This window comes from Camelus ferus, chromosome 3 (genome assembly GCF_009834535.1).
Source record: "Camelus ferus isolate YT-003-E chromosome 3, BCGSAC_Cfer_1.0, whole genome shotgun sequence".
Taxonomy (NCBI): Eukaryota; Metazoa; Chordata; class Mammalia; order Artiodactyla; family Camelidae; genus Camelus; species Camelus ferus.
In genome coordinates, this window is record NC_045698.1 from 115,199,252 (window position 1) to 115,255,888 (window position 56,637).

Below are 56,637 nucleotides of genomic sequence, written 5' to 3' on the forward strand. Positions count from 1 at the left end.
ACCCTCTTCTTTCTCACCTCTAGTTCCTTAACTCAGGTGTTCAGGAGTTTGGACTCAAGAGTCCGACTGCCTGTATCACTTCCTACAAGGCTAGGGGCAGACTGCACACTCCTACATGCCTGTATTTTCAACTGTGAAAAAGCAACTGCGCATTACCCCGCAATGCTGTGGGCACTAAATGGGTCGATGCATTTGCCTGGCACATGAGACACACGGTGAGTGCAACCCACTGCCGTCACGTTAGGGCTGGGGGTAGGCATATTCACCACGGCAGCTTTCCTCCACATGAAGGAAGTGCCGTCAGCCCTAACCCTCCCGTTCTCTCTGCACTGTTGCCTTACCTGGTAGGTGACTTTTGCAAGAAAATGGGTGAGCACAACCAGCCCTTCTTTTCTGGGGCTCCTTTGCACCAGGAGCTTTACGGGCGGGAAGTATGACCCCAGGGAGTCGTCTCAGAAAGCCCACTTTCCAAGGGCAAAGGCCATGCACTACCTGCAGCTTTTCCAGTGAAAAGGGAAGTATTTGGCACCCATCACCTTACCACACTTCACTTCTTTCTCAATTAAGGTAAGAACTCAGGTCAGGACAGGCAGTCTCACACCTGGACAGCCTAGTTAAAGGGTGCACAGTGGCTCATAATGGCCTATCTACCATCTGAGCTCACCAGGGTGTCCCCTCTGTCCTCCTGTCCCTCCAGCTTCTGGCTTCCTACTCTTAGGGGTCCTCAGGACGCCCACTTCTCACCGGGTTCTATCAGCAGGTCTCCCCGTTCCTCACTGGCAGCGCCTTCTCCACCCCTTGGCTGACTCCACCCTCACCTGGTTGTACATGCAGGTACAGCCTGGTGGCGCTCAGTCCGAAGCCTTCACTCTGCCACCTCCACCGCTCCTGAAGTCCTCAGCTCTTCCCCTACCTGATCCACCAGACATTTCACAGCCTGTGGGTCCAAAGGTACTCAAAACCCTCCTGACCCACAACGGGTCAAGTCCTGACATGGGAGTCACCTATGACCTATGTTGAATTTTAACTTCAGATAGACAACAAATAACTTGGTGTAAGTATGTCCTAAACATTCCCGGGGGTGGGGGTGGGGGTGCAAAAACACTATCTGAAATCTAAGTTTACCTGAGCATCCTGCGTGTTTATTCGCTAAATCCCACAACCCTATGTACGTCCCTCCCCTTTCCTCATACTCACATCCAGGATTGGCACCCCGATGCCTTCTGCACCACCAGTGGCTGACATCCTCTCCACCCTGCAGAGCCTTCCTGGCTAGCAGGCCGGTGGGGAGGGGATCTGCAGGGCACCGGTGACCTGGTGTGTGCTCACCCCAGCATCATGGCCATAAGCCTTCCCTCCCTGGGTCTGGTCCATCTCATCCTTCACCTCCCTGACTTCCCCCATCAGAAGAGCACATTTCACCCTGCTCCTCCCTGCTCTCCATCCTCGCCGTTCTCCCTCTCCCTCCCAACAGGGGCAATGAACATTACTGTTACATAAACTATTTTATTTAAATAAAATCGGGGCAGACCTTTTCCCCCATACACACAGGCACATGCATGCACGCACGCACGCCCACATCCTCCCACTCTTCCCTCCACCCATGGCCACCTCAAACCTGGCGGTTCTCATCATGACCATCCTACCTCAACCCTGGGACAGGGGGACACCTTCCATGCGAAGGCCCACTCCTCCCCTGGTCAGTGGCAGCAGCTCATAGGCCTAGGCACAAGGTCTCCTGCCCAGAGTCCAGCTCTCAGCCCTCCCGGGGTGGGACAGGAGGATCAGTCCTCCAAAGGCACCCAGATCCAGTGTAGCTCCCCTACCTTTCCCCATACACAGCGTGGGAGCCCCGCCAGACACCTGGAGCTGCTCCCCGCCGAGGGCGAGTCCCCTCACCCCAGGCCAGCCCCTCCCCATATCAGCAGAGGATCTACAGCCAAACCTGAGCATTCCCCCTTAAGGGATCCTGGACTAGGTATTGTTTGGTTTGGGGAAGAGCAATGGAGAGCAATTGAGCACCAAATTCCCTAACTCCAACCCTGTAGGAGGGTGCTGAGACTTGGCTCTGCATCCTCTACCCAGAAAAAGTAAATTAAACCTAACTCCGCAGCAGGACTGGCAAGGGTTTCAGCCATCGGGACTTCACTATGTCCCCACCCCGCAACACGGACCCGCTAGCACCTTGGCAATGTTAAGGGCCCAGCCTAGAAACGTGATGCACACGGGAGTCCCCTATGTTGACAATGGGGTTGGTTTCACCTTCCCTGACCCCAGTACCCCTCAAGTCCTGCTTTGAGGCACACACAGCAAAGCAGCTTAGGTCACGAGGAGGGAGCGCTGAAGGGACCAGTGGTGTCTCCCAGAGGCACAGAGTCCCACAGCACATCTTACATGTTACACACAGGCAGGCTGGGACAGAGGACCGGGACAGCGGGCTGCCAGGAGAGCTCTGCAGCATCCGTAGGGCCCACCTGGGAGATGGGGAGGTGGAAGGGGCACCTGTCCGTTCACTGAAAGCTGGGGAACCAAGATGCGGGGACTCAGGTCCAGCACCCACTTTCTCTGATGGCTTCCCTGTGCCTTCTAGATAAATTTCCCTGAGGGGGGAAAATCCAGACAGATGGAAGAAGTCAGAAGGGGACAGCAAAGGGGGTCAGACAGACGGTGAGGAGCCAGCAGGAGGGGAGAGCCAAAGACAAGCCTTCCGAGGGGGTAAGGCAAAGAGAGGGGCCACCCACGGGAAAGCCAGACACGAAGAGCAGACTCAGACACAGCCACACCGAACCCTCTGAGGAAAGCAAGGCCCCGAGGAGGGGGAGCTGAGAGCCTGAGGGCCCTCCCTGGGCCAGTGGTGGTAAGAGTCGCACCAGCCACCCTGAGCGGGGTGGGGGGCTACAGGCTGACACTGCGCTGGTGACGGCCCCCGCGGCCTGCGCCGTCACTGCCCCGGCGACCCCCACCCCGGGGACCCAGCTCCTGGCCGTCCAGACTGGTGTGGTCGGAGAGGCCCCGCAGGTGCTCCACCGAGTCGCACTTCTGCAGGTCCGAGGCCACCGTGCGCAGGCTCAGTAGGCTCAGAGTGTCCGTGTCGCGCGCAGGCCCAGGCCCCAGGCTGACACCCTCCTCCAAACCCCCGCCCTCGGCCCTCTCGATGATCCCGCTGTCCCCATCCTCGCCAGCATCGGGCCCGGCCTCGGCCCCGACGGGGGAGGAGCGCCGCTGGCCCGCGGGATGCGCGGGCTGGCCCCGGCGCCGCGCATGAATCTGCTCGCTGATCTGCTCCAGGTTGCGCAGGGCGACAGGAGTAGCGGGTCTTAGCCTGGGCCACCTGCTGCTCCAGCTCTGTCACCTTGGCCTTGTGCTCCTGCAGAGGGAGGGACAGAGCGGGGGAATCCTCTGGACAACTCTCCGAGGCCCCCAGCGATGCCGAGTCCTGGCAGCTGCACTCAGCATCCTGCGCCTCCTCTGCCAGGCCCGGCCCGACCCTGCGCGCCACCAGTCACCAATCCGCAGGGCTCCAAAGGCCACACCCAGCCCCTCTTCACTCCTCCTTCTCAGGTCCTCCTTCCCCACCGACCTGCCCTGCTCCTGCCTGACCTTCCAGGGCCTTCTTCCCAGGTCTTCATTCCCACCCACTCCACCTCCTCTCCCCACTGTTCCCTTTCCTCTTCCCTGTCCCCCCCCAATTCTCACTTCTTCCCCTTTACTTCCCTTCTCCGCCAGCATCCACCCTCCCCATCATCCCACATCCCACTCCCGCAGGGTCATTCTGAGCTCTTGCGCCACCACCTGTCCCACCACATTGGCCTGGTGGATAGCCCAGAGAAGCAGACTGGTGCCCCCCAACCTGTCTCCCTTTCTATGCCTGCCCCCTCTCCAGATGTCCACCCATCCCCCCTCCCCCACTCAGCTACCTCCAGGATCTGGCTGAACTGGGCCTTGAGCTCAAAGTAGGGGCGGCTCTTGCCAATGGCGCGCCGGAGGGTCTTCTGCAGGGCCTGAACCCGGGCCTCGGCCTGCTGGCACAGCCGCGTCACCCGCTGGTGCTCCCGCTCGCCACGAAGCCGCTCCTCCTCTGCTTCGTTCACCTGGCCCAGGTAGGGTGGAGGACTCACATCACTGAGCTCAGACCCACACTCCTGCCCCTGTAGTCTGTCCCAGGCTGCCACTCCGAATGTTACATTGGCAGGAATCCCCCACTGTCTGCAGAGCCCAGAGAGGGCAGTGAGCTCCCGAGACACAAGAGAACAGTGAGTTCTTATACCTGCCTATTGTTACCTGCACCACCCGCCTCTCAGCCTTGCTGCCGCCAGGAGGTGCGGGGGCCCTCTGGACCACTCGTGAGCATGTAGGGAATGTCCGTCTGTGAGCACACCTGCCACAGCCACGGTCCTCAGAGATCCCTCAGTGCTGGGGGCTGGGGCTGGGGGAAGGGGAGAGCCTCACTGTGGGGAGCCACCGCTCAGCACTGCGTTCTCCAGACGTCCGTGCCTGAGCAGGCAGCAGGCAAAGGCTCCAGCCACTGCATCCACCAGGACCAAGGAGCTGGCCTCACCATACCCTGCACTAGAGCCGCACCACATCCTGCCCCACGCAGCCTGGACAACCCCTCCCCCAGTGCTGTGTCGTCCCTCTGTGTGAGCTCCAGAGTAGAAGCGGAGCTCCTGCTTTGGGCGAGGCCATGGGCCTGGACTAAGGGGCACACAAAGAACCTTGAGACAGGACCACTCCTCAGAGGCTGACACTTACTGCTACGGACTAAATGCCTGTGACCCCCAAAATTCTAGCGTGGAAATCCTAATCCTGAGGTGATGGCATTGGAGGTGGGCCCTCTGAGATGTGATGGGGTCATGAGGGGAGAGAGCTCACGAATGGAATTAGTTTCCTTATGAAAGAGCCCTTGTAGAGCTCCCTAGCCCCGTCAGCCATGTGGGAACACAGTGACAAGACAGCTGGCTGTCTAAGAGCTGGGAGGCAAGCCCTCAGCAGACGCCACATCTGCCTATGCCTTGACGTTAGAGACATGGAACATGTGTGGTGTAAGCTGCCCAGCCTCACTGTGGGGTTGTGACGGCCCTAAAAGACTAAGACACTTGCCCTTTACGAGGTGAAGGTGGCAGGCTGGAGCGGATGCCAAGGGCCCTCCTGCTCCCTGGTCCCCCACAGGGCAGTTCGGAAGTGATATACAAGTTACACTTCAAAAATCAAGGTCTAATGGCAGAGCTCAGAAGCAAGAAAGGGAGAACATTCTGAAAAACAGAAGTGACGGGTCACAGCTAAACGTAACAAAGGCATTGAATCCAGGGCATTCAGTAGGGATGAACCGCTGGGTTAGTCCCACATCTGGAGGCAAAGGTTCAAGAAAAGCCCAGAAAGACATCCTAAGTCAGAAGGAAATGTACATGGGACACACTGGAGGCCAAAAATGGGCAAAGAGCTAACAGGTTTTCCCTAAAACAGAATCAAAGCTGAGGGAAGGCTGCAGGAGAGAGCGAGAAAAGATGAAGGGATGACAAAGAAAGTGCCGGAACCAGCAGAGGGGACCCGCTGGCACTGCCTAGCTCACCTTGCAGGTGGCGTGGTTGAGCATCTCCTGCCACGTGGGGTCCAGCCGGTTCTTGTCAGCCATGACGCCCTGCTCGGCCACAAACACCATCTCCCGGGCAGCGTTGTGCATGCTCACGGCCCGCTCGTACCGCAGCGCTGCCTTCTGTGTCTCCTGCTGGGCCTGGGGGAAAAGGGTCGTCAGGACAGGGAGCCCCACAAGAGACCCCTGACTGCCCATGGAGACCAACCCTGGGCAAGGACAAGAGAAGGAGGAAGGCCCACTGCAATGCTGGCTTTACTTCCTAAACTGCACTAAGGATAAGTGTCAAGAAAGTAAAACTCTACAAAGAATATTTTGTAAGGATACAGCTAAGAGAAGAGATATGGGTACACAGAGAAGGGTACTGCCAAAGGAGGCTGAGTGTGTAAAATCCAGCACCATCAAAGGCTGCTGGCCTTTTGCCCTGGAGAGAAGAAAAACCCACACCACTTCAGTGGGAAGGTGCTTAGTTGCTGATTGATACAATCCACTCCAGTCCAGCAGGTAAGTGAATGAAACTCACCAACTCAAGTTCTCAGTTACAGAGAACTGGCTAAAAAAATAACAGTACACCAAATATAAGGAAATATTAAACAGCCCTTAAAAATAATGGCATGGATGGATACTGACTGACATGAAACCGTGTCATAAGGAAAATAAAGGAATAAAAATAGTACACGTTATCCTGTTTTGGCAGAAATATATACCAAAAAAAAAAAAAAGTTAAGGGGTTATCTGTGCTGTATTAACCACATTTTTTACTTTCTATATTTGATGATGCTTTGACACCTTGGAAGCCACGCTGGTCCTCCGAGGGCAAGCGAACTCCCAGAGACAGTGAACTCCTGCGAGCACACCTTTCATGTGCAAATCAACCAATCCAAAGCCCACATCAAGGATGCGAGTTTCAGGCCAAGGGGAAGAGTGGGCGAAGCAAATACACCCAGGAACAAGCTTGTCAAGCTCAAGGCATTTTGAGTGTTTCCTGTATTCTTTGGTCTTCTTGAGACCTTCGCTTGCAGCCGCTTTTATCTAACTCTCACACACCAAGCCCGTGTTTCCCCTGCCCTAAATCACCAGAGGGCCACGTACCAGAAAACTTGAGAGAACATCCCTCTAGCCCAGAGCCCACTAGTTTCAAACTAGCCTACACTGCTTTACCCATTCCTTCCCGTGAAAACCAACCACAGTAAAGGTCTACAATAAAAGCTCTGGGCCAAGCGTTCCCCTCAGGTTTGCTGCCTCCTCGCCCACCCAGGTGCTTCCCCACGCAGCCCTGCACGATGCAGACTGTCCTTTCTCCTTAGGAAATGTAAGTAATAAGCTCTTCTTTCAAAGCAGTTGTCTGTGTCTGCCGCCTCACCGTACTTGACTAACACAAGCCCCAGGTACAAAAATCATGAAGCATAAACGTAGCAGGATTTGGGGAGATTTTAGTTCTCTTCTTATTTTATAGTTACAGGTTACAGTTACGGTCTTCCAACAGTGAACTGACATTACTTGTGTAAAGGAAAAAATAAAGGAGGAAGGGTCAAGGAGTGGAGAGGTAAGCCAAGAGAACAGAGACATGAACCACAGGGAAGAGAAGGGAGAAAAGATATTAGAAAAGGTGTTCCGTCTCACACCCCACACAGAGATAAGGGTGTGGGGCCCAGCTCTGCACGCAGCCCCCCGGGAGGTGGGTCAGTGGGCAGTAAGTACCTCCTTAGCCAGCCGCCGAGCCTCGTAGTAGGGCCGGGCCTTCTCGATGCAGCTCCCCAGGTGGGAGCCCTGTGTGTTGAGCTTCCTCGCTGACTCCTGAAGGATCCTCCGGTAGGTGGTCCTGGCCTCCTGGCACAAGGAGAGGGATGTGGGCAGAGGGGATCATGCATGTGGGTCCCAGCCCCTCTTATCTCTCATATACGCCTCCTCCCCAGCTGCTGGACAGAAAGAGGAGGGATGTGAACTCTAGAACCAACCCAAGGGATGAAGAAAAGGAGCAGCACTCACATCCAGCTGCAGCTCCACCTGGTTGATCTCCTCGCTGGCCTGGTTCAGATGCTCCAGCTCCTCCTGCCACAGAGAGGGGCAGCAAGTTAGAGCAGGTGGAGGTAAGCAGCCTCCCATGAACCAGGCAGGGTAGAAGCACAGTGCACAGACGGAAGGCCCAGCTGACCAGGGAAGGGGAGAGATAGGGGAGAAGGTCACTGTCAAGTGCCTCCTTGTCAGAGACCTAATATACAGCCTCCTGTGACCCTTGCAACTCCACCTCTGTATCAGGAAGTAAAAGCCCCCATTTTAAAGATGAGAAGACTGAGGTTCAGACAATGAACACATGTACACACGTAGTGAAGTGGCAACAAGCCTGTGTCTCTCCATCAGACTGCACCACCTCCTTCTCACTCCCCAGCCAGGAGTCTCCTCAGACCTAAGTCTCTGACCCAGAGAGGACAAGACCCCACTCAGCACACATGTACCACACACTTAGCACAGCTCAGCACCATGAGGCCTGAGAATTCAGAACACAGAGAGGTGGCAGCTCACAGCCACAGGCCCTCCGGGGCGTGAAGAACCATGTGAGGGGTGGGCATGGCAGGAACTGGGGATCTACAGGAGAGCAGGTGCTCAGGCAGGCAGGCTGTGAGGTGAGCAGCCGGAGAGGCTGAGGCACAGGGGAGGGGACACTAGGGCTTGTCCCAGTGGCAGAGGGAACCCCTCAGAGCCGGGCGCCACCTGGTCTGTGCTTTAGGAAGGCCGAGCTGGGCCATGCAGGGAAAGCTTGGAGACAAGGAGACAGGGAGACAAAAGTGGAGGCCATCTGTAGGTGGGAGAGGGGAGGGGAGAGCCCAGGGAAGTACAGGACGCAGAATCACCATGGCTGTGTGGACAATTCAGGTTAAGATTAGAGCCTCCAGGCCTGCTTGGGCAGTGGTGACAGTGACCCCAGGTCCCCACACAGCAGATCCTGTGGGAGGGAGGGAGAGCCTCAGGAGGAAGTCACCAGGCGTGCTGGCCTGAGGGCCCCAGCGGCCCCAGGGCTGGCAAAAGCAGCGACAGAATCTCCCAGGGCCCTTCAGTGTCAAGGCAGAGGGCAGGGAGGGCACAGCCTTGAATCGCCTCCCTTCCCCTCCCCTCGGTCAAGTTCCTGGAGGCCAGGGAGCCGAGGACACTCCTGAGGAGGAGCAATGCCCAGAGAAACGCCCAGTGCCCAGCTACAGGATTCCCCTCCCGGAGCCCTGCAGCCCACGGACAGGCCAGCGGCAGCCAGCCTGGTGTCTGTCTGCCTGCTGCCCCTGGCCCAGGCGCAACCTGCACTTGGCAGTGGGCCAGCGCTGCTCCCGCACACGGCATCTGGCCCTCCCAACCACCCAGTGTCTGATCCCCCTTTAGTCATCTTTCTTTCTATACCCCAGTTCAAGCTCTAAAAGATCTGAGTCAGCAAGTAAGGATCCAAGAAACCAAGTTATTCACCCTAATTACAGTAAGAGGTGGAACACAATGGAGGAAACAAGTAACAAAACCAGGAAGAAAGACAGGAGAATACACATACCACAGCAGTGTAGACACTGCCTCAGGGAGCGCCACAAATGTGGCTCTCAACTTGCCAGAGCAGAGCTGTCCAACAGAAATATATTATGAGCCTCCTATGGAATCTGTAGTTCTCTAGATGCCGTATTTTTTTTTTAAAAAAGCAAAACCAAAGAGATGAGCCTGCAATAATACATTTCATTTAACCCAACATATCCAAAATATCATACTTTCAACATGTTATAGCAACATAAAATAATTACCACTAATATTTCTACATTCTTTTTTTTTAAACTATGCCTTTGAAATCCCACGTGCATCTGACCTTAGGGCACACCTGAACTTGGACAGCGGCGTGTGGCTTCCAAAACTCACGTAATAACGTAAATTAACTATACCTCAGTTTAAAAAAAAATACTTAAGTGCAGGCAAGTTGCTGCACATGGGCAGTGTGATCAGCCACACAACCCACACAATCCGGTGCTCATAAGGCAACAGCAAGCCACTCTGGAACCACGAGCAGCCTCCAAGGCCCAGAAGACGCCAGAGGAAGCCCGAGGGCAGTGCCAACACCCCCCAACACACAAAGCGCTGCGTTTCACAGTGCTGTCCTAACAAGGATGTTACCTTCATCTGATGAGATCACCACAAAGGGCCCTCAGAAAAGGCAATTCCTGTCAGGGTGAGGGGCAGTCCTCCCCCTGTGGGCCCAGCCTTCTGGGGCTAAACTTGGCTCACAGGGAGTTTCAGACAATCAAAGAGAGGAGGTGACCGGTCCTTTCAGCAGCTCCCAATGGAATATTCTTTCTCAGCTCATTCACATTTGATAGACAGGGAACAGTAAGACAGGGAATCAGAGACAGAAGTGGGACTGGATCTAGGACCTGACCTTTTATCTGGCCCTCCTGATACTGGTGACCACCCTCCTAGGACTAAGGATGTCCGTGAATGGCTGTCTCAAAGACAGCAGTACCACCATCGAGGAGAACCACAGCCCTGGTAAGAAAACACTGATTGTGGGGGAGAAGAGAAGGAGGTGGGCGGAGGGCATGCTGCAGTATTCCTGTGGGTGAACCAAGGTCCAAGCCTGGAGCCCACTTGGTTCCACAGCCCAAAGGGCTCCCAGACCCTGACAAGATCATTAGAGGAGTGAACAGCTCGATGCAAGTCATCCTCACTGGAAAATGAATGTGAAAGGCTCTGGCTGTTGGCCCACAGAAGCAGGCACGTCTTTCAATACAGAAACTCATACCTGCGAAGCACCTCCAGCAATTAAAAAAAGCCTTTTGTTGACTCTGAGGTCTGCCCCTTCAGAGTCACAAAGCTCTTTCTAACAAGACAAGGAGACGGGCGAGCAGAGCGGGCTGGAGGCCAGGGTGGGCAAGAGAGCCGGGGTGGGAGCAGCCAGGCTGGGGCAGACCCAGGGCAAAGCAGAGCAGGAAGCCAACAAGCACCCGGGGCTCTGTTCTAGGCTGTTGGCGCCACGTTCCATTTGGTCTGCTTCACCAGGGACTCCTGGCATCTGGCTGAAATGGAATGCGAGGAGGATGAGGCCTGAGTCAGTGTGCATCATCCATCAGAGAGCCTGCAGCCAGCAGGGAGGGTGACCTTCCCGGAGCAGACCAGGCGCACTACCAGGACACCAGGCCATGGAGCCAAAGGCATGGGTGCTCAGGCTAGAGACGCTCCTGCCCACCTCAGGCAGGCCACTAAAATACTCAACCCCAAAACGGAGTATCACCTTTAAAAACTGTGAACCACTACATTGTACACCTGAAACAACTTAGGTAATATTGTAAATCAACTATACCTCAATTAAAAAAACAAACACAAAACTCAAGCCCACAGTCAATCAGCAGGGCCAGGGTGATCCATGACCCGAAGACTCAGAAATAAGGTAAAAACAACTGCCCTGCAAAAGCTAAACTGACACTTTGGCAGAAGCCACAAAGTCATCCTGAAGAGTGTGAGGAGGAGGTCAGTGGACGTATCCACTTACTTGGGGAAAGAATGTGCCCATCACAAAGAGGCCTGAGAAGTCACAGGGGAGGAGAACCAGGCCCCTCCTAGTACTGCCCTCCTCCACTCCTTCCTGCCCCTGGGACCCTGGAGCTCTCAGAAAACTGAGGACCAGCCTGGAGGCCTCAGAAAGTATGTCCATTTCAAGACACAGACACATTCAGTTGACTTCCCTGGCAGACAGCACACTCCGTGCAGGTCTGGCTTCCCTCCAGCTTCGACAGGGATCCCACCAGACAACGGGGGGCACAAGCTGCCTGCCTGCCAAGAATCCCCACTTCCCACGTCATAAAGAGCCTCACCCTAAGGGACCATTTCTGGCCGTTCCAGAAAATACCTGAACAGGGTATCTCCAGCTCAGCGGACTCACCCAGGCTGCATGTTAGAACCACTTCTCGCCCCACCCAGAAGGAGAATTCACAAGTCTGGCACGGCTCAGGAATGGGTGTTTTTCAAGCCCCAGGGGGGTTCTGATGGAGCTGTGGGTAGAGACCCACTGAATGCACTGATCCAAAGTTCTGAAACGCAGTACCAGGATAACACGATCCTGTACACTGTCAACACTAAAAGGGACCTCCAGACACACACCTCTATCTTTCTCTCATCCAAAAGAGCCCAAACCCAGAAGGCCCAAATGCCACCGGCCTCCTCCATGAAGGGTGCCCCTCACACAAGGCTGGCTTTCCCACGCAGCAGGGAGACGCTGAAACCCAGCTGAGAACAGAGCACCGGCCCGGCCCAGCCTCATCAATGAGGGAGGCCTCTGCAAGACTTTGCCTCCCTACATAACCCACAACACTCCACAATGTGTCTCCCAGTTTAGCAAGAGACTAGGGTCTGCCTGCCCCCCCTGTTCCAGTAACACTGCAAGGTCACTGACGGCCGGGTGAATCTTTCTCCTGCTCAGCATTCTCTGGCCCTCACAGAGCTCACACCAGACAACTGTCTACGGGGACAGAGATGTTCTGCTTGTGCACTGCCAACAGCACCTGGGGAAAGGCACTTTTGCTTTTTATTTAATCGTAATTGATTTTATTTAAGTTACCCACACGCGGCTGGTGGCTACTTTATTGGACAGCGCAGCATGAGGGTGCCTTTTCATCCTACCACCTTTGCCTGTGTGGGCACTGGAAAAATATGCAGGAGCAGGAGAGACTGAGCAAAGAAGCGGGAGTGGATTCTCCTCTGGAGTGGGGCAAGGAATGCTGCAGGGAAGTGTGTGAAGGGCTTCAGCAAAGCCCTCCTCCCTGACACGCAGGGGTCTCTTTCCCAAAGCGTGACCTACAAACTTCCACCAAGAGACAGGAAAAGGGAGCTTGTGAAAGAAAAGAATCAGAGCGGGAAGGAGCTGTGCAAATTAGCTAGATCAACCATTCACTTTACAGATAAAGAAACTGAGGCTCGGAAAGGTTATGTAACTTGCATGAAAATCACACATCATTGGACTAGAGGTTCCTTGAATCTCAGCCCAAGGCTTTTTTCACTACAACTTGTTTCCTTGGTGCACAAAGAATCTACAGAACCAGCAGGAGAAACTGAGCTGTTTTCAATGTAATGCCCATGAAACACAGCAGAAATAAATTACTGACTCATGCCAGCAAATAGTTCACCACTGCTCCACTGTAAACATGGACACAGCTTCCCCACACACATCCTGGGAACCCCAACCATGAGAGGGCAGGAAGGATGCTAGAACCAGCTTTGATTTCTTCTTGACTCACTGAAGTACTCTAATAAAGGTCTGTTGACAGAGAAGCCTGGGAGTGTGAGCCCTGGGACACTCCTCCTCACTTACAGAGACGTGAGCCACCTCCACGTCAGAATCCTGAAGATGCTACCATACCAAATGGCAGGCTCAGGCCCCAAATACACAGGACAATCCTGACCTTCACCTGCCGAAGCAGCTTCTCCAGGGAGCCCTTCTCTGTCGCCGCCCGGAAACTGCAATCCAGCTCAGCTGGCCATGTTATCTACTCCACATGGTGCCTGTCCTCATCCACTGCTCCCAGGTCTCCTTCACAAAGTTCTGCCCCTCTACCGACTAGCCAATTAATGCTCCAAGACAATAAATCAGCTCTTTCATTCATCTGATAGACCCAGCATCCTCAGAACCAGAAATCTGTATTATGAAGGACTGACCACAGCTCATACATGTCTCTGAACACATAGATTTCCTCAGAGGCCTAAGCCTGATGTCACCTTTATGAGACATGAAAAGTCTCACCTTTCACAAATGTGAATGTCCCTGGGAGGCACTGATGAGGTGAAAGAAGGGAAAAGATTCAAAACTGCCTTCTGATCTCAAAGTCATCTCACATCCCACTCACGCTGCATCTCCAAGCCAACAGCCCCTTTGCGTTTTTTTTTTAACTGTTTTTATTTAAGTATAGTCAATTTACAATGTGTCAATTTCTGGTGTACAGCACAATACCTCAGTCATGTAAAAATATACATATATTTGTTTTCATATTCTTTTTAGCCATAAGTTATTACACGATATTAATTATAGTTCCCTGTGCTATACAGTAGAAACTTGTTATGTATCTCCCTTTGTTTACTCGGAAAAGAAACAACAGTTCGACTGTCTCCTGACCTAAAGTGTGCTTCCTGCATCTGCTGCCAATTTGTCTCTTCACTTCATCAGGGAAGCCTTCAGCAACATGCCCCAGGCACTCAGGCCCGGCCTTTCTCTGTACTCCCACTGCACACAACTCTTGTGGTGCTAGTCACACTATGTTGCAATGATTTGTTGACAAACTTGTTTTCCATTCCTGCCTAAGTGCACTGGGAAAAGAGTTAAGTCCAACCCCTCATTTATCGGACAGCTCTTCAGAAATGCTGGGATCTAAGCTCCCTATGTCTCCCCTAGCTCAGTCTTCTCACCTGTATTCTAGGATCCAGCTCTTCTTCTTCTCTTGGGGACAATTTGGCTTCACTGCTGTTGCTTCCGCCTCCTCCGGGCTCCTCTGCGACAGGGCTCCGAGGGACTTCATCCTCTACAACTTCCGGCCGAAGCTCCCCCTGTGGGGTCTCCCGCCCCCCTGGAACCTGCCTGAGTTCAGCCATGCTGACAGGGAGAGGGCAGAGCCCTATGCATAAGAGAGGATTGACATGCTGGGACCAGGGCCCCAGCTTGGGGCTTACTGGGCTCTGGGTGGACAGAAGGGTTTCTCTTCTCAAAGGGCAGATAGAGAGGGCACAGGAGGGATTTCACACTCGGTTAGAGACCAAGATTCAAGTTGTCGGTGGGGTCCCTAGAGCTACAGCCTTGTATGTGCAAAAGTTCTTCCCTCCCCGTCCCAAGGAGTCCACTAGGAAAGACCCGGAGCAACAGCTCCGAGGCAGGGGGCAAAGGGGGCCTGGATCCTGGGCCGAGGCCTGTGAGAAGGAGCACCATTCGGGAGGGCGGAGGCAGGCGCCTCCAGGCTGTGGTGGCAACTGGAGAGAGACGGCTGGGCCTGAGCAGAGGCTGCGGGATGCGTCTCTGGGGAGCTGCAGGGGAAACAAAGGCCCAGTCCATAGTTAGCACTAGAACGTCGGCCACCAGCTCCTTTCAATCCCTTAACCTCCCAAGGACTCCACTCTCTTCCCGGCACACCCCCACGTTCAGACCAACCCCTGAACTTTCCCGCGTTCCAGGATCTCTCGCCCCAGCCCCTCCCCCACTAGCACCTCCCAGACTTCCCTCCGTGCTCTCATCCTCCCCACTATCCCCCGGCTTCTCTTCTGCCCGCCCCATTCCACTCCCCCCTCCCCCGGCTTTGCAAATCACCTTGTAACCCCCAGCCCCACCCCATCTCCTCTTCTCTCTCCAACCCTGCGGACAATCCGAGCCTCCCGTTTCCAGCCCCACTCTTCCGCAATCCCGAGGACCCTGGCCCCAGACCTGCTACACAGCCGGGCGCAAACCCACACACCCCCCGCGAACCCTTTCCAGTTTTACCTCAGTTTACCTTCCCGTGCGCCGAGCTTCTCCACTGCAAACAATCTTCCCCCGCCCTCCCCGCAACAAGCCGGTCCAACCAAATACGATGTGGCCGATAGGAAGCGGAAATACATAATCTGGTAGCAACGCCCCCCCCGCCCCGCCCTCGCGCCCCTCCCTCGCACGCTCCCCTGCTAACCCGGCCACATCTGGATCCCCAACACTCGTCCCGCCCAGCCTTCGGTTTCCGTACAAAATGGTGCCTCACGGCGCGCAGGTTCGCCGTATGTCGCCTCCAGCCCATCCTCCACCAGGGCAAAATGAACTTGAAATGTGGGCGTGTGTGCTGAGAACAAACTAGGGCAGGGGATGGAAGTCGAGAGTCCCTGGTGGGCAGGGAAGTGCTAGAAGTAAAACGGAGAGCGGACAATCACCTCAGAGAGAGCGCTGCCATCTTGCTTTACGGCCCCCAAAGCCACTTCCGGCCCCGCCCAGGAAGTGGGAGGTGGGCGTGTGGACTTCCGGCGGCTGTGCTCCTGGAGGTCCGAGTCGGCACCTGAGGTCTCCGCTGCTGGGACGTGGGGTGCTCGTCTGCACGCAGTTGTAGTATGCGGTACGCTCAGTTAGTAACGGTGTCTAAAGGGCAACTTTGATAGGTAAATGCTTCTGCTCGAGGCCTCCTGCCGCCGCCAACACAATGGCGACGGCCCCTCAGCGAGCCAGGCCGTTTCCCACTGAACGTCGTTGCAGTGCGGTCACTGACTCCCCCATGAGCAGTCGTTAGAAACTTAATTAATCTGAATTCAGGGTTCTTGTGCGCTCAGTGCTCAACAGCCCGCGAGGAGGAGGAGTTGTTACATGGTATTGTGCGTCAGTGAAAAAACCTGACCTGAAATCACCACTTCTAGGTGTCGCCAGGAGACGCTTAAGGGAAAGGCTTCAGGATGGATGTTTTATTTTTGCCAAAAAGATCTAACCTCCTGTGAGCCTGCTCAAGATTTTCCCTGGGGTGAAGAAGGCAAATGGACTGGATTTTCCTTCTTTCCTTTGGATCCTGTCCTTCCAGCCCCTCGTCCCATGAATAACCACATTAAAAAAAAATTTTTTTTTTAAGTACAGCCAGTACATTCTTTTTTTTCAATACATTCTTTAAAAAGTGATTTAAAAGAAGTTTTCTCACAAAATTGAAAATTTTATTTTTAAAATTCCAGAAGTGACTTTTCTCACTTCAGTGAATCAGCGAGACCCTGAGTAACAGTTATAAGTGGACAGATCTGATGGATAATAATGCCTCAGTCTTATATCACATTCCATTTTGCTATTAAGTTTCCATATAAAAGCCATGAAAATTACATTGGAAATTGGAAGCTGTTTATTTGTTCTTTTCTTTTGTAAAACTGAATTTTACTGTAATGTATTTCATTTTACCCATCATCTTCTGTGTACCCTAGCCTGAATTTTCTGAACCTTTCCTATTCAGCACTACTACAGTATCTACTGTCCTTATACCTTGTCCCACATCATCTTTTCCTCTATGTATTCATTCCTTAGCCTTCATGAACTTCATTTTGTCACATATCTCTTGCATTTGGTGAGAAAACATCTCGAATACATATAATGCCCAGACAGCCCTTAGATCACATCCCGGGGTTCAGTAGCCTCCGTGATGACTCCACTGGCCTCTGCCAGGGTTAACTCTCACTCGCTCAGGCCAAATGTGATCTCATCTTGTATAGATTGTAATACAACCCCCAGCAGTTTTTTTGCTGGGTTTGGATAATGTTTCAGGCAGGAAGAGGTTGGGGAGCACTGTGCGCTGACCTGTTTTATTGAGGCCAGAATAGGCACGATGAGTTAAAAATTTTCTGTAGAGCAGCACTGTCCAATAGATCTACCTGCAGTGATGGAAATGTTCTGTATGAGCTCTGTGCGGCATGGTAGCCACTAGCCATATGTAGCCATTGGGCACTTGAAATGAACCTAGTATTATTAAGGAATTGCATTTTTACTTAAATAGCCACGTGTGGCCGGTGATTTCATTATTGGGCAAGGCATTTCCCATCTAATCTCTTTCAGGCACATACTGAACTTTCGCATCTTTAATACAAAACAAAACAAGTGTCTCTCAATTTCCACCTTCATTGGTCTCATTTTCACTTCCTCGCCTCCCATTTACTTCTGTAGTCTGGCTTCTGCTCATGCCAATCCACAGAAATTGCAGGGAGAAGCTCTGAATATCACCAAATCACTGATACCTGACACTGGGTTGTCTCTTCTCTCTTACCTTTCTTTAGTTTCTGAATCACACTTGTGGGTTTCCTCTTATTTCTCTGACCTGTTGGTTAATTCCTTCATGCAGTGTTCTCACCTGGGTGAAGGCAGTGTGCCAGGAGTTTGCATGTAGCTTATAGTCTGTGGTGCTCATTTTATAAATCAGTGATACTCAAACTAATCAGGCTGCAACCCAGAAACGAGTTTCACCTTGCAACCCAGTATACATATAGGTTTGTAAATATATTCGTAACAAAAAGTCTCAGGGAAAAAATCTTAATATTCAAAGCGTGTTAATATTTGCTGCACTATTTTTTAATGCTGATGGAGACCTATTCTGTTGATTTCATGAGCGATTCACAGTTTAAAAACCCTGCCCTACATGTCAGTGCTTCCCAGACTCTGATGCGAGTCCCTGACCTTCTCATGCTGTCTAGTTTCTCTGAAAGCCATCACCTGAGTGCATGGCTCTGGCTCCTACCCAGGGCTCCTTCCTTGGAACTCTGTCTCCATCCAGATTCCCCACAGGTCACATTTTGAGATCCAGCAGCTTCTCAGACCACTGGCCAGTCCGAGGGTTGCCTCTTGTAGGGTACAAATCTGATTTCACTCCTTTTCTCAAATCCTGCTGCTTCTACTATATTTATTTTTTTGGTGAATGGTTCTAATCATCCACCCATCTACCCTAGGGAGAAACCTAGAAGACATTCTAAATGAATCCCCTGTCTTCACTGTGCATGACGTTAAGTATCTCAGAGAGCTCACTCTTCTCCATTTCACTGCCATTGCTTCAGCATAGACCCTCACCTCCACATAGATAATATACCTCAAGAGGCTCCTAAATTAGCTCTGTAGAGTAGAACGTTGAGTGATGATGGAAATTTCTACATCCATTCTGTTCAATATGGCAGCCATGTGTGGGGTGCTTGGGAACTTAAAATGTGGCTAGTGCAACTTAGGAACTAAAGTTTTAATTTAAGTTTAGATAGCCATATGTGGCTACTGATTAATGTATTGGACAGCACAAGTCTAATAATCTCTCCACCACAAGTGTACCCGCTTCTAGTCCCTGAAACAAATAACCAGCTAACCCCTGTTGACTAAACTAGTGAATGACATGAAAATACGAAAGCCACGTAAAGAGGTTAGTAACACTATCAGTTACTAGGTCATGTCTCAGTGAAATAAAGTTTTCTCATAAATTCTTACTGGTAACTTAATCTCTTCACAGAAATAGTGTAAATTACCTTCATGTTTAAAAACTTTTTTTTAGTTTGTTTTTTCCTACCAACAGAAACTACTTTTTTATGTTCTTCGATTTTTACCCCCCCACCATCAATCAAATATGTAATAAATACTACCATCAGTTGCTAATTAAACACATTAGTTGACTAATGTATAGTGATAGCAGATTCAGTGGATGCCTAGGAGAGAGGTGGGAGGGATTACAAAGTGGCACACATAAACTTGTGGGCAGTTGGTATGTTCTCTGTCTTGATTGTAGTGAAGATTTGATTTGTGTACACATGTCAGAAGTTTTCAAACTGTACATTTCAATATGTGAGACTTGGTATGTCAATCATACCTCAGTAAAGCTGTTTTTTAAAAAGTCTGGTTGAATACTTGCTCCCAGAAATATATCATGTAACTTACTAATAAAGGTTAATGAAAGGGACAGCCTATAATTGTCAAATCTCTGAATTATTTCTTCCCTTGTTAAATCAACTGAGTTTTTCAGTCCAGAAGTAAGTTTTTCCCCCTTACTTGCTGATCTCATTTGATAATAAAACAGTTGTGTTTATCTCGTACCAGGCACTGTTCTGCATGGTTTATATCTATCCATTTGATCCTCATCACAACCAGCTGAGGTATATTGTACCTCCATTTTACAATCGAGGGGACACGAGGTTAAATAACTTATCTAAGGTCATACTCCTGGCGCTGCGGTCGTAGTGGTGCCAGTCTTTGAACTCAGACAGTCCTGGTCCTTAGGCACAATAATAGACTGCCTCAATTAAGCTTCATGAGGAAAAGTATTTAGGATTATTTAAAATCTTTTCAACAGCACATTATATGTTAATTTAAATATATCTGCTTAGAATTTAAATACCCTAATCTGTGAAAATAACCCAAAATTTCAAAATATTTTCTCAAGATGCTACAAGTTAGCATGTGACACTAGTAATATCTGTATTATTGCTCTTACTTAGCCTTTAAAGTAGCTTCAGTCATAAAAACTGATTTTATCCCTACCTTGTATTTTACTTGGAAACTCATTTTCCCTGAAAGTTCTGCTTCATAATCTCATTTTCTATATCTTAGTTTGTTTTTTGTTTGTTTTTGATAAGATAAAAATCTTATTAAAAACTATGACAGTGCAAAGTTATATTAAAATGAAGAATTTAAATTTTTGTCATTGCCTTTTGAATACGTTATTTTATTTTTTTGTTATTTTACTTTATTTTATTGAGTTATAGTCAGTTTACAATGTTGTGTCAATTTCCAGTGTTCATTTTCTATATCTTATTTTGTGAACCACTGATTCCTAGATGTGAATTTTGAACATGACTTTGATCTAACATAACTTTTTAAAAAAAATGTTGTATTAGGACTAAGAAATGTCATCATTAAGGACTAGGACATCATTAAAGACTAAGAAAAAAAAGTTTGTATTTTAAAGAAAGTTGATGTTTAAAATCCTCTCAACAAATATTCTGTTTTTATGCTATACTGTACCAAGTTTATCCAGTTTACCTGTATCTAGTTTAGTATAGCTCTTCACAGTTGACATCTGTGAAGTTATTTGGGAAAACACTAGAATCTACCATGTTCTAGAGGCCAAGGTTTTTTTTTAACTGAAGTATAGTCTAGTTACAATGTTGTGTTAATTTCTGGTGTACAGCATAGTGATTCGTTTATACATATATATTCCTTTTGGGTTTTTTTTATTATAGGCCACTACAAGGTATTGCATATAGTTCCCTGTGCTGTACAGTAGGACCTTGTTGTTTATCTATTTTATACATAGTGGTGTGTATCTGCAAGTCCCAAACTCCCAATTTATCCCTCCTCACCCCCTCTCCTCCCGATAATCATAAGTTCATTTTCTATGTCTATGAGTCTGTCTCTGTTTTGTAAATAAGTTCATTTGTGTCCCTCCTTTTTTTTTAAGATTCCACATATAAGTGATATTATGGTATTTTTCTTTCTCTTTCTGGCTTACTTCACTTAGTATGACCATCTCCAGGTCCGTCCATGTTGCTGCAAATGGCATTATTTTATTCTTTTTTATGGTTGAGTAGTACTCCATCGCACGCACGCATGTATTTATACATGTATGTATACCACATCTTCTTTATCCAGTCATCTATTGATAGACATTTAGGTTGCTTCCATGTCTTGGCTATTGTAAATAGTGCTGCTATGAACATTTGGGTGCATGTGTCTTTTCAAATTAGAGTTTCCTCCAAATGTATGCCCAGGACTGGGATTGCTGGATCATATGGTAAGGCTGTTTCCAGTTTCTTTAAAAATCTCCATACTGTTTTCCATAATGGCTGTGCCAAACTACATTCCCACCAGCAGTGTAGGAGGGTTCCCTTTTCTGCACACCCTCTCTGGCATTTATAGTTTGTGAACTTTTTAATGATGGCCATTCTGATTGGTGTGAGGTGATACCTCATTGTAGTTTTGATTTGCATTTCTTTGATAATTAATGATATTGAGCATTTTTTCATGTGCCTATTGGCCGTTAGTATGTCTTCACTGGAGAAATGTTTATTTAGGTCTTCTGCCCATTTTGGGGTTGAGTTGTTTTGTTTTGTTTTGTTTTTTGTCATTGAGTTGTATGAGCTGTTTGTATATTCTGGAAATTAAGTCCTTGTCAGTTGCATTGTTTGCAGATATTTTCTCCCATCCATAGGTTGTCTTTTCCTTTTATTTATGGTTTCCTTTGCTGTGCAAAAGCTTATAAGTTTAATTAGGTCCCATTTGTTTATTTTTGCTTTTATTTCTGTTGCCTCAGCAGACTGCCCTAGGAGGACATTACTGTGATTTATATCAGAGAATGTTTTGCCTGTGTTTAAGAGGCCAATGTTTTTGTTGAATATGGGACTGCAATTGGAATGCTTGAATGAAAACATTGTATATAGTAAGAAAGGAACAAATGAAACAGTATCCTCTGTCTGTATATCCCTAGTAACCCAGCAAGCCTTCCAAATCTGATTTTAGACATTTTGAATACCACTTGGGCTCACATTTCCAGCAAGAGGTTTGAAATAGCGCTCTGAATCATTAGCTTTTTCAGTTGCCTCTCAACTGCCGTGTAAATCGCGTCCTATGTGCTTGCTTCATGTGCCCATAACCCAGGATTCTTTACTTTTACATCCCTCCATTCTGTCCTTATCCCTCTTTTTGAACCACAGACAGTGCCCTCCAGCCCACCTCAACAGACTGATGCTGCCATGATGTTATCTGACTCATTCCAGCATTGGGCACAGGCCACTACTTTCTCAGACGGTACCAGTGCCTGACCCCATCCTGACCCTCTTCCTCCCCCATGAAGCCTTTCCTGGTTGCCCATTCTGCAGCTGCCTCCTTTTGGAGATTGGTTTTCTAGGGTTCCACTCTCAGCCCCCTTCACATCCACCTGCAGCCTCTCTGGGAAATGCCATCCACTCTCACAGCTTTTTCACCTCTAACTGCCTAGTGTTTACAAACCCACATGCACCATGCCTCCTCCCCTGCCCACTGAGGGAAACCCAAACTCTTGATTGTGGCATAGATGCCTCTAACCACACTATAAGGGCACACGATGTCTTACTCATCTTTAAATTCACATTATCCAGCCAGGTGCAGACTCAGTGGGCCCTTGGTAAAGGCTTGTGGAAAGGAGACATTCCTCTAACTAACCAAATTTCTTTGAGTTTCCTTTCTACCCCCTCTTCTTCCTAGAACTCTTGCCCTGCCCTACTCAGGATTCTGACCCTTATCTACTCATACTGTGTAGTCGGTCTAGAGCAAGAGAATGTCCACTCCTTTCTTGTTCATTCAATCCATCTGCCTCAATCCAGTGCCTACACTGGCAGAAAGGTCCCAAGAGGTGGAAAATTATTATCACCATCATCCACAAACCCTGATACAAAAATCTTGCCTGCATGTTGAATCTATGACGTTTGCAGATGACCTACGTAAGAATTACCCTTTTCTTCCTGTTCTATATTTGTATCACTTTATACGTGGCCCATGGTGGGATGGCCAGGAGTCTGTGGAGGTCTGCCCTCCCACAGTGTGTTCTCAAAGAACTCAGTCTCTGTTTTGTGTCCAACCCTCAGCTCACTCCCTAGGCCGTAAGCAGGGATTCAGAAATGTACACTCAGTAAGACTGTGCCCTCAAGCTTACAATTTGGTAGGGGAGGTAAGATACGTACATGATTCTGAAGTATGTGGCAAAGGATGGTAAATACAGGGACAGTGTCTTATGTCCCTTTGTGGCCTGAAAGGACAACAGATTTTCAATAGATAGAGAATTTATGGATGAACAGTTTTTGCAGTTGGGAAGGAGATACGGCTTTAATTTTGAGGTGGGTTAACATTGGAATAGAGCCATGAAGGATAAGCAGTATTTTTACAGACAAGGAGAGGCAAAGGAGTGAGAGGAGTGTATTCCAGGCTTAGAGAAATGTAGAAGGTGGGTGGGTAGTCATCCAGTTTACTAGAGGGTTGGAGAGGACCGACTGCAAAGGTGGGTTGGAACAGGTGGAAGATGGCCTTCGTGTCACACCAGGAGAGTAAACTTCATTTTGTAGTTAATCCAAACCTTCAGCAGTTTTTTGAGTGGGAGTATGACACACACACACAGCTTATTTTAGGGAAACTGATGTCACAGTTCACAGCTGGATCCCCCAGTGCCCAGACTACTGCCTGGCACACAGTAGGCCCTCCATAAATGCCTTGAATATTTATGGGACCACACTGAGAGCTGTCATTTATTGATGTAGATTTGTAGGGAAGGACAACCATTTGGATCCAGTATTTTTAAGTTGACAAAAATGCCCGTAACTTCCTTAACTTTCTTTCTCTCACTACATTTCTGATTACTGTTCCAACTATCATTCTTCTCTGTGATGACTCCCATTAGAAACAAAAATCCACCTTCCTGTATGTCCTCTTCACTGTTTGAGTTCTTCCCTCCATAGCTACACAAAATAAAGTTGTCTGATCCAGCCATTGTTCACACGACAGTGTGTCAAGCCTTGTGAACAGTCATCATGTCAAACCTTGTGAACAGTCATCATGTACAGGTTTCTCTTTTCCAGGTGAAAAGTCCTCAGCCCGTTCAACTATACGATGTATTTATCACCATCCTCGTCACTCCTCTGGAATTGGCTAAGTGTGGCAATGTCCCTTAAACACATGACATCAATATTGAACAGTAAGTCCAGAAATGTCCTAATTAGTCCATTTCTCTGGCTCTAAAGTCTCTGGAATGATCCTCAACTAGTCATCTTCTACCTAAAACTACCTTAAAATGTCCGGTATTTTACTTCAGGCACATTTCCCGTTTCTGCATCTCCTACCTCCATCCCTTCCCAGTTCAGTCCCTCATCTGCCTAGGCCTGCATCCTGTGTCCCCCTTTTCCACTTCCTTGCCTGCTGCTTCCAGACCTGTCCTCTTACCCCATGCTGCCATGTGTGGGTCAGCAGACACTCACTGAGCCTTTGTGATGTTTATGAGGAAGGCAAAGCCTTCACTCAGCTGTGACAATATGCAGAGGGGTGCACTGTAGCACAGACTCACACCCAGGGCTGAGGATGGAGACGGGCATTCCAGCATAGGTTTATGGAGATGGCATTTGGCCAACATTTTAAGAATGGGTGGAATTAAACGCAGAGTAGAAGAGCATTCCAAATTCACCAGAAGCTAGGGGGAGAGGCGTGGAGCAGATTGTTCCTCATCCTTCCTCTTCCATTCTTCCTCTTCCCAAAAGGGCTAAACCTGCTGACACTTGGCTTTAGACTTCTAGCCTCCAGAACTGTGAGGAAATAAATTTCTGTTGCTTAAGCCACTTAGTTTGTGGTACTTTGTTATAGCAGCTCTAGGAAACTAATAGAAGCCCCAAACTAGGAACAACCCAGATGTCCATCAACTGTATTTATTCAGTAAAACAGATAAATCAAGTATGGTATATCACACAATAGAATACCTTATAGTAACAAAAATGAACTAGCCACAACCACACTCAACAACATGAATTTAAAAATGTTAAGCAAAAGACTCAAGACTTAATAGCACGATTCCATGTATATGAAGTCAAAACTATATAAATTAGTCAAAACTAATTTATGGTGTCAGGATTATGGTTACTCTCTGTATGGGAGCAGAGACAAGAAGTGGGCCAAAGGTCTTTTGGGGTTCTGGAAATATTCCAGTTCTTAATATGGGAACGGATTGCATAGGTCTTTTTCAGGTGATAAAAATATTTGATCTGTACACTTATGAATTGCATATGTTCCTGCATGTATGTATATTTCAATAAAAAGTAGAAAGAAAGAAAAAAGGGGGCAGATGAGTGTTCCCGGCTGAACCCGGGGGAAGACTTGAGGGATTTAACTGTATACTCATTTAGGGAACCACTGAGCAGAGCAAAGGGTTAAGAGTTCTGGATGGGTGACAGAATATGTGGTACTAAGTGACCTCGAGAGGAAGATAAGGGCTGGTAAAGAAGTGTACTGAGAGCCATCATCTGGCGTCTGATAGGCAGCCCTGAACAGGGGACGGTCACTTTCCAAATGCGTTTCTGGAAAACAACACTAACAGCACCTCTCGGTGGAAGACGACACTGCATAGAGAGCTCAGCCAGCAAGCACTTGGAGAGATAGCTGCCAAGTGGACCAGGAGTACCCCGAGCCAAGGCAGTGCAATTTAGAGGGATCCGTTAACCTGTGGGAGCCTCCTTGGCAGGGCAGTGGCGAGGATTAAGCCAACAGGTATTAAGTCTGGCCTCACTGTAAGAAGTCACTAATTTACTGCCGGGACTGTTCCGGTGCGTGGACCCGGAGGCCACTCCGCGCCGGACGCCCGCTACCCCTGCAGCAGCACCCGCAGGGTCACAATTTCGGCTGCCCAGAGGGGCGCGCGCGAGCCTCAGGAAGACCTGAGGCTGCACCCCTGACTCCGCCACCGGGCGGCGAGGCGGTGAGTATGGCTCAGTGCCTTTCCCTCTGATTGGGCGAGAAGAGGCCAGCGGGCGGAGACGAGAACAAAGGAGGAGGCAGTGATTGGTTAAGCCTGGGGAGAAGGCAGGGCCTTGGCAAGAGAGTCCTAGGTTCCCCCCGTGAGCCCCGCCCCCTCACTGGGACTGCGGCCTGGGCCGGCGAGGCTAGCTGTTCCCGCGGAGCGTTCTTAAAGTCTCCCAGTCTTCCAGCAACCGCTGACGCGACCCGCGTGCGGCCGACCACTGGCCAACCCGGGAGAGCAGGGCTAGAGCGTGATCCCCTTTCCCGAGGCGCCTCCCAGCTCTCCCCACTCGGCGGCCGCGCGCTCCGCCAGCTCCTTCTCTCCTTCCCCGCCCCAGCCCGGCAAATCCGGGGGTCGGCGAGCCGGCTGAGTGGGAGACGCGCGGTGTCCGAGGAGCCAGGCGGCGACCGGTGAGGGGACCGAGGGGCTGGGAGGGAGGGTTGGCACGGGGCAGTGGTCCCCAAACTGTCGCCCGGCTTCTTCCCTTCGTCCCAGGCTGCTCGCGTCTGCAGCCATCGAGAACGCCGCCCCGGCAACGAGTGACGCGGAGGCGCCGCGGAGCGAGCGATTGGCCGGCGCATGCCCGCGGCCGCCGCGCGGCTTGCTCCTCCCAGGCCTTGCCCTCCGTCTGTCCTCAGCAGGCCGCCCTCGGTGACCTTCGTGGCCGGCGGCGCCACGACGCAGACATCGCTAGGCTGAGCCGGATTAAAAGGGCAGCGGCAGCCACCAGGCTCAGTCGATGCTAAACGCCCGCTACTCTCCACTTGCCCTTCGGGTGGGCTGGCGCCTGGGCCCGAGTTGCGGGGTGGGGAGTTTCTGACCGAGGCCCCGTTCTCCAGTACTAGGCACCAAGTATTTTGTTTATTTGGGGGGGGGGGAGGAGGTTAATTGGGTTTATTTATTATTGTTTTTTACTTTAATGAACCCAGGACCTCATGCATGCTAAGCACGCAGTCTACCACTGAACTATACCCTTCTCCCTACTAGGCACCAGGTCTTAAAATGAGTAACCAACGTCACTACTTACTCTCAAAGCTCCCGGGATGCGGAGTGGGTCCACAAAAGGCCCACGCTGCTCTGATCCTATGAAGGAGGCTTCTTTGGGGGGTCGGGGGAAGGACTTAAAAGCTCTTGCAGAACGCTTAGGATGCCTTGGAAGTAGGGGTAGGAGTCAACCCCTAATTCAGGGTCCCTCCTCAGAGGAACTGTCCTGAGCAGAGAAAATCCTAAAAACTCGGCAACCGCAGTTCTCAGACTTAACACCTTCCCTCTTTCCATATGAAGGATTATAGTAGTTTTCTTTGCTGAGTTTTCTCAGGCAGCAGTGTTAGCCATACAAAGCCCCCTGTCCAAGGTCATAGAGCTGGTAATTGAAGACCCAGAATTTGAAGGCTTGCCTCTCTGGTTCCCACTTAATAAACCAAGGTACAGTATTTGCAGTATATGCAGTGGATAGGGCTATGGAAGATCAGAGGACTAGAGAGACAGCCTTTCCTCCAGGAACATAATGTTTGAAAGAATTGTATTCCCAGATTAATACATCGTTTAAAAAAAAATAATAAAGTCCAGCTTCTTGCTAGGCCCAGGGAGGGTGCAAAACACCATATAACCCTTCCCTCATCCCAGTTTTGGGCTGCTCTGGCCCCTCTGGGCTGTAGTCCTGCCCGTGTGTCAAAGGGACCTAGAGCATAAACTATCCCACTATGTATGTTCTCCCCCTATCAATATGCATAACTTCTCCACACTTCTCAGATTTCACAGGAAAATCTTTGCAGAAGAAACCTGCAAAAAGATCCATTTGAATCGTGATCAGGCTTGGGCACTTAGGATGGGGGTGGGGGGAGCTGTCATTCCTATTTCCACCAACTCCTTAAACATGTCACACTGGATCTGAAGCTGGAAAGGGCAGCTTCTTCTAAAGTACTGGACCTTGTTTCTGTTCTGGGGAAGAGGGAAGTGAGGAGTGGCCACTTTGGTGCCCTAGATTTCATACCCCATCCTCACCTAGAAAAGAGGCTGAAACCTTTTCAGAGTGGATTGGGAATCACTGTTTCCTGTTACTTTCCCTGATTATTCAGAATAAAGGCAAGTAGGGGGCTGGAGGAGTGAGGGTGAGGAGGTAGTACGGGAGGAGAGCCTTGAATGAAGGGTGGGGGAAGGGCTTTCAGGAAGTCGAAGGGCCCCAAAAAGGGCCAGTTAAACTTTTCCATCCACCTGATTGCTCCCGCCACTTCCCCCCAGGAGAGTGAAAAGTGGATTATTTGCTTCTATCTGGATGTACATTTCAGCCGTCTTTAGGGGTGTCTTAGAGTCTAGAGACTGCAATGTCTTGAAGGCTGGGGCAACGGACTTTAGGGCTGGGGCAGCGGTAGGGGTTGAGGAGATACGGAGGATGTATAGAAAGGCCAGCAAAGAGTCTCCTCTCCAGAATGCAGCTACCACTCTCCGCAAGGGTGATCCACAGTGGAGCGCACAGAGTGAGCCCTGGTCCCCGGGGCTGCCTGGGGCTTCCTGCTGCGCTGCTGTCTGTCACTGGCTAGGGCCAGGAGTGGCTGGGGACTGTCGGGGAGAGCCAGAGATGGGCCACCCAGCCTGCCATCCCCCTCCTGTCCCTGGACCTGCTTAGCACCCTTGAGCTAGATGGCTCTGCCTACCCGCAGGGAACCTCAGGTCACATAGGGATAACCAGGAGTACCCACGTCATGTAGTGCCCAAGTCCCACCCAGGTCTTCTTTCAGACATTCACTTTCCTGAAGAGCAGCTGGGCCCTCTGGAGAGGGTGGCCAGGGCCTCATATCTTGGGAGATGAGAAAAGTGGCTGTGTACTCTGATTACTGCGGCTCTAAGGATCAGAGCGGTCAGTGACCTCTTCCTATGCAAACCTCTCCAGGGACTGTGAGGTGGCCAGCCTCCCTTTGTATATTATTCCAGAATTTGGAACAGCCATTTGGCAAACACTATCCAATAGAAATAAAACGTGAGCTACATTTGTACTCATCACTTTTCTTAAAAACAGGTGGAATAAATTTTAAAAATATATTTCACTTAAACCCAGTATATCCAAAATATTATCAATTCAACGAATAGCCAACATTAAACATTATTAATGAGCGATTTTGCACTTTTTTTTCCTACTAGGTCTTTGAAATCAGGAGTGTATTTGACCCTTACAGCACATCTCAGTTTGGACCAAACGCACTTCAAGTGTTCAGTTGCCACAGGTGGCTTGGGGCTACTGTAGTGGACAGCACAGCTGGGACAGCTCTCAGCCCCACTCTTGCAGCCCAAATCAGTTTTATCCATCTCTGGTTTCAAGACGGAGGAATTGCAGGGGGGAGGGTATAGTTCAAGTGATAGAGTGCATGCTTAGCATGCATGAGGTCCTGGGTTCGATCCCTGGTACCTCCATTAAAGACATAAATAAACCTAATTACCTCCCCCACACACACACACACAAAAAGATGGAGAAATTGTGAGATGATCACTTGCCTCTTCATCACACCCCAGAAATGCTGGCCTGGTAGAAAAGATAACCAGGGAAGAAAATCTTACGTTGGCTGAACAGCACAACTCAGAAGAAAAAGAACTGCACTGCTCTCACAGTAGATTGTTAGTAAATGCACTGAACCCTGACTTAAGTCCAGCACTCTTGTGAACAGTTAGATATGGCATGAGATGCCTGCAAGATCTATTAAGGAACAAAAATAAAGTGATATACGAAACTCGGAAGTTTATCTTCATTACGAATATTTTTGCCATTAGCTTATCTTCTTAGTACGTGTTTTTATTGGTTATATGTGTAGTATTTATAAATATCTGTCTTTATTAAATGCTTGGAAGGTACTAAACTACTATAGTATTGAACAATTAGGACCTTTTAACATTTCATACATAATGACCCCGTTCCCTCTTTCCAAGCCTTCCCTGTACTTATGGGGTTTTTTTTTTTTTTTTTGTGTTCTTTTTTATTGAAGTATAGTCAGTTTACAACGTGTGTCAATTTCTGGTGAACAGTGTAATGTTTGTCTCCTGGTACTTATTTTTTTCTCCAAAGAAATTTGATGGTATAACTTAAAAATTCAATCAGGAAAATCTTTAGGACAGTTCAGAAATTGTTCTTCGTTTGGCACAGTGATGTTTTATTTTTCTTTTAGATTTCCTGCCGGGCATAGACCCTTTCCTTCCAGGCAAGCTCCAGCATGGGGTGAGGTACAGAAGAGAGACCAGAAGGATACAGCCTGGCTGGCACTCAAGCAGCAAACCTGCACCCTAGACCGGGCTCTCTTACTCCACATCTGTAATGGGGGGAAGTGGTATGTTTGTTTATATGTCATTTGTGTATGCGTGTTTATGTTTGTGCATGTGTCTTACTTCCTTGGGCATGTGCCCTGGAAGGCAGTATCCTGGCAGAGGGTGTGTTTCCAGAAACATGGCCTGAGAGGAGCAATTGTCTCCAGAGACCCCCAGGTGAGGGGGAACACTCACCTAGGCATAAGCATTAGCCTCTTTGGCATTTGGGATCAACCACTGACTCTTGAAGGAAGGTTTTATTCATAGGAGGGCCAGCATTCCTTTGAATTTGACCAGCTAGAAATCAGCAGCCGAAGCAAGTGTCTTGGCTGAAAGTTCCGTCTGGAAGATCCGAGAGGCTCCCTCTAAAGTCTGCTCTCAGGTTGTAGAGAGGCTCCTGTCTCTGCTTGCAGAGTTTGTTTAAAGCTCATCCTCTTTGAATAAGATATCTGGGATTTAAAATACTCCAGATCCACCCACCACACGCACACCAAAAAAAGAAAGTGTGTGGGGTGGAGTCGGGTAAGGGGAGTGTCACAGATGAAACAAAATGCAAAATGCAGATAGACGCTGCAGGTGAGGGAGTGACTTGTGATACTATTCTTGGTACGTTTTTATATTTGCAAGTGTCCATTTAAAAAACTACCCTCTTCCAGGAAATACTTCCCTCTTCTTTCTCCTCCTGTGTCTGTCTCCTCTAATTAGTTTAAATTCACATTGTCCCTCTTACTTCACTGCTCCTGCAGGGCAGAGCACATCCTGCTCCAGAAGTACAGGAAGGAAGCATCCTGCATCCGCCACTCCCGTCCAGTGCAGAGGGGAGCAGAAGCTCCAGAGCCCACCCCTGCAGGTTTGTGGCTATAAAGGCTTTTTTTCAGTTGATCCCATTTGGATTCAAAAGATGAGGACCCCGTCTATGGGCTGTTTTAATGACAGCTCTGTATTTAGGATGAATTTCCAACTGCTAAGAAGAAAATCGTGACTATTTTGTTTGCTTCCTCTCTCTGATCTGTTGGGTGACATGGCCTATAACCGATAACGACTGCATCTCATCTCCAGTGTCCCACTGAACTGGGTTGGGGATAGATCCACGGGTCCCGAGGGCTGGAGTCAGTGGTGAGGCCGGCCAGGTGAGGAGGGCAGCCCTATTTGTGCTCTAAATAGAGGGCACAAAGGCTGACCCTGCTGCTAGGTAGCTACCTGGACCAACTTGTCAGATGGAGTCAGGGATGCCGTTTGAGATCAAGAGCACAGAGCAGATCCCATCCCCATAAAGGGGCTTCTTTGCTACTCCGGGTTCTCAGATCCCTGGAGGTGGGGCAATGAGGAATGTCTGCAGAATGTTTCCAAACAACCAGGATGCTCTGAGAATTGGAAAGGCTGTCCCTTCCTTCTCCTCAGCCTTCCCTAAAAATGTGAAAAGCACTTCCTGGATAACGCCATGAACTTTTGATAATATTCTTTGTGAGTTATTTATGCTTCCTTTTCATGCCTTTCCTGGGTCGTGAGATGCTTTCTCAAGGCTAGGCCAGGGGACTCGGATTGTGCACTGGTGTGATGTGACTGTAAGGTGTGCTGCCCAGAGCCAAGGAGTAGTACTTTTAGGGTTTCTCAGACACCTTCCCTTGCTCAGGCCCCCGCCCTTTCTGAACCTTTTGCCCAGGCTCCTGCTGCTGGATAAGTTTAGGCTTCATCTAAGGCCCTTCCTGTCTTTCCAGCCCAGGCCTGGCTGGGTTTGCACTGGTGACTCAGGAAAGCCAGGTCTCTAGAAGAAGGTGCTGGTGTGGTCTAGGTCCAGGGGACTTCTCATTGCCTATCCTTCCTTGGTCATTTCCTAGGGCATCTTGAGGCCAAGATCCCTGGTCTAAGACCATAAAATAGGCTAGGCCCTCCTCCTCATCTCCTTCCTCACAGTGTACTGGAGGCAAGCTCCCCTCTGAGTCCCTTCTGCCCTTCCTAGTGGCGCAAGGACCCCCTCCCCATGTATCTAGGACCCTCGAGGCTTTGCCTCCTCTTGGAGAATGGGAATTCAGGGGATGCCGTAGCTGAGGAAGTTACAAAAAACAGGGAGCCTGTACTTGCCCTTCCATTCCCCAGGGTGTAGCTGGGGTGACAGTGACCTTCTCCCTGCAGGGCTCACGGTACATGGCACATCTAGCTGCAGCTCACCTTCGAAAAAGCCACAGCACCTGCTCATGAGAGAAGGAGCCCTGGGATCCGCAGACCAGTTGTCCAGGCCTCTCCCTCTCCCCCCTGCTACAGGTCCCTTTCAAGGCCTTAAGAAAAGTGAAAGTAACTCACAGCTCCAGGACGTGGACCCTGGAGTGTGAGTGGGACACCGCACCGGGAGGGCGCCGGGGGACTGGCCGTCGCCATGCTGGCCGCATCCCAGGCCGCAGTGGGCAGGCCTTACGCGTGCAGTGAGTGTGGCAAGAGCTTCCGCTACAGTTCCGTGCTGCTGCGGCACGAGCGCGCCCACGGTGGGGACAGCCGCTTCCTCTGCCTAGAATGCGGAGAGCGCTGCCTGCAGGCCAAGGACCTCCGGGCTCACCGACGCGCCCACGCGGGCCAGACGCTCTACATCTGCAGCGAGTGTGGCCAGAGCTTCCGCCACAGCGGCCACCTCGACCTGCACCAGAGCGCGCACCAGCGGCGCCGCGGCCGCCTCTGTCGCTGCCGCGCTTGCGGCCGCCGCTTCCCGCACCTCCCCGCTCTGCTGCTGCACCGGCGCCACTGGCACCCGCCCGAGCGGCCCTGTCGCTGCCCGCTGTGCCCTCGTGCCTTCCGCCAGAGCGCGCTGCGCTTCCACCAGGCGCGGGCGCACCCGTGGGGGACACCCGCCGCGCCCGCGGCCGCGCCCCACCGCTGCCCGCAGTGCCCACGGGCCTTCCGCAGTGGCGCGGGACTTCGGAGCCACGCGCGTGCGCACCTGGCCGAGCGCGCCGGTGACTCGCCGCGCCGGCAGTCGCGTGCTCCGGACGCGCACCAGTGTGGCGTGTGCGGCAAGAGCTTCGGCAAGAGCTCCACGCTGACGCGACACGTGCAGACCCACTCGGGCGAGAAGCCCTTCAAGTGCCCAGAGTGCGGCAAGGGCTTCCTGGAGAGCGCCACGCTGGTGCGCCACCAGCGCACGCACACGGGCGAGAAGCCCTACGCCTGCGGCGCCTGCGGCCGCCGCTTCAGCGAGAGCTCCACGCTGCTGCGCCATCAGCGCAGCCACCAGGGCGAGCGGCCCCACGCCTGCGGCACGTGCGGCAAGGGCTTCGGGCAGCGCTCCGACCTGGTGGTGCACCAGCGCATCCACACGGGCGAGAGGCCCTTCCCGTGCCCGGAGTGTGGCCGCTGCTTCAGCGACCGCTCCGACCTCACCAAGCACCGGCGCACGCACACCGGCGAGAAGCCCTACCGCTGCGAGGTGTGCAGCCGGCGCTTCACGTGCGTGTCCAACCTCAACGTGCACCGGCGCAACCACGCCGGTCACAAGCCGCACAAGTGCCCTGAGTGTGGCAAGGCCTTCAGCGTGGGCTCCAAGCTGACGCTGCACCGCAAGACGCACCTAGGCGAGCGGCCGGCCCAGTGTGCGGAGTGTGGCAAGTGCTTCAGCCACAGCCGCTCACTGTCACAGCACCAGCGGGCGCACACACGGGCTCGCGCTGCCACCGCCGCCTCCGCCACCGCCACCCAGGCCATGGCAGGCACTGCCCTTATCTATGCTGGCCAAGCTGAACAGGAAAAGCCGGGACTCTTTGTGTCTCAGTTGAGAGAGACTTGCTGAGAGGGTTCTCAGGAGTGGGCTAGACAAGCACTTACATACTGAGACGGGGCGGGGGAACAACTTGCAGATGGGGGTCTGTGGAAAGGCAGTGTGGCCCGTTGCCTTTCTCCATCTCTGTTGCTGCGCCCCTACGCCTCCTTTCCTGGTCAGCTCTTTGCCTATTCTCAGCCCTTCCTTCGCCAGCTCTGGGTGTAGGTGCCAGGAGAACCTCCCGGACCCCAAGTACTGGTGTGTCCTAGCGCTGTTTCTCTGCTCTCAGGCGTCTCCTGTTATCTACCAGGGTTCTGTCTTTTCTTGTCCCATCTCATTTTTCCAGCCCCGAGTGTCCGCTACCTCTCCTTTCCGGGTACTCCTGATGTCCTGCTGCTTCAGGTAATGGTCATCACAGACGTGGCCAGAATCACATCCCTCCCGCCCCGTGGCCTTCCTGCCTCTTCCTTCCAATTTTACTCTCAGTCTCTCTGCTGCTCTCTCCCTCAGCTTCTGAGACATAGGGACTTTGCAGGCAAAGAGATAGTGAGAGAGCTCACCTCACTAAACGGTTATCTCCCCACCAGAAGCACCCAGAAGGGTACTTCACACCACGTGAAGGTGGGCAGAAGCTCTCAGCATGGCCCATGGGCCAGACCTGATGGTGTACAAATCAAGGTGCCTCTCAGCACATTAGCCCTGGGACCCGGGCCAAGAACACAGGGGTCTACAAAGCCTGGCACTGCCACATGGAGTATGAATGTTTTAGCCCTATCAAGCTTGGAGCCATGGTGAAACTGAGCTCCACAGAGGTGACAGTGCAGGGTGGAAAATTCCCTGGAATTAGCCAGTGATTTTTTTTTTTTTTTTTTTTTTTTGCTTGCAGGTGGTGAAATAAAGAGTTGTCTGGGTTCCAGATGCCAAGGGCTTCCCTTTGTCAAACTTGAGGCCCAGCAATCTTGCATGTGTGGCTCCCTCATTTTTGCACTGGAAGGCAAGACCCTTCAGGGGCTTATACATTTGGTTACAGGAGAGTACCAGCGGGGCCCATCACACGCCTGTATCCCCACCCCAGCACATCCCCTGGAATGACCAAGCACTCTCCATACTATCGGCCTGCCTTGCTTGAGTGCAAGAGCAGGCGTGACACTCCACAGGAAAGGCACTGCAAAGTGCCAGTGCAAACTCAGAAAGAAGGCTGGGTCCTCGGGGTGAGGGCAGCTGGGGGCCTGCAATCAGGCACATTCTAGCCAAGCCTGCTTCCAAAGGAATCAAGATTCCTGCACCTGAGGTGCCAAAAACACTTGCTTTGCCCACACAAGTTCATGTAAAATACTGGGTTTATTGTGTCCTTTAGGAAGACTAAAGTTGCCTGGCTCCCCTAGAGCCCTATCTTGCCCCTACCCTGCACTCCCCATCACCCTAGTTCCCAGGGACCAGGCATCTGGCTTTTTTTTTTTTTTTTTTTGCTGCTTTTCAGTCCCTGGGGCCTGGCTCCACAAATTCCAGGGAATGCCCTCTGCTAAGGGAGCAGCGTGGAAGCCTGAGGAGCCAGAGGGGGGCTGGACCCCTCCTCTGCCCCCAGGGATGCAGGGGCAGAGATGCTGGAACAGGACTCCAATGGACCAGATGATTCTTGTGGAGCCAGGAGCAAGGCTGGGTGGCTTTTGCTGCGGTGAGCTGCCACACTGTCCGGCTTCTCGAAGCGCTTGCCGCAGAACTCACAGGGGAAGCGCAAGGCGGCCACCGTCTCCGCATGCTTGCGCCGGTGCCAGTTCAGGGAGGCCTTCTGGCGGCAGGTGAACCCACAGATCTCACACCTGGGCCAGGGACAGCAGAGGGAAGGAAGGGGCCTCAGAGCATCTTGGCTTCCCTAGGGCTTCCTCCTGCTCCCAGCCTCCCAGGTGTCCTGCCAGCACCTCCCCATTCCCACCTATCCCCCCAACAAACCCCCCCCACCCCCACCCCGGCCCCTCCCCAGGCTCCCCTCCCCACACTCACTGCAGGGGTTTCTCTCCGGTGTGGATGCGCCGATGGATGACCAGGTTGCTGCTGGTGCGGAAAGACCGGGCGCAGAACTCGCAGATGTAGTCTCGGGTATCTGTGGGCAGATGGGGGAGACCCCAGCACCCATCCCCAGGCTGTGGGCCCTCCTTGGACCACCAAAGGAATACGGCCCCCGTTCAGCCTGCCTATCACACTTCTCCCAGCCCCCCAGCAGTGCCCTGTGAACTGTCAGCCGCCCTGCAGGTGTCAAGAGCCTACCCCTCTCCCTTTCCCCCGAGCCTGCCCCCCCCCCCCCCGCCAGCTCTAACAGCACCTGCCCATTGCCCATATAGAGCAGATCTCACAGGCCCCCTACACCTCCACGCCTCAGGGCCTGCAGCAGAGAGGCCATCCTGTAGACCCCTGACCCGCCACTACACTGTCCGCCCTGCCACCCAACCACACAGGCACACCGTCGGCCTCCATCCCCATCACTCTCCTGTGCAGCTCAGGCTCCAGGTCCTCTCCGCAGCCACCACCACTGCTGTCAGTTTGTTTTCTACGTGTCGGGCGCTCCACTCCCCTTCTCCCTGACCTTCACTGACCTGGTCTCCCCATCCCTTCTCAGCCACCACTCCCAGGTCAAGCCCCATTACTGCACCACCTTGAAATCACAATTTCAAGCATCCCAGTTCCAGCCAGGGCCTCCTACCTTTTCCTGTTACAGCCTGTCCCATGCTTCCGGGCTGCCAGTCCAGCGGCCCGCTGCCTTCCCACCATCCTCCTATTCCCCTCCTCACCCAGCTTGTATCTTTGTAGCCTTCCTTGACTCACACTAAGACCCAAACCAGGATAAATACAACCCCTGGCCAGCTCCAGGCCGGCACGTGTGTGCTGGTGGGCATGGAGTGGGATGGCGAGGTGGGGTGGGGATTGGGGGCCAGAAACACAAACTACAAATCGCCCCCACCCCCCCCACCATCCTCCCCAGCTCTACTTTAAATCACAACCACAAGTCTCACGCCCCCCCCATCCCACCCCCTGGAATGCCTCTGCATTTCCCTGGTCCGTTCCCCACTTTCTAGAGTCCACAAGGGCATTTGCCACAGGACTTCCTCTCTCCACCAGCCTCGCTCAGCAGTGACCTCGTTTTATAAGCCACCAAGAAGAGAGAACCCAGGAGAGGATGCCCACGCCCTCTTCCCACCTAATCCACCAGCCAGCCTGCTTCTGTGCCTGTGTGCGCATGGTCCCTGCTCCCCTGCGGCTGCCCTCCCGCTGTGCCCAGACACACCCCGCCTCACCGACCTGAGGTTGCCCGCCCCTCTGGCAGCAGGAAGCCTTTCCTCCCTGTGGGCTCATTCCCATCTCTGTGCCCCAAGCCCACAGCCCTCCAGCTTGGACCCATTTCTCTGCTTGTCTTCATAGCAAAGCTCCAAAGAGTGGTCCATGCCTGCTGTCTTCACTTCTTTAGCTCCTCTCTGCTTTGACCCCTCTCTGTTCTGCCTGTCACCTCCCTTGGCACATACCATTTGGTCATCTGGTCAAGGATGGCTTCCCCCCAGCCTTTCTGGGGGCCTGTCCACATCCTCCTCTTATGCAGCTCTGAGGCACTGGCGCAGCTCAGCCCTCCCTCCTCCTGGAGCACTTTCTCCACTTGGCTCCTTCGTCTGCCTCACTGGCTCCTCTGCGGCTGCCCTTCCCACCTGCCCCACTCAGACATCTTCTCTGCCCACGTTCACTCCCTCCCTGTAGGTACCATCCGCCCACGGCTCCAAATACCACCCATGTGCTCATGATGAACATATCTTCTTCTTTCGCCCAACATCTCCTCTGAACTCCAGATTCACATTTTCTGGGATACCTAATTAGCATGTTTCCAAAAAACGTCCCTTCCTTGAAACCTGCTTCTCCCACATTTTCAGGAAATCCCATCACCAGTCCTCCAAGTCACCCCCGACTCCCCGCTGCCAGTCCTACCTGTGGGCAATCTGTCCTTCCTACAGCAGTCCTGGTTCCCTCTTCACTCTCCTGTCAGCCTCCAGCCACTTCCCACCAACTTGGCTCCATGCGTCCAGGTTGGCATCGTTACGCACTGCACATTTCCTGTAATGTCCCCTATCCTCCACATGACAGCCACAATGCTCTTTTTTAAATTCAGTGTCCTTCTGCTGTTCAAGACCCTGAGATGGTACCAAATTCATCTGGCCAGGAGCCAAGCCATCCTGATGGTGGTCTTAGAGGCCCCCACTACCTATCTGACCTCTCTCGCTTCCTTTCTAACCTCCTGGCCTCCTCACCACTCCTGGAACATGACACACAGATAGATACCAGTTTAGGGGCCCTCACACGCTGCCAGTGAATGTGGTGAAGCCTCCATTCCTCCCTCCCTTCACTTAGGTCTTTGCTCAAAGCACCTTCCGTTTCTCCAAAACCAGCTCCTCCCTCTTGCTCTCCTTCCTTCCCCTGCTTTCACATCTCTTCGGAGCACGGTATCACTAGAGTGGACACCTTATAAAATGAGGGCTTTATTCACTGCTGTATCCCAGCATCTAGAACAGTTTAAAGCAGGCGGGTGCTCAACACAGAGAATGCAAGATGGGTGTTTAGTTCAGCGAGAGTTACCCCACAGAGAGTTGTGGCAAGACCTGGAGATAGGAGGTGATGGGCCCCACTGGGGGGTGAAGGGACGCACAGAGGGAGGTGAGGAGGCATTTCCACCACTCACCACTGTGCAGCTTCACATGCTCCTTTAGGTGTTTCTTAAAGTTGAAGGACTTCCCGCAGGCTGGCTCTGGGCAGGAGAAGGACTTTTGGTGGATGTGCTGGTACTTCTTGTGGTGCTAGGGAAGGAAGCAAGGGAGACCACCAGAGCTGACCCAGCAGGCGGGGCTCCTCTGTCCTCTCCCCAGGCAGTTCTCCTTGGTCACCACCAGCTCACATCATCCCGGCCAGGTCTCACCTACACGTGAGCACCCCGATCCCATCCCTTCCTGACCCCAAACTCTGCCCTCACTCTATCCTGCCCTCAACTTCCATTATCTCATCACCTTGTCACAACGGCACCTTGCAAAGCCCAGTTTCCTGAACAATGGGCCATTCTGGTGATACTCTTGGTCCCCTAACCATGGACTTGTCATCTGCCAGGGATGGGAACACATTTTGGGTAGACCTGATTACCCTCTTTGATATCAGTATTAACATACAACCATATCATTCAGATTGGTTTTTTATTAATACTTCACCACGGGATTATAACATTTTGACCTAAGTCTGTTTTGGAAACACACACATACACACACACTCTTTCTCTCAACCTGGAACAATTTTAAGGGTATGTGTTCTTCAGCCTTAACTCCTGGTATTTCTGGGAAATATTTCTCTCTTTATCTGGCCTAATTTCGCATCCTGGCTCACTCAGTTGCATGGGTTTTCCCCTTCTCCATAGTCTGACTTTCCCATAATTAAACTGTCTCCTTTGTTAACAGACTCCAGTATGTCTGACCAGCCCTGCTGAATGTTCTTCTCAGCCCAGAGCTTCACCACCACTAGGGGACCTTCCCCCTCTTCCAAATCCCATCCACCCAGGCCTCACCAGCCCTCTGGTCTGGGTCCTCTCCCAGCCTCAGGATCTGCCCTGTGAGGGCTCTGGCTGAGACTCTTCCTTCTCTGTGCCTCAAACCCCTCCTGCAGTGAGGCTGGGGACAGCACTGTCTCTCAGTCCTCCTGGAGTGAGGACCACCCACTTGAGCCAGCAGGGCAAGGCAGCCCGATGGACTGAGGCACCCCGGCACCATCACACACTAGCCGGGGAGCCTTGGGCAACACTTAACCTTTCTGTGTTCCTCGGTTTCCTCATCTGCAAAGCACAAATCGTATCAGCACCTACTCTGTAGGAATGTTGAGAAGATCAAAAGACTTGACACACATATCACATCTCCTTAGGACAGTCACTAGCACCAGGAATGCCACCATCATCTCCATGTGGCCCTCAGAGGGCCCGTGCAGCAGGTGGCAGAGGGTGGTAGCTGTGTGCCTGAGGCTTGGTTTGCTGCCTTAGCTCCCAGTCGCTGGTTTAGTGATTATTAACTGTAGCCAAGCTCTTTTCCTGGCTCTGAATCCCCCTGCTAACACCCCTCCTTCAGCCCTCCTCCTCCACCCGTGAGGCTACACAGAACCCAATGCGCGCCCCTCACACCCTCACATTCAAATACTGCCGGTTGGAGAAGATCCTTCCACAGCCAGGGAAGTCACAGGGCAGCAGCTCTCTTTTGGCAGCTTTCCTGGGGGAATAGGAAGCATGAGGACTCTGACGGGCTCTCCTCCATGTCCCTCCTCTCCGCCCCCTCCCCAGAGCCCCTTCCCTCAGTCCTACCTAATTCTCTTGGGGCCAATCTGAGCAGTGTCCTCATCCCATGCCGAGGCCAGAGCAGACTGAGCCTGACTCCCAGGGCTACGGGCAGCAAAGAGGGAGCGGAGGGCCTCGAGGGAGGGCCATGTCCCAGGATGCCCCTGCCCTCTGTCTCAGCCATCAGGTTACCTGGCCAGGGGCTCAGTCTGCTGGGCTGCTTGAGGCGTCCCACTGAGCTCCGGCTGCGTGCTGGCTTCCACAGGCAGAGGAGCTCCAGGACCCAAAGAGGGTGCTGATGAGGATGGCGCAGCAGCAAGAGGAGCTGGGACGGTTGCAGGGGCCGGGAGTGTCTCCCCCTCCTTAAGTGCATGGGTGACAGGGGAAGGGGGTGGTCTGGGGGCATCGGGCTCACTGCTGAAAGGAGAATGAAGAGGAGGGGGGTATTATCTCCCTGGATCCTCAGCCAGCCCCAGCCCACTCCCAACCCCTAAATTGCAAAGATCCCAACTCAGACCAACCCTACCCCTACCCCAGGATCCCTATTCATACCTGCTTTCAGCCTTGATTCTCTCCCAGAGCCTAACTTCACCTCTTTCCACCCAATTCAAAGCCTCTAGTTCTTTTTGCCTTCCCTAAAGCCTACCCTGTCTCCCCCAACAAGGCCTTCCCTCAAATCTGCAAAGTTCTACGTTCCCCAACCAGCCACTCCCTCCCTCCTCCCACTCTGCTCAGCATCCTCCCTGGGCCCCAACTTGCTCATCTGGGGAGGAGCTGTAGGTCCACGGGCTGGCATCACTGAGCATCTCCTCTTCATCCTCATCTTCCTCTTCTCCGTCTCCTTCTCCTAGGGAGGGGAAGGTCTCCGGTGGGGGTCCCACCCCTCTGCAGGTCCAAGGAAGGCAAGCCTGAGGTCCTGCTCCCTCACTCCTGTTGTCCACCCAGGTCTACCCAACCTCAGACTCACCTGGGCAACCTGGCCTCCGGAGTCCTCTCATCACACTCAGATTCCAAACCTGTTGGCACAAATAGGGTCAAAGAGCAAGGAATTTGGGACTTGGGGGGGGGGTGAGAACAAGTGCAGTTCTAAGGTCTGAAGTGTCGGGGGGGGGGACCTCTGAGGAAGAAGGGACAGAGGCCACTGGAGTGGGAGGGGCTATTTTAGAGATGGTACATTCACATGATTCCCCCTCAAAAACAACATATAAAAAGGTACACCGTGGAAAAGTCTCCTTTCCGATACTATACCCCAGCCACCTCGTTCTTCCTGCAGGTAACCTGGTTTCCCTTCCTGAGATATTTTATACATTCATAAGTACATACAAATATATATTCTTTCTCTCCTTATTTTTCTACTAATGGTAAAATACCATACATCCTATTCCATATTTTGCTTTTCATACCTAAAAAAAATTTGAGGACATATTTCCTTGTCAGCATAGCGTTTTTCCATTGAGAAAGGATTGTTTTTAAAGAATGGGGTGCTGAGCTACAGAGATGGGAACCCTTTTCTTTCCTCCATAACTCATCTTTCCCCCAGCCTACCTGCAGGGTCCTGCCCATTCCCGGCCTCTGGGCACCAGCTTCTCTGACCAACACTTGTTAGGGGGACCGGACTGGACTCCTCTGGAGGTGTGGGGCCTGAAGAGGGGCCCCAGGAGAAGGTGTGGCCTGCTGAGCACTCCCACACAAGCCCCCCATCTTGGCCCCCAGGTCCCCGCAGCCCAGGCACCAGGCTGCACTCTCGGCTGTGAGCATGAGACAGGAGCACCAGATACTGCAGACCCTTCGGGGGCACGGGCTCAGGACCTGGAGCAGGGGAGGCAACAGTCAGGGTGAGCTAGGAAGCCCCCACTCTCATCCTGGAGAGCTCACACCCAGACAGCCCTGTACCCCAACCCCCTGGGCAACCCTGGTCCCTAATCCAGTTTACCATTCTTCAGAGCCCAGACCCCAAGACTTTGAGATAGTGCTCCCTTCTCCACAGGCTGCCCCCATCAAACTACCTTGGACTCCCCAATTCCCTCATCTCTTCCCAAACTCACTCAAAGTTCTCTCTAATCTAATTTCTGGGTCACAACACTCCCGGTTACCCCCTCTTCCCTCTCTGGCTCCTGACCCCCTACCCTTAGTCATTCCCTACCCACCTGCACAGAGCTTGCAGCCTGACGAAGTGTACCTGCCAAGGGGATAAAAGGTAGGTCAGTTGGAGGCCCATGTAGCCAACTGCCTTCAGCTCTGGGCACTCACACACTTAAAGGGTCCCCTATCCTCTGGGGACCAAGTGGAGCGGGACGGGACCCTGGGAGGACACAAATCACACTGGCCTTATTGCTGAAGTGATAAATCGGTTGGTGATAAGGAACAGCGGGCCACCACTGGGAACTGGGGGGAGACAGGTAGGGTTCTAGGTGATGCAGCCTGGATGCCCTCCCCCAGAGCCCTTGACCCAGCCCCTAACCGGTCCAGCAGGAACTTGGCCAGCTGCGAGTGCAGGGAGAAGCCCAGCTGCTCCTTGAGGAGGCACCACTGCTCCATGTGGCCGCCCAGGCGGATGCGGCACTTGCTGCGACGGGCATCCAGCTGCCGCCGCTTCTCCCGCCGCCTGCGGGACGCGTCCGCAGGCGACGCAGCCATGAGCGCCAGGGCCTGCAGACTGGAGGAGACATGCGTGTGGGCCGACCTCATCTGGGGCCAGAGTCCCCGGCTCCATCATCCGCCAGGGCCTCAGTTTCCTCATCAATGAGTCGGGACAGAACTAAATAAACCATTGCAATAGGATTCGCTACCACTGGGCCAAAACAACCTTTGCTTGTATTACAGGGCGTGTGAACCAGCGCTATGGGGTGGGTATCGAGGGGATGGGAGTTACGGGGTCAGCATAAAAGTCAGAATGACCCGATCCCAGGCCCACTGAAGTGTAGACCTGGAGCTATGGGTAAGGAAATTTCAACTGGGGCGGGGCTGGGGGGAGGGGGTAAGGTAACAGTTCCATCTTGAAAAGGGCGCAGGCCTTTACTGGTTGATGAGGGAAGGACCAGGTCGTGTGCATTGCGAGAGCTCCTTAGAGTCGGGATGATGTGGGTGGAGCCCGGGGAGGGCGGGGCGGGGGTCGGGAGGGTGCCCCCCACCCCGTCTCCGGCGGCCCCACTGATCGCTCACAGTTCGTGGGACGGGCCAATTCTAAAGACAGCTCGCAGGCCGCCCGGAGCTCCCGCCGCGGCCCACCCCCACCCCGGCCTTACCTGTGCGCCCCCACCCGCCCTCATCCCGACTGCGCCTGCGCCTCCCCCGCCTCGCGCGCAGGCCCGGAGAGCGGCGGGAGGACAGGGGCCCACCTCGCGCGCGCGGCCGCCGTTTCTCTTTTAAGAGGAACCCGTCCCCCTTCGCGTCGGTGGCTCCAGCCCGGAACTGGGGCCAGGGCTTGCGGGGGAGGGGAGGGTCGGAGGCAGGCGGCGGGCGCATGCGCACTGGCCGCCCAGCGCAACGCCTGCTGGGAGCCGTGGTTCCCGCAAGAAGCCCACGCTGGTCGCCGAGCCTTTGGGGGTTTGTGGGCGGGTCGCTTCCTTGACGAGCACCGATCATTGGTGACCAAAAGTTTAGGAAAATGGAATAATTAGGGCCAAGCTCTCCTCCCATTCGCCAACCCCTGCCCGTCCAGCCTGCCCAGGGACATGGTCTCTGCAATTGTTCCTACTTTGTACTTCAACTTCAGGCCCCCCTCCCAATTGCCACCGACAAGCTAACACGTGCGGGAAAATCGGCTACCTTAAAAACCAATTAGAGCCTTCCCTGGACCCCCAAGGCAACCACCACCTATAGCCTATTCCCTCTGCTCCCGTCAGAAGTCGTCCGAAAATTTGCCTAGATTTGCTGTGGACTCTTCCGCACCTTCCATTCTCTCTTCAGTTGACTCCGATGAAGCTTTTCTCTCCACCGAGCCACTGGAATGGTGCTTCTCAAGGCCACTTGGGGCAGCCACTTTGCTAAAGGCAGTGGTCAGTTCTCTGTCTGCCTCTCTACCCTTAGAGGAACATCTGACAATGTTAGATATTTCCCTCCATGCACCTCACCCCCCATCCCCCACGCCAGACTAGCTTCTGTGACTTCACACACTTCTCGTTTTCCCCCCTCCTCATTGGCTTCTCTTTTCCTTTTTTGGATCCTCATCCACTGTCCCAGCAAAATATAGACTGAGTGTCCTCTGGCTTGGGTTTGGTCCCAGAACCAAGTCTTCTCGTTTCTTTCATCTTGTTTGATCTATTTGGCCCCATGGCTTCAAATGCAGTGATGACTCCCATATTTATATTTCCAGCCTAACTTTTAAGCTCCAGACTCATACATCTAACTGCCCGCTCTACATTGATAACTGAGTTACAAACTTAGAGAACAGTGCCTGGCACATAGCAGTGACAAAAGCTAGTGGATACTATTTTCTCAAACATGACTGTGGCCAACACATAACATTTAACAATCCTTGCCCCCTCTCCTATCTCAGTAAATTTTGCCATCATCCATCCACTTTTCAGGATAAAAACCTGGGAATCCTAATTGACTCTTCTGTGATATTAACATCACATACATCAGCTAGTCCTGATGATACTGTCTGCAGAAATAGATCTTGAATCCAATCCCTTCTGGCCCTCTCCACTGCTAAAACCTTATTCCAAGTCACCTGTATTAGTTTTCTGTGGTTGCCATAACATTACCACAAACTTGGTGGTTAAAAACAGCAGAAATTTTTTCACTCATAGCTGTGCAGGTCAGAAGTCTTAGTGTCAGGGTGTCACCGGGGCCATATCCTCTGTAAGCGTTCTAGGGGACAATCCTTTACTTGCCTCTTGTAGCTTCTAGTGGTGACCTGGCATTCCCAGACTTGTGGCCACATCACTCCAATCTCTGTCTCCCTGGTCGCATTGCTGCCTCTTCTTTTGCCTGTATCAAATCTCCCTGTGCTTCTCTTTTATAGAACATTTGAGAAGACATTTAGACCCACCTAGATAATCCAAATAATCGCCTCATCTTGATACCCTAAAACAGTCACATCTGCAAAGTGTTTGCCAGATTGATCTGCTTCCTTCCACTCTCACAAAGCAGGGAGGAACAAACCTGCTTAAAACCTTTCAGTGGTCACCAGGGCAACCCAAAACCCTCACCATGACCTCAAGGCCTATGTGGCCTGGCCCTGTGCTGCTTCTCTGGCCTCCCACACCTTTTTGCTGTTTCTCAAGGGTTCCAAGCGTGCAGGAGGGGGAGTTCCTTCTCCCTGGAGCACCCACTCCCCAGCTTCTCATGTGGTTGTTTCCTTCCTAAGTAAATCTCAGCTCCAAGATCACCCATTCAGATTCTTTTTATCATTTTCTGCCCCACCGCCCTCTTCTATCTCCTTCATAGTACTCATAGTAGTCTGAAATCATTTTAGGAACTTATTTGCTTGTGTGTTTGTTGTTGGTATATGATGATTGTTGCTGTCCCATGCTTTCCTTCTCTATGGCCTAAACAGCCCAAATGACATGGTGTCCACTCATAAGCTACCCTTAGGATGAACCCAGTACATCCTGCCCGTATCATACTCTTGAATTATGGTACCAGTGACTCAACAAGATACTCATCTGCCTGGTCTAAGGTAGAAAGAAAGATTAACCACCTTATTCCAGAAACTTTACTCATTAATGAAAGTCCTTCATGAATCATAACAGGAGAACTCCATAGCGGACAAACAGAAAAAAACTTTATTCTTTCCCTTCACGGTCCCTTAATAGACATCTGCAAAATCCTGGTTCCTCTGTCCCGTGGATGAAATCAGAGCAGGTTCCATAACTCTCAGTCACTCTTAGATAATAAAAAGTCCTTTACTTGATGTGAGACCCAAGAACACTCTTTGTTCTCTCAGTCTGATACTGTTCAAAATAATAAAATTCTAAACTCCTTAATTCTCCTATAACCCTCTCCAAAGAAATCCTCTTTTCTTTTTTTTTTTTTCTTTCAGCCTCTCTTCAGTTTCTTACATCACTGAAGTAACAGATGAGCCAGGTCTCTCAAAACAGTCACCCTCTTTTGTTATGTCCTGCAGAGAAGCACTAACTTCTTTGGCTTGGAGGGGAAGAAGGGATTCTCTATATTTGTCCTCTACCTTAGCCCAATCTGAGACTGGCATTTATTTTTCTGGGACTCTAGACAGCACCTTAGCCTCCTTATCTTCTGCCCTGGGAAAAGCCAAATTTAATAATATTGCAGTACCCTCTGAGTTCTCAATATCGTCTCCCCAAATAGAAAACCACCTTCCACTCCCCTAGTCCAAGCAGGGAACAGCCAGATTGCTCCAGTGTTGTATTATCAACCCGCTGCTCCGAAATCCTGAGAAGACTCATTTGGAGCGGAGAAGGAGCACTCTACAGGTAGTTTCTGCCTTAAATTTCGAGTCCCCAAGACATCATCAATCCTGCCCAGGCCCCACGTCTATGCAAGAGACTTTCCCGCCCCTTTGCTCTCCCCGTCATCCAATCAGCGTGCGGCGTCTGTTTTCTCCAGCCAATTACTATCTCCAGGAGTCCAATGCCTTTTGTCCTCGCCCTCTGCCCATCAGTGGGCGGTGCCTGCGTCCCGCGGTCAATCACAGCTGGGCTTGGCCCGCCAGGGCCCCCTGTGACGCCATGTGGGCGGGGCGGGACGGTATATAAGAGATGCGGGGCGCCTCTCCGCTTGGGGCCTGGTGAGCTGCCCGCCCATCTCTTGTAGTCCTGAAGTCCAGCCCAGAAGGGCGCAGGACATGAAGGAGAAGGAAGCCGGCAGCCGGGTGACTCGCCGTCGGAGATGTCGCAGCAGCAGCAGGGGTGCTCTCCGCCGCTGCGGCAGGGGACACGGCGGAGCACAAGGCGCCGATCGAGGGGCGACACTGTGTTCCAGGTGCTGAAGCAGCAGGTGTCCAGCGACGCAGTGGTCGTACTGCACGTGATGGAGCGGGACCTCTTCAACCAGATGGCGCGCGGGGTGACCCGGCTTAGGCGAGAGGACGCGGATGTACACGGCGAGCGCCGGGCCACCAGTACTGCTGAGATCAGCGCCGCACTCCGGTCGTTACTGTCCCCGAGAGCTGCGCTTCATGCCCGCTCATCTTCCTTACAGGCGCGTGGCCGGCGGGTGGCCCGCTTGCTGTCCGCTCTAGTCCGCAGGAGGGGGCCCTGCCGGTGGTCCCTTCGGAACAGGCCCCGCTGCCGAATGCTTGCGGGAAATCGCGGGTTTACAGATACAGCTCGGTTATCATCCAGGCTGTAGCAGGGGTACATGCACCTGGGCCTTTGGTTTATTGCAGAAGAAATGAAGGTGTTTCCAGAGTAAAGGAAGGGACATTTGAAAATCAGGCAGGGATGTCATGGGTTCAGGCAAAGGTCCAAGCAGACGTGGGAGGTTAGAATCCAGGCACCTGGACCACTCCTTATGTCTCATCCCCTGTTGAAGATGGAAATAAAGAGAAATCTGATTTGCTGTCAGTAGAACCTGGCTTCTTGTGCGCTGCTTTGTGGGAGTGGAGGTCTTCCCTGGCTGGATGTGATGGGTGAGAAGAGCTCAGACAAAGATAGGGTTCCTCCAGTAGGGGAAGTGCCCTGTCTCCTCCATCCGCAGTCGAGCATTTCTCGTCTTAGTCATCTTCATTCCCATTGCACTGTTGCCCTTGCGTATTCAAATGGAGATGAGAGGTAAAGTCAGAAGGGCAAGTAGGGGGTGTTGACAAAACACTGGCCACCTAAGCCAGGCTTACTAGGGAAAGAGGAGCCTGAGATTAGAATTGAGGTTAAGGGGCAATCTTCCCCACCCCCACATAGGCCCCCTACATTTTTCTCCTGCTATTTTCTAGCAAGCTGGGACTCTCCATCTAGAATTCCCTGCTCCTGCTCCACTTCCTGTGTTTGTTCTTTCCCCCTCATCTCTGTTCTCTCCCATTCCTGTTTTATTCTCTCCACTTACTGTCATTTCTTCTGTTTTATTTCTAACTGTCCCCTTTTCCTCCTTTCTGGCCCTCAGTGCCTATTCTTGCCTCCTTTTGTTTTCTGTCTTCTCTTTTCCTTGCCTCAGTCTTTATGTTTCTTCCTCTGTACCTAGAAAATTTCACATTTGGGCCAAAAATGGATCCAACCGATATTCTACTGCCATCTTCCACTGCGATCTTCCAGCATCAGGCTTCTAATACAGAAGAATTGGTGAGCTACCAACATTCTGAAGTCCTTTCTCCTAATTCTGTTCTTGTTGCATTCCCTTCCTTGTCTGTTCAATCCACTCACGAGACCATTTTTGGGTGGTTCTCAAAATGAACCATCTTTCCTTGCTTCCACCCATCAGCACCTGGTGAATTTTGCCCCCCTCCCCCCCAAGACTGTCCATTCTAACCACATCATCAGACTTCTAACCAAAGTCTTCTCCTAGTTGAGAACTGAAGCCACTTCCACCGGTGAGAACTGGGAAACACGGTTGGAATTCCCTCATCATCAGTCTTCAGTTTACTTTCTCCAGGAGTATCTAAAACAGCTTGGGGCTGAACTTCCCATTTGGAGCCCTGAGCAGAGACTGCATTCTGCTGGGTTAAACTGTTGGGCTTCATGCCTCATCAGCCTTGACACTCTATAGGCTTTCTCTGAAATTCATGCAGAGGCTAATCACATCATCTCTCATCTCCTAGGCCAAAACCCTAATGAAAGATGCTCTACCTTGAGAGCTAAGTAGACAGGACTCGATCACAAGCAATTCTTAAGAATCCCAGAAGCTTGGATGTGAGGGTGATCTGGCTGCGACATCTGTCACTCCATTGATCGCCAGGGTTGATTTGGCTGATCTGGCTGGCTAAGCGGGTGTCCCCTTCCTCCCTCACCACTCCATGTGCATCCCTCCTGAAGCTGTGCGCCCAGTCGAAGAGGACAACCATCTCCGATAGAGGAGGACCCTTTTTCTCGGTCAAGGGTATACGAGTAGCTGCTACCCCCTGCTAGAACCTCCAAACGAGCTCTCAGGAATCCCAGAAGCTTGCCATAGCTGTATGCAAAAATGGTCCCCATCAGTGTCCTTCCCATAGCCCTGTGTATCTAGAAGTCCTGGGAAAGGAAAGGAAATAAACTTCAAACAGCCCAGTAGTAAAGCAAGGTGAAAAATGTATTTAATAGGTGAGGACACGTGATGGGAAAAACTTCTGTTGTAAGGCCTGCCTCTGGTTATGCCAAACCTCTCCCTGGAGTGTGAAGACTCCTAGCATAATGCCTAAAACAAAATGCTTGCCCCTCAGCCTTCTCCACCAGGAAAACCCGAGTCTGGCTATTGTATCTGTTGAGACGACTGTTTCAAGTTTATTAACTGAAGTCTTGACTTTCCGAAGGCAATAGTTTCAGGCTAGAAAGCAAAACTGAGAGGTTTCTGAACTACCTATATCTCCCTCTACCCTTCTTTCTCTATTTTTCTTCACAGTACTTATCACTCCCAACTTATTCTTATTCTTATTCTTATTCTTATTCTTATTCTTATTCTTATTCTTATTCTTATTCTTATTCTTATTCTTATTCTTATTCTTATTCTTTACATCTTCCTTCCCTGGAGTGTGAGCTTCTTGAGCACAGATATTTCATCATCTTCTCTGCTACAACCCTGGTCCTTGCCCTCCAGGGTCTCAGAGGATTTTCGGGGTGAGCTAGGAGGGATGAAGGCAGATCAAGTGTGGAAAAGGCAGCTAACTCACTGGCAGACTGTGAGGTAAGGTCAGGCTGGGCAGAAGTTCCTGAGGGCCAAGGAGGCCACCAGAGGAATTAGTATATTATTTTGAGGGTTGTGGAAAATGCTCTTCCCCTTCTTTCAATGCCTGTGTCCTCCTTCCAGTGAAGGCTCCAATGTGAGAGATATGATCACCCCAAATTTGGAAGTGAAAAAGAGATTATTAGTGACAAAGATTCCCTCTTGATCAAAATGTAGTCAGGCTCCTCTGAACCTTCCTTTCTTTTTTTCTTTTGTTTTTTTATTTTATTGAGTTGTAGTCAGTTTACAACGTGGTGTCAATTTCCAGTGTAGCGCACAATGTTTCAGTTATACATGAACATACATATATTCGTTGTCACATTCTTTTTCCCCATGAGCTACCACAAGATCTTGTATATATTCCCCTGTGCTATACAGTATAAACTTGTTTTTCTATTCTATATGTATCTGTCAGTATCTACAAATTTCGAACTCCCAGTCTGTCCCTTCCCACCCCCCTCCCTGAACCTTCCTTTCAACTAGGCCTTGACCTTGGGTTTCCATGTCCTGCCTTGCGGAGTCTGATTTTAATAAGAATCCTGCTAGATCAGTCTAGTGAGAATCCCCCCACTCTTAATACCTGATCACTCTCCACAACTAATCAAGTTCCTCATGCCCCACCATTCCCCAGGTGGTATCTGATGACCCTGGCCCGCCTTCAGCAGAAATCCTGTTACATCCGTTTAGCAAGGGTCTCTCTACCCTTGATGACTCTTCTTAACCATTTTCCATCCACTGACCCCCAACCTGCTCCTTGGCTGTAAGTCCCCACTTTTCCTTGCTGTATTTGGAACTGAACCCAATTCTATATGAAGTCTCTTTTCCCCTATTGCAATAGTTCCTGGATAAAACCTGTTTTTACAGCTCTAACTACTGTTCGGCTCTGATTCTCTTGGATTCTAGGTGTCCTTACAGTGGAGTGCTTAGCGTAGTCTAGCAGATCTTTTGGGGAGTATCTGATTCCATGTACACCTTTGATTGGCTTCTATTGACTTGACTATTTTATGATACTGTGTGGGTAGAAGTTAACTTGTAGAAAACTGACAATAATGCCAATGGTTTCTGTCTGAGATCAAGGGCAAAGATTTCTACTGACAGCAATACAAATACAATTTGTCAAGAGATGCATCTGATTTACCTCTGGCAGAAACAAACAACCCCAAAGTAGAAACCGTACCTTAAACATCACAGCTTATTATCCCCTTAGTATATTAATCTGCCTTCCACCTGCTGCAGTCTATTTTCAACATTCCTTTGGCTGGCTGATATTAAAAACAAAAATCTCTTCAAAAATCTCCTTTGAATTGGTTATAGCAGCATCCAGGGCCCCACATTAATGAGTTGAATAAAATCTTGACATGTATACATCATTCATGTATTTTTCATGGGAGTCCTGTGTTCTACTTTTCGAAAATTATTTTTAGGAGAAGTTACCTCAATGAGGCCTTACTTGACCACCAGAGTCTAAAAATAGAACTCCACCCTTTCAGGGCCCTGCTTTTGTCCTCACAGCCTGCATGTTTGTGCTGTCCCCTTCACTAGCAGTCAGCTTGCCAGGGCAGGGGGCTTGCTGTTTGTTTGATGCTATATCAGTAAAGACTAAATGAATAAACAAGTGAGTCAGTGAATGAGTGAATGAATAGTATGTGGTCTGGAGCACAGGAGTCAGGACTCTCCATGTGATGCTAAAGCACATTTACTGTCTTTGCACTGTTTTGAGAACTGCTCCCCTGAATTCTTTTTCAATTAGGCCTGACTTCTGGACTTCGGTGTTTGTGTCTCCATTGTCCAGTTTTAGAAAGAATCCTGTTAAACATGTTTAACCAGAATGCCCCATCCTTGATATCTGATCACCCTGAATATGTAATGGGTTCCTTGTCCTCTACCATCCCCCAGGTGATGTCTCATATGCTAGCTTACTTTCAGCAAGAACCATGTTAGATCGGTTTGGATAGAATTCCCCCTTAGTAATTTTCCATTCACTGACCCCACCACCACTCTTTGGCTATAAATTTCCACTCTCCCTTGTACTTCGGGTTAAATCCAATCTCTCTCCCCAACTGCAAGACCCCATTGCAGTGGTGTCTACACCTATCGGGATAGAGCCCTTGAATAAAGTCTTCCTTTCAGTGCTTTAACAAGTGTCGTGGATGAGTAACTTTTTTTTTTTAAACACCGATCCCCCATTATCTCTTAACCACAGCTGTGTGACTTGGCAGAGGAAGAAGGGTGGACGTTTAAGGATGGATATGCCAAGGACAATAAGGCAGAAAGCCCTAATGATAATGAAACAACAGCAATCACTGTCACTCTGTGGCAAGCCTATTTCTACGTGCTTTCCATGTATTCCCTCAACTAGCCAGTTTCCCCAACTCGGGTCGGGAATGTGCGGCGGGAACCCAGGATCTGGCAGTGGCGGGTTGCCTGGATGGGCTGCAGTCCGGCGCTTTTCTCTTTGCCTTTGATGCTATAGTTTCCTGCCTTTACTGAGCCAGGCGGTCACAAACCCCTCTGGTTTTCCGGCGGGATTCTCCTTGCTTCTGTAGGTTCGGTAAGATGCCCGGCCCGAGCGGAAAGATGAGCGAAGCTGGGAAGTCTGGAGTGCATCGCAGACCCGGCACCCTCTAGAGCTCAGAGCGCAGTTCTCCAGCGCTCCGGCTGGGTGGATCCTGGGACAGCCTGCCTGGAGGGCTCAGGGACGCAGCGCAGCAGGCAGGCGCAGGAAGCAGGCTCAGTGCAGGGCACCCCCAACCAGCGTGTCAGGATGGCCGAGTGGTCTAAGGCGCCAGACTCAAGGTGTTCACCTTGCCTGTGGGCATTCTGGTCTCCGAATGGAGGCGTGGGTTCGAATCCCACTTCTGACAGGCGCTTTTTACCCTCTTCCCTGCAGGGATCTTTGATCCTTCTTGAGCCCTTTTCTCCGCCTTTTCGTTTTGTTTTCTGGGAAGGCGGCCACACTCAGACTATCGATAGCTGCCGTTCCCCACTGCCTATTTTTCTGATTTGCAGTGGTTGAATGGCCGCCTAGGTGGATGAGGAAGGCGGGTTAAATACCTAAGGTTCATAGACTCACATGACTATATCCTGTCTACGTCACACCTTTTACATTTAGTCTAGCTCACTAAGGAAACGCTCTCTGTGCGCTCCCTGGTGGTCTAGTGGTTAGGATTCGGCGCTCTCACCGCCGCGGCCCGGGTTCGATTCCCGGTCAGGGAAAACTGCTTTTCTTTTTTTAATTAACGTTTTCAACCTTTTACTTAGAGGAGAATGTAATAATCGGAAGCGGGCGTTAATGTGGTTAGTGAGGGCCGGCTGCGTTTGAATCTTTGTCCTATGCCTGCAATACCTTAATTATGAAGGGAAGAACAATGCGGGAAGAGCTATATGATCCAAAGAGAGAAACCTGGGGCTGCCACAAAGGGTAGGTCTTCTACTGACCGGGGTTAAAAAGTCTCGCCAGTGTCTAGAAGACCATTAGAACAGCACATGTCGCCTAGCGGGGTGGCTCAAGAAGATCTTAGCTCCTCACAATGGCTTGGGCAAATTTTGCTCTGAACAGACATCCCAGACTTTGCCTTGGGTGCTGGGCTGCCAGGGTGACCAACTGTTCATCCTAGAAGAGTCAGAATTGGCCTCAGGAGTGATTGCCAAATCAACCAGTTGTTCATCCAGAGCATTCCAGACTCTACCTCTGACACCAGGCTGGTAATGATAATGTCCATCCTGGGTGCCTCAGACTTGTTTTCTGGTGCTGGGCTGCCAGGTAGATAAGCTAGTCATCCTCTTTGTCCCCAAATTGTCTGTGGCTCCTGAACTGTCCAGTTATTCATCTGAGGTGTCCTGAGTGTCCTGGACTTGGCTTTGCGTGCCAAACTGCCAGATCAATAAGGTGTCCATTTCGGGCTTCCCAGATTGGCCTCCAGTGCCAGGCTGGCAGGTCCACCAGCTGTTTGACTCAGGCGTCCCAAACTTGGTCTCAGGTGATGTTCTGGCAGGTAACTGGCTGTCTGTTTGGGCATTCTGGATTAGGCCTCAAGTGTCAAGTTTCTAGGTCAATCAGATGTCAATCCTGGGCATCCCAGGTATCCTAGACCTGGCCTTGTGTGTCAGACTGCCGAGTAAACCAGCTGTCCATCTTAGGCGCCCCAGACTTGGCATCAGGCCTTAGGCTGCTGGGTTGACCTGCTATTCATCTTGGGTGTCCTGTGTGTCTTGGACTTGGCCTTGGCACTGAGCTACCAGGTCGACAAGTTGTCACCAGCATCTCAGGCTTCCTGAACTTGGCCTTGGGCACTATACTGCTGGATCAACCAGCTGTCCATCCCAAGAGTCCTGGACTTGGCCTCTAGCACCAGGCTGCAGTTGGCCAACTGTATGTCTTGGGCCTCCCAGACTTAGTCTAGGGTGCTGGGGAGCTGGGGTGCTGGGTTACCCAGCTCTTTGTACCAGGTGTTCTAGACTTGGCCTTGGGTGCAAAATTGCTGGGTCTACCAGCTGTTTTCCCCAGGCCTGCTAGACTTGGACTTGGGTACTTGTATTAGAGCTAGAAGAACTATTCGTCCTGAGCATCCCAGACTTGGCCTTGGTCACCAGATTGCTGGGCTGACCAGCTGTCTCTCCAGGATATTCCAGACTTGGCCTTTTGTGCCAGGCTGGCATGTCAACTAGCTGTCCCAGGCATCCTGGACTTGACCTCTAGAGCCAATGTGCCACGAGACAGACCTTCCAGAAATCCTGGACTTGGCCTCAGGAATTGGGCTGCCAGGCTGACTTTCTTCCTGATCTGATCACCCTAGATTTGGCCTCTAGCCAAATCTAGCCAAATCTGGATTGGCTGCCAGGTCAGTCACCTATCTTTCCAAGGTGTTCCAGCCTTGGCCTTGGCCCTGGGCTGCCTGGTCAACCAGCTGTCTATCCCAGGCTTGGCTTCTGAATTGAGCTGCCACGTTGGCCATTAGTTTGTCCTGGGCTTGCCATATTTGGCATTAGGTGACAAGCATCCTTTAGGCCAACCAGCTGCCATCCCAGGTGTCCTGAACTTGCCTCAGGTACCAGGCTGCTGAATAAAACAACTGTTCATCCCAGGCAATCTGGACATCTTGGACTTGGCCCTGGGCATGGGGCTGCCAAGTCAACCAGATGTGTGTCCTGCACATTCAAAACTCTCCTTGGGCACCTGGCTGTTAAGTGGACCGTTTTTCTGTCCCAGGTGTCATGAATTGGTGTCAGGCATTAGGATGCCAGGTGGATCAACTGTTCGTTCAGGGAATTTAGGACTTGGTCTCAGGCACTTGGCTACTAGGTTTGCCAGTCATCTGTTCTGAGGGTCCCTGCTTTGGCATTGGCGCCAGGCTGCTGAGTCAATAAGCTGTTTTCCCCAGGTGTCTCATGGATCCCAAACTTGACCAGGCTGCCAGGCTGCCATGTTGACCAGCTGTTTGTTCTAGGTGTTTCAGACTTCGTCTTGGGCCCCAGGCTGCTAGTTCAGCTAGCTGTCCATATGGGGAATCCAAAGCTGGCTTTGGGTATCAAGAGGCTAGCTCAGCCAGCTGTTGGTCTGGGCATCTCAACTTAGCCTCAGGTGCCAGGCTGCTGGGATGACCAGTTGCCTGTTCTGGGAGTCCCTGGTGTGCCAGATTTTGTCTTGCATGCTGAGCTGCTAGGTAGAAGCGGCCTCCCACACCAGGTTGCTGGCTCAACCATCTGCTCATCTCAGGCATTGTAAACTTGACCTCGGGTGTTGGGTTGCCAGGGTGAATACGTGTCCATTTGGGCATCCAGGAGTTGGCCTTGGGCACTAGGATACTGGGCTGTCTAGCTGTCTGTCATGGGCATCTCAAACTTGGCCTCTGGATTCAGGCTGTCACATCAACCAGTGTTTTATTTCAGGTGTGCCACACTTGGTCTGGAGCGCTGAACTACCAAATCGACCAGCTGTCCATCCTGGGCCTTCTGAACTTTACCTCAGGTGCAGGCCACTGGGCCTACCAGCTGTTTATTCTGTGTAACCCTGACTTGGGCACAGTTTACAGGCTGCCAAGTAGACTGGCTATTCATCCTGAGCTTCCTGGGTGTCCCAGACTTGTCCATGGACTTCAGACAATTATGTCAACCAGCTGTCCACCCAGAGGATCGCAGTCTTGTCCTAGGGTTCCAGGCTGCTGGGTCAAGCGTTGTTTGTATGTTTTCCCAGACTTGACCTTGAGCACTATGCTGCTGGGTTGACTAGTTATCCATCCTGGGCATCCCAAGCACCCAGGACTTGGCCTTGGGTTCTAGGTTTCCTGGTGACCAGCAGTCTGATTTGGGCTCCTGAGCATCCAAGATTTGGCCTCAGGCACTGGGCTGCCAAGTCAGTCAGTTGTTTGTTTGGGGTTTCTTGGGCATTCTGGACTTGGCCTTGGGTGCTGGAGTCTACTGGGTCAACCAGCTGTTCATCAGAATGTTCTTGTCTTGGCCTCAGCACTGGGCTGCCAGATTGATTAGCTGTCTGTCCCAGGCATCCCAAACATCCTGAACATATCACTGATCACTTGGCTGTCCAGTCATTTGGAGGGGGGCATCCCAGATTTGGTTTGATGGCCAGACTGCTGCACAGACCAGCTGTTCATCCCAGGTATCCCATGCATCAAAAGTTGGTCTTTGGCACCAGGCTGCAAGGTTCATAAGATGTCCATCCCAGGAATCACAAACTTGGCCTCGGGTGCTGGGCTACTGGGTTTATTAGCTAGCTGTCCATCCAGGGCATCCCAGATTGGCCTCAGGCACTGGGTTGCTGAGAGACCAACTGTTCATCCCAGCTGTCCTGGACATAGCCCTTGGTGATGGGCTGTCAGGTCAAGCAGTTGTCTGTCTCAGGCATTCCCAGTGTCAGCCTTAGTGCCAAGCTCCTGGATGATCAGGTTTTTATCTTGGGCATCCTGGACATTCCACACTTGGCCTCAGG

The 56,637-nt window shown here is 51.4% G+C and overlaps 3 protein-coding genes and 2 non-coding genes across 13 annotated transcripts; 3 read left to right on the forward strand and 2 right to left on the reverse strand.

The window, feature by feature from the left end:
* Positions 1–1,486: 1,486 nt before the first annotated feature.
* Positions 1,487–15,171, reverse strand: SH3BP5L (SH3 binding domain protein 5 like). The gene is given in 8 exon segments (XM_032477258.1): positions 1,487–3,303; positions 3,305–3,367; positions 3,918–4,091; positions 5,570–5,731; positions 7,292–7,420; positions 7,580–7,642; positions 14,000–14,608; positions 15,060–15,171. Coding segments are annotated over 7 exon segments (1,182 nt in total). The 5' UTR covers positions 14,183–14,608; positions 15,060–15,171; the 3' UTR covers positions 1,487–2,895.
* A 10,491-nt stretch (positions 15,172–25,662) lies between these two features.
* On the forward strand, positions 25,663–33,839 carry ZNF672 (zinc finger protein 672). The gene is made up of 4 exons (XM_032477268.1): positions 25,663–25,961; positions 29,706–29,864; positions 30,588–30,691; positions 31,975–33,839. The coding sequence occupies exon 4, from the start codon at positions 32,216–32,218 to the stop codon at positions 33,614–33,616; it is 1,401 nt and encodes a 466-aa protein (XP_032333159.1). The 5' UTR covers positions 25,663–25,961; positions 29,706–29,864; positions 30,588–30,691; positions 31,975–32,215; the 3' UTR covers positions 33,617–33,839.
* A 1,069-nt stretch (positions 33,840–34,908) lies between these two features.
* On the reverse strand, positions 34,909–43,391 carry ZNF692 (zinc finger protein 692). 9 transcript variants are annotated; one of them, XM_032477262.1, is made up of 12 exons: positions 43,259–43,367; positions 42,382–42,576; positions 42,068–42,099; positions 41,466–41,729; positions 40,888–40,936; positions 40,680–40,805; positions 40,113–40,334; positions 39,948–40,025; positions 39,777–39,855; positions 38,301–38,415; positions 35,588–35,687; positions 34,909–35,406 (listed from the first exon to the last, which is right to left on the reverse strand). In XM_032477262.1, the coding sequence occupies exons 2-12, from the start codon at positions 42,555–42,557 to the stop codon at positions 35,109–35,111; spliced, it is 1,539 nt and encodes a 512-aa protein (XP_032333153.1). In that variant the 5' UTR covers positions 42,558–42,576; positions 43,259–43,367; the 3' UTR covers positions 34,909–35,108. The 9 variants fall into 9 exon arrangements, with proteins under 9 accessions (XP_032333153.1, XP_032333150.1, XP_032333151.1 ...); XM_032477259.1 differs by having other exon boundaries at positions 40,113–40,337; XM_032477260.1 differs by having other exon boundaries at positions 40,113–40,337; positions 43,166–43,282.
* Positions 43,392–52,449: 9,058 nt separating this feature from the next.
* TRNAL-CAA lies at positions 52,450–52,555 on the forward strand. Its single transcript has 2 exons — positions 52,450–52,487; positions 52,510–52,555. It is a non-coding gene; the product is annotated as a tRNA-Leu (tRNA).
* Positions 52,556–52,835: 280 nt separating this feature from the next.
* On the forward strand, positions 52,836–52,907 carry TRNAE-CUC. The gene has a single exon. It is a non-coding gene; the product is annotated as a tRNA-Glu (tRNA).
* Positions 52,908–56,637: the final 3,730 nt, after the last annotated feature.

Excerpts from the sequence above, each read along its gene's own strand:
- ZNF672 (XM_032477268.1), top strand. The coding sequence starts at position 32,216 with ATGCTGGCCGCATCCCAGGCCGCAGTGGGCAGGCCTTACGCGTGCAGT.
- ZNF692 (XM_032477259.1), bottom strand. The coding sequence starts at position 42,557 with ATGGCTGCGTCGCCTGCGGACGCGTCCCGCAGGCGGCGGGAGAAGCGG. Across the intron at positions 41,730-42,067 it reads AGGCTGCAAGCTCTGTGCAG|GTCCTGAGCCCGTGCCCCCG; the intron begins GTGGGTAGGGAA and ends CCCCTGCTCCAG. Across the intron at positions 40,806-40,887 it reads CCGGAGGCCAGGTTGCCCAG|AGGGGTGGGACCCCCACCGG; the intron begins GTGAGTCTGAGG and ends TTGGACCTGCAG.